Source organism: Dermacentor variabilis, chromosome 2 (genome assembly GCF_050947875.1).
Source record: "Dermacentor variabilis isolate Ectoservices chromosome 2, ASM5094787v1, whole genome shotgun sequence".
Taxonomy (NCBI): domain Eukaryota; kingdom Metazoa; phylum Arthropoda; class Arachnida; order Ixodida; family Ixodidae; genus Dermacentor; species Dermacentor variabilis.
The window spans coordinates 215,798,407-215,870,495 of record NC_134569.1 but is presented as its reverse complement, the minus strand read 5'-3'; the positions used below and the strand labels follow the sequence as shown (position 1 = coordinate 215,870,495).

Sequence of the window (72,089 nt, the reverse complement as noted above, 5' to 3'; positions counted from 1 at the left end):
GAACCGGCGTCACGAGGACGGCAGCGAGCGTGAGAAGCGCCGGAGCGGAACAAGCGGAGGAGGTAACCATCACCCTGTCCATCGCCGACGCAGACTGCCACACGGTGCTGAGTGACTCGAGACAGGCAGTGTGAAACTTCAAACGCGAAATCTGCAAGGAGGCCGAGCGCGTCCTGCGAGCGGCCAAGCTACAAGACAGAACAGTAAGACTCAAGTGGTTACCGGTGCACGCGGGCGACGCGTTAGAACGCAATGAAAACCACAATGAGACGGCACAGGCAGCGGAGCGAGCGCTAACCAACCGCGCCCCGGCGACAGACCGTCGGACGTGGTTGGGAACCAAAGACCACATGACGGACTACAACGAAATCCCGAAGGCCTACCGCCTGGCTCGCAGGACTCTCCTACGCCCGCACCCAAGGCTGAGTCGAATGGAGGCGGTACTCCTGAGACAGCTCCAGACCGGATCGCTACCAAGCACGGGACCGATGCATCGCATGTACCCCGAGACATATGCTACCGATAAGTGCAGAGTCTGCCGGAGGGAGGCGGCAGATTACACGCACATCTTCTGGGACTGCGTTAAATATCCAGAAGAAGCAAAGTCAAGGACGATGGTCTACCGGTTATCTGCGTAGGGCTCATAAGCGATCGTCCATTACAGTTACAGAATTCGTGCAAAGGCAACGGGAGCGTTGTCGAGAACGCAATAAATTTAGTTGGGGTGATGAAATTAGGAAATTACACCATTCTGAATCAAGTGCTCTGCCCTTACCCCACAAACTCAGTATGTGTGCAACGAAAAAAAGGTGGTTATCGCTTAATCTCCGTGTTCATCGAATGCCTTTAGCATGTGACACCAAAAGCGTCATCTGAAATTATAATATTCCTTCTTGCGTGGATAAATTTAAGCCTGAAAAGCGCCAAATGGCCAACTTATCAAGCAAGACTGCTGGTCGTCGTATCCTACAATCTCGCAAAGAAAACAAATATTTTATGACCTTTTTCAGACTGTGCGGTACAGCGCAAAGCGGGACAGGGTACACAGGAAAAGACGAAGACAAGCGATTGTCTTCATTTTTTCCTGTGTAACGTCCCGTTTAACGGTGCACCACATAGCCTAAAGTGAAGAATCATCAAGCCCAAACCATCGCCCTTCTAAGTTACTTGATAACCCTCCTGCGTTCTACAAAGCACTTTTACTGGGTAACAATAAAGGTAGCATAAAAAAGAGCAGTTCCCTCTTTTTTTACCTTACACCTACTTTAAAAGTAGAGAAAGCAAGATTGAACTGTAAACAGGGTACCTAGTCTTCTCACCTCCAATCATCACTAACCGACTGCCACGTTAGCGAGACATTACGGAAGTTGCCCCACACGAAGTTGAATCCTGGTTATAAGTGCTCGTGATCAAATGTGCTACGCGATTAAGCGGACAGTGCAGAAGTGTATTAACCAACTACATGGATTTAGAAGTTTGTGAGAGCGCACAGTAAGCTGCCTCAATGCCCACTTTTCATAAACTTTTTGTACTTTATTCATCTACTTTATTCATGTACTAGCTCTTTTTTATCTTGCTGCCTTGCTCCTTTGTCACCCCTCCCTCTTGAGTGATTATAATCTGGTCCTTGTCACTTCATGTTGAACCCACTCCCCTGCTATAATACTCCGGCGCTGCAGAGTTTACTGTAAATAAATAAAAAGTTATTTGGTGCAATTCGGGCTATCCTCCATTCACTCAGTAATTCAGACGACAATAATGAAGCTTGGAATATTATAACAAGGAACTTTTATAAGGATGCAAAATATCTGGGGAGAAACAAGTAAGGATTATTATCTGGCCCCCTTGAACATTTGGGGTTTAGGCTCAACACGATAGAGAGCACGCCAGCATATGTTATAAAATTAACATCAAATGCGTGGTAGAATGTGCCGTCCATACTAGTGAGCAATAACTAAGATTCGAGAAGACACTGTGAAATAAAGATATTAAATTGATGAGCAAATTCTACCATCTCCTTAACCATCTGTCAATTTATTGTCATTTTGGACATTATTTTTTTCTTCACAGCCATTTAATTCCAAAATTTGCTTCGATTGTTAGTAATAAAATTAGGTAGTGATGAGTGAAAATAATAATCTTTTGACCTATGCACGGCAAGTGCTAGTTTCTCCTGCACTTGAGATATCTAGCTTGGCTGCGCAGGAGCCTTTTTAGTCAGTTAATTTTGCGTTTTAAATGAATGACATTGCTATATATATGTGGTGTTGGCCTGTGAACTTGTTTTTTTTATATGCTATGAATTTATCACGACAAAAATGACACGTGTCCTTAAAGCGGATCCAAAATTATTTACAATATTTTCATCAAAATAAGTTAGACACTTTTCCCAGTAATCAATCACGCATGCATCGTTAACGCGAGAATAATCTTTGGCAAAATGGACAGATGATTTTTTGGTAAGTTTTAGCACAGCAATCAAGTAGCAAGGAAATACAAACAAGATAGTGAACAGGCAGCCCCTGCTCGATAAGAACTGCGAATTCAGCGAATTTGCGAGCAGAGGAAACAAGGTCCAAGGATTTCTTAAGGAATCTTTAAAAAGTAAGTCAATAATTCATTTACCCACATTTTAATTTGCCAGAACATAGGCCACAGGGTGCACGTCTTTCTCCCCCCTGCCCCCTTTACCCGCTTCCTATTCTTACGCCTCAATTTGATGTAGCATGCGTTAGCAGCCCTATTAAAGTAGCCGAATAAATTCTCGTTCTTCGTGAAACAGAACTGCGATGCTACGGATCAATTGTCTACGCAATATATACCTTAAGTAGCCCGTACATGTTCAATCTCGCCTGCACAATATGCATATGTAAAGGAACACGACAAAACGTTCAAAGTTATCGGTCTTCTTTCCTTCAAATTTTCTTCCAAATAAAGTTTCATTTCCTACAACAATTGCGCCTTCCACAACAAATGCTTCCACTGAAGAGGTCATTCCGGCGCTCTTGACACGTCAGTAAGTGATCACAAATCCATATACTTTGTTTTGGCTTGGCACCAGAAAAAACAGCAAGAAACAACGCTTTGTCGGAAATAAAATTTCAAAACATAACTTCTGATTCGCTCTTGTTTTTCTGAGATGAAATTAACACTATAATTTGGGAGGACGTGGTACCACCTTTTCCCCTGTTATAGCGTACAACTGTTTTAAGAGATCTTATGCTGCGTATACCAGAAGCACTTTCCATATAAAATTCTGAGAATAAAAAGAAATAAACGTGCGCGTAAACCATAGATAAGCGCTTCCATCCTTAAAATGACGAACAAAAAAATAGTTTTTATAATGTGTTCCTTGCAGGACGCGACATAGTTGCTTTCAAGTCTTTTAGATTACTATCCCGAAATAATATAGCTCCTGAGACAATGTAAACACGACTATTGTAATGCCCCCTTATGTAATGCCTTCGGGCCCTTAAGGTTGAATAAATGAAATGAAATGAAATGAAATGATGTTATTTTACTTAGACGGCGCGGTAAACAGGAAAAAGATGTGGAATAAATGAAATGCTGTACTTTCTACAAGCCAACCGGTAAATAGCATTTGTGAGCTTACCATATGTAATATGGTCATGGACTTCTAATCCAAGGGTCCCGGTGCAGTCTCTGACTTTGGGACCGTTGTCTGTACACAATTTTTTGTAACTAATTGTTATGAAGGAATAATAAACTGAAACTGAAGTATACAAAGGAAATGACATGCCTAGCAAATTGAGCGAGCATTTTAATATTCCAGTAAATAGTAAATATGACGCAGAAGTTCTAAACTACCTTCCTTTTCCACACAAGTTCCCTGTTTTCCACACCAGGCAATGAGCATGAGAGAATAATTATATTCAGATCCTGTATTGTAAGCGTTAGGACATCAATGGTTTAAAACTACAACTTATTATTTTTGTTATTGACCGCCTCAGTCCGTATTTAACACAAATATACAATCTCGCTTTAAGTACCGGTATTTTCCTCAACCTCTGAAAACCGTCAAAGTAACTGTAATACATAAGAGGGCAGAGAAAAATAGTCTGAATAATTACTTGTCAAATCCAATATTGCCAGCATTCGCAAAGGGACTAGACAATATTATGTTTAATTATTAGACTTTGAAGATTTTTGACAAACATTTGTGTTATAACACCATCACTGTTCGGTTTCAGCCTCTCAACCTAATGTGCGGTGCTTCATAAAAAGGAATTAATATTAGACAAACATTGAAGAGGAAACATTACCCTTAGGTATTTTCCTAGATTTTTCAAAGGCCTTCGATACCATAAATCTTGTAACATAAGGGCAAAAAAAAATGCTATAGCATTCGCGGTGTCGTGTTAACTTTAACTCAGGGTTACTTGACCGATCGGCACCATGTATGGATAAATGAACTGTCTGTACTAGCGAAAATTCGACATGGTGTACCGCATGGTGTATATGGTGTACACTTGGCCCACGACAGCATTAGAGGGGACAGTTCAATAGCATATGTTATTTATGCAGACGACACCTGTGTTTTTCTGGAATGAATGTTGATATCATAGCATTAGCAAGTGACACACTAAATGGGCTGCACACTTGGACGGTAAAAATCTCCTAATGATTAAACTGTTCTAAGAAAAAATATGTTATTTTCCGAGCCAGATCTACAACATGACCTATGTTCAGTTCTTTATATCTAAATAATGTTAAAATAGAATTCTGTCCCTTTGCAAATACATTTGGAGCTGTGTTTCATGAATACATGCCCTGGCGAGCACCACAATAACTACATAAGGAACAAACTTTGTAATTTAATAGGAATCCCAAGAAAATGTCACCGCATATACCGGAACAGCAAGCATTTATGGTATATAATGCTTTATTTACTCCACATCAGCACTACTGTCACTTAATTTGGGGTGCCAGGACCAAGAAATTATTACATAACTTCACCATATTGCAAAAAAAGGACATACGTTGCATTTACGGTATACATACAGTGCACCAAGTTTCGAACCATTTGGAAGATTGAAGATATTAAAGTTTGAAGCTTTCTATAAATACTATCTCTTAGCGATATTTAGATCAGACCTTATCCAAAACAGCCGCCACATACCTACATTAGCAAACATAACTATAAATCTATCTGTACTTTCAACAAGACGCGTACAAACTATGTATCACAGATACTACACTATTGCCAACCCAATGTACTAAATAAATTCAAACTCACAGATGGACGTTTATGTGCTATGTCTAAAAATTCAGTGTTATATATAGTGTCTGAATGTTTATTGTTGTTTCTTATGCAAATACGACATCTTGTGCGTTTTTATATGATGGTTTCTGAATTGTCACTCTAATTTGGCGCACGACTATAACTCTTATGTGCCCCATGTTGCTGCCTTTGCGCCAAGGGAGTGGCGAGGCTAGTCAAACTGCAGAAATGCAGCTTTTACCCCGCAATCTTCATCATAAATGGTACATTCTGTTGTGTTACAAATGTACTGATGTGTTAAAATAAACCAAATCTCAACTCGGGCCTTTGTCATTAGGAGGGGCCTGCCGGCGCCCATAGTCTGTGTTGGGAAGAACAAAAAGGTGTTGTGTTAGTTCGTCTGGAATTCGGTGGTCCCACGACGTCATTATTCGCCAGATGCACTGACAAATAATTTCGACTCGGATCGGAAACGGCGCTACAGAGACCAGTGGGTCATACATTCGAGCTCAGGTCTGCAAACTGAATCGTTTTGTTGGCTCCTATTTCTTCAACCACTCCAATACCGGTTGCGCATTCACGCTTAGAGCACCTTCTTGAGTGTCTTACATGAGTGCCAATATTTTGTCTTATCAGCAGAACTGGTCTCTCCTTTCTTCTCCATGTAGACATGCATATCAGCGTTTTTGGTTGCTCGCTTTTGCAGCTTCATGCCTGCGCCAGAAAATATGTGTGTGGCGCGGCGATGCAACTGGCGAACGGCATCATTGTCCTCAACTCCAGTGAACAAAACGTCTAAATGAGAGCGTTTGGATAACATTAAAGCGGTAGTCTCATAAGGCTCACAACGTTGATGGAAATGGCATTGTAGAGCCACGCCTACTAGAAATGGTCTTGATGTAGTACCGAAAGGTACACAAATGATTAGACAGTCTTTTATTCGAATTAGGATTTCTCAAAACTCAGAAATCTCAGGGAATCCTTGTCGACGAACTTGATTAAAATCTGCAGAAACACCTTCTGAACGTCTGCGGTGATCCCAATCTTAACGTTTTCAACAGCTCATTGTTGAGGCTGGGGCCTTCGTCCAGATGATGATTCAAGGATGTCGCTCCGGCAGCATAAGATTACGCATAAAGACCTGTAGCTTTGTTGCTGTGGAAGATTCATTGATGACTGTGCGATCGGGCACGTAATACGTCTTGTCCTTGGCTGTGCAGTGCGGACCTTCTGGTTATGCATGATCAACCTTGAGATACTGCGCAACCACCGCATCTTGTAGGAGTAGATTTTCGCTCTCGGACAAAGGTTGATTTTAATCTTTTATCCTTTTAATCGCTAACGACCGTTTGTCTTTAAGTTTGACGTCAAGCTCCTCAAAGGGGAGGCTTACTTTGTAGCGCTAATCCCGCAGTTTAACAGTGCGGTTACATTCTTTCAAAACAGTCTTAAAAATTTCAGATGAATCTGGTTGATCAGTTATTACCACACTCTCAAGCTGCCAAAATTCCTGCAATGATGTCGACAGATCGTCGAACATGCGGCACGAAGTTCGAAGCACACACACTTGTCTGCGTCCGTCGATTGAGACATCTGTCATTGCTTTTTGGGCCTCTAAATACCCACCCGAGTGCTCAGCCCCTAGCAACTAGTTTTTTGTGGGTATGACCCCGTGTCATTTCTTTAATAATTTGCAGATGTCATCTGCTCCGATTATCAACCTTATTCCTGGTTCCTGTAGTGTACCAAGATAGGCAACCGCCTCAGCAAGGGGCGTATAACGAGTCTCCATTATTTTGACAAAAGTGCGGAATCTGCACAATGTCTTCGAAAATACGAGGTGTTTCAACAGCCTCAGTTTCCACAAGAATTCCTTCCTGCTGACTATGGAGTGAAAGTTTAAAGGTCTTTCGCCATACAGTGTGGTTGGGACTTTGAGGGCGAAAGACGTATTTGCATAAGTCAACTTCATGTATGACTTCGACTTTCAGTTTCCGTGATAATTCTTGGTTAACAAAACTACGTTGGCTGCCGCCCTAACAGATGCCTCGAAAGTAGCAGTAAAACATTGTGTCTCCTCGTCTATGCTCTGAACGTCTGAAGTAGAACAGCAGTGTGAAATTTGTAATGGTTCTCGCTGCCTATTTGCGTAGCATGCATCAATGAACTGCTGAGAGACTGCCTTGGTTTGGGTTTAACCATCTGTACTCTGTTTTTATGACACATAGATGAAGCATGTTCGCCGGCGCAGTGCGTGCAGCTAACCGTGCGACGCCAGTTTTTGCTCGAGCAGCCGGTTGCCTCGACCAAACTTTTTCTCGTTGTAGTCCAAGGAAGAGTCGAACTCTCGTGCTGCATGATGGTTCTCGCAAAAGACTCGTGTTCCATTGCCACTGTTCTAGATCACTCCTGCCGGTGAAGCTGGCGTCTCTCGGCGGTGGATCTCGGCAGCAGGTATTGTCCGTTTAACAACTCTAGTGGACCGTGTGTTGCTCTCTCCCTGTAGTCAACCTCAACTCGAAAATACTGCAGGAGATCTTGAAGGTTTCCCTCTCCTGTTAGCGTTGGATCCCGATCGTTATTTTCCTTAAGGCTTCTGCGTCTATGGTAATTTACCATCGCATTTATTTATTTATTTTATTTATTCATTTACCCACAGAGCCACAGTGGCATTACAGTGGGGGAGCGGTTGCAGAAAAAAATATTACAAGGGCAGTCACAATGACAATGCAAACACTTCATTGTCAGTAATATTAACAAGAAATGAAGATAAAGCATTCCATTCTCCAAGAGTGTGAGGAAAAAACGACATCTTGAACATATCTGTTCTTGACCTGAATTCACGCACTTCATGGTCATGATAAACCTGCTCGGGTTTGTAGTGGGGATGAAAAATGTACTTCTCCCTAGAAATAGCAATCTTATCGTAATATGTTATATAAAAATTTAAGCCTCAGCTTTCTTCTTCGTACTTCAAGGGGTTCCCATTCTAATTCCTGTTTTATGCCAGACCCACTAACGTGTCTACTATAATTCCCTGAAAGGTAGCGGGCTGCTAAGTTCTGGATTCTTTCTAATTTTTGTCTGTCGGTGTTTGTCGGCGGGTCCCATACAGTACAAGCATATTACAACGCGGACCTAATGTATGTTTTAAATAGTAAATGCCTAGAGTCTTGCGGAAAGATTCTCCTGTTACGGCGCAAAAAAACCAACATTTTGCAAGCTTTCCCAGCAACATAATCAACATGTCGATGCCAACATAGTTTTGAGGAGATGTACACACCTAAATACTTATATTCGAGAGCAGTTTCCAATCAGTGGCCGTTTATGTTATAGACGTAATTAGGTACATTCTTTTTCCTCGTGAAACACATGTGCACTGTGTTTTGCAAATTCATATTCATGTGCCACTGTTCGCACCATCGGTGCAATGTATTTAGGTCTTCCTGCAATGCATCTTCAGGGATGGCTTTCATCAACACGTAAATTCTTTCCCTTAAACCTGGAACACGCTTTTAGAACTCAATCTTTAGGTGGTCTTACCTATCTGGTAGAGTATTACAGGAAACCGTGAAAAACAATGGCCACATTTCTCATCAAGAAGAGATCTCCAAAAGAGGGTGACGAAAGGACACGCAATACACTGGGCATGGAACCTTTGACGTCCGCTTCTGAAGCTAACGAGGTTCGCATTACCGGCACAGGCTCGGCATCTGCCACAGTAACAACTGTAACCAAACACAAGCTGTTCTGTGTATTTCCTAACACGACGGACACCAGAGAGGCCAGTATTTTTGTCCTTCTAAAGGAAGTCCTTTGCCATTTTAGTCTCAGCATTGACAATTCTCCTGCGCAATGTTATGATGGCGCTACATAGATGAGAGGACAGAACGATGGGCAGCAAGCTCTCACATAAGAAGAGCGCGAGCTCTGTACGTACACTGACTTGCGCACATACATAAGGTGGTGTTGCAGGACGTGAGTCGGAAAGTGGAGATGTGTCGTGATTTCGGGGCACGATATCATAAAAGATAAGGTTTGCTACGTGCTCACCAAAGGGCCTGGATATGTTCCAGGTATTTCAGAAAGAAGGTGAAAGCGTAAATTTCGGAAATTTTGTCCTACGAGGTGGACGTTACGGGCCACTTGTACCGGGTCAATTGTACAGAACTATAGCCAGCTGTTATCGTTTCTTCATGACCTAGCATCACAAGTACGGAACGATGCCGGAGCCAAAGCCAGTGCATTTTTTAAAAGCGCTGTCAAAAGTCCACACATTCTTCATCCTGAAGCTTTTGACGCTAGTGTTTTCGCGATTAGAAACAAGAAGTGCTGCATTGCAGAAAGCAGCACTGAGATTTGATCAAGCAGAAAAAGTGGTCAAAGTCCATCAGAGATAGTCTTAGCGGTCTTAGGAAGGAAGGACTTTGCAAATTTTGGAACAATACACACGCAACGGCGCGTGAATTGGAGCCGACTTTTAAAGACAAAGAAGCTCCTGCTCCAGGCCAAAGGAATACTCCACGACGGTATGACGACGCACCTGTACTTCACGTATGTCCTTCGGCCGAGGACATCTACTATCACCTGTTCTACGAGGAATTGGAAACAGTAGATTGTGCCCTGGACGGAAGGTATCGCCAGAAATCTGACAGCACGCGCATGACACAAATTGAGCTGTTTTCGACTGGTAATGGTGACAGCACGTACATGGTGAAGCTCTACGGGAAAAACTTTGAGCCTGAGCGGGTCCACGTTCATCGTAGTATGCTCATAGATATATAAATGCAGCGCAATGCAGCCTTGAAAACGTTTCAGGATGTTGTAGAGGTGCTTGCGGGCGATAACTGTGAGCAGCTGCGAAATTTTTTTGCCTGAGGTGGCTAAGCATGTCAAAGTGGTTGAAACAGCGCAGTCGTGTCATGCAGATCTGAGAGATCGTTTTCGTGCCTCCATAGCGACAAAGCATACCTGAGGTCAACGATTGGATAAGCGCGGGTAAATCACAAAGCAGTTCTCCATGGGCACGAAGAACTCGCCCGCAAAATAAATCTCAGTGAAATCGCGGATGAGTTTATTAAGATCTGAACTGTGCGTGGAAATACATTCACGATTGTGCGAGAGGATTTGTGTAAAAGGATAGTGAACTTCATAACAGTGTAATGCGCCAGCTTTATTCAAGCTGTCATTGTCCCTAACATGAGTTTATACCGCCACTCCCCATACCCCTAAAATCTGCATTTTGTCGTTTCGTGATTACAATCTCCGCCTTCTGAGTACTGTTCTTTTTGATTTGTATCGAGTTTGGCAGCTCGTTTAAATTTTCGAAACGCGATGAGGTTATGATCTGTCTTTAGATTTTATATTTTAGCTTATTGAAGAAATGTTTTGCTTTCTACGGTTTGTTAGACACAAATAGTTGAAAATTTACTTTCAATTTTTGAATAACAGCTTATTGTTGCAATGTTTGTATTGTCGAGTAGTTGTTAGAAAAGAAGGATTTGCAATGAGTTTGTAACATTTGAATTCTTAGCTTGCTAAGTAACTGTTCTTGTTCCCCAGAGTTTTCTCTTACTTTGACTAAGGGCGTTGTGAATGTTCGCGAAGAGTTTACATGTTCTTTAGTGTGTTTTTCATTTATCTTGTGAGTATTTCTGAACCATGCGGTCATTATTTTTAGCTTATTCGCTCGACTATAGCAACAAAAGAACTCAGGTTTAAATATATCGCCTATCCGCCTGTGTACATCTCTTGCCCAGCAGCATGCGGGAGGAAGGCGGGGACGAATGAAAAAAAGAGAGGCATGGAATTGCGCGCCATCCCCCCTCCCCCTCCTCCTCGGCAAATTGACAACTGGATGACTATGTGTAGAAGCGAAGTACGACAAAAAATATTGCTGCAAGCATGTTAGAAAAGTAACATTTTACATTATTTATTTATTTATTTATTTATTCATTTATTTGACAATAACCCTAAAGGCCCTCTAGGGAGGGTATTACATAGGGTAAATGTTACATAGGTGAGGTGAACAGTGCGTAATGTAAATACGAAAAACGATAAAAACGATACAGCGAAATAATTTAGTGCAAGATGGCTTCACTATTGCGAAAGTAGAAGTCATTAATGAACTACAAAACGAACAGCAACAACAGCAACAACAGCTTCATTAAGCAGCAGGTTCAATAACAGGTTAATTAATTATGAAGACATGCTGAACTCAGCCAACTTAATTAGATATGTGTTCAATCCAGTCAATGCTGGTGAATTGTTGAATGGGCAGACTGTTCCACTCTGTTACTATGCGAGGGAATAAATAACTGAAAGCGGTAGTTCTGGCACTGTAAGGTTTTACTGACGCAAGTTGACGATAGCTTGTTCTGCGGGCCGTAAATAGGTGTGTGTAAGGCTGGGGAAAAAGCGACAATTTACCCTTATTATTAGAAAAGAAATTTAAATGTGCGAGTTCTCCTCCTTAATTGCCACGTCCCAACATCACGTTCGATCGTTTATTTGCCTGGGGAGTTAGTTAAGCAATATTTTGATAAGTCTTACTGCTTTACGCTTAATCAATTCTAGGGCATCAATGTTAGTATTAGTATAGGGATCTCATATCATAGCTGCATATTCCAGTTTAGGACGGTCGAGGGGGTATAGGGAATTACACGAGTTTTAGCGGGAGCATGTTTTAATTATTGTCTCAGCAGGCAAAATTTATGGAAAGGAGAGTCGCATAAGTAAGAAATATCGGATTTGCCATATTTCGAAATTGCCATATTAGCATACCATAGCTTATACCATATTACCATATTGGCCAAATATGGTCAATGTAACGCCTAGATATTTGTATTAGCTAACTTCGGTAAGTACTAGAGAAGCAAGGCTGTAGGCAAACGATAGCTTATTATTTTTTCATAATTTTCATGATAATTGTTTTGCTTATGTTAAGTTCCGCATGAGAAGAAACGTATTGAGATAGTTATGAAGGCTGGAATTTAATGTGATTTAGTCTTGAGGGCAGGTAACATTGGTAAAGAGCAGGCAGTCATCAGTAAACTGTGTCATTTTTTTCAGGCGAAGCAACAGCGTGAATGGTGCCATTAATATGTCAAATAACAACGATCTTAAACACTATGCTGAGGAACATCAGAAGTTAAGGGAAGTCGCTAGAAGAGTGAGCAACAACAACGAATGGCGTGTGGTTTAATACAGTAAGCAGTAGTCGAATTTATAGTATACGTGGATAAATTGAGCCGTTCAGATTTTTTTTATTACTTTGAGTGTGTAATGGGGGGGCACGTTTAATTCTTCTTTCGTGTAAAAATATGGACTTAATTTGTCCACTTTTGTCCAGTATGCTAGCAAAATCGTGACTAACAGTAGCCAATTGTATTACAGCAGAAAAGCCCCCTCGAAAGGCATGCAGCAGGGTAACAAAATGTATCTGTCTCCTAGAAACTTGTTAATTTCATTAGCTATTATATGCTCTAAAAGATTTTAAAAAAGGAGGTAATTGATACAGGACGATAGTTTGCAATTGGAGTGAAATCAGCACTGCGGTAGCATGGGCAGTAAATCAGTCTCTAGGAAGCAGAGCTGAAGACAAAGACGCGAAATATTATAACTACGAAGTGGGATAACATTTCAGCTTACCTATGAAGAAACGTATTAGGTAGGTTGTCTGGCCCAGGAGTCGATTTCGTTTTTATATTTAAAAACTTAGGAAGAAGCCCAGGCAATCAAACTATATCACATTGATCATTGTGTGTGATGCGACCAGAAAGAGAGAGATCTAACGAGCTCAAAAACTTACGGTGGTTTAAGGCGCATTGTGCACAGTTGCGTACATTGCACGTCTGGTGTCTTTTTTTTCGCATTTAGGATGCACAATTCTCTATTAGGTTGGTTTTAGCGCATTTACAAACTTAAAACTGACAACCGTGTGCATTTGGGCGCCATCTGTTGCATTTCGCTGAAGATGTTTATATCAGAACAAGAAATGGCGGACGCCGGTGCAGCAGAGAGTGGTGAGTCAAGTTCTTATTTTTTTAGAGCCGGCTTTTTACATTGTAGCAAGCAAAAAAAATTAGACGCGCTTGTGCTTTATATGAAGTACCGAGGAGTGATAACTTCATCCTTTCTCAGGAGATGTTCAAACGCTAACGCTTGCATGCGCATGCGTACGCGATTGTGTACAAAGCGCCGTGGTCGCTGCAGAAATGAAGAACGCTGAAAATTGCTTTGATTTTCGTTCCAGATTTTTTGGCCATTCCATGTTCTTCTTTCTACAATGCGAAAAAGCATGAGAAAACCCAAGTCAATTGAAAGGCTATTGGAGCTCATAGCTGATGGAAACATTTCAGACGTCGGGGAATGTGACGAAGAAGGCGCTACGTGTGAAGAGACTGACGCCTGCGTTGCAGCTGCGTTCACCAACCTCGCAGAAGAGGAAGGTGTTGCTGCAGGGCAAACGCAAGCTGAAGAAAGGGACACTGAGGGTGCTTGTTCCCTTTGTGGACATGTCTATCTGCACTTCTTAGCTAGAATACCTCCGCGACAATAAACGCTGCCTAGAGCTAAACGCCTATATTTGATGAATTTTCGCTTGCAAGTTGCCGAAGCATTAATTATATCGGTACTGCCCGCGAAAAAGCATGGAAGGCCTTCTCTTGCAGAGATCCAAGCACCACAACCAAAGACAGGGCAAAAATAGCAATAATGTCACTTCCTTGCACCGACGCGCACTACGACTCCTTTGACATTAGCCCGAAGCCCGCGACCAGAATGAGCGATTGAGGTGCAAGCTCGAGAAGTGCACAGGAAGGACCCAAATATTCTGCGTGAAATGCGCTGTGCCACTTTGCCTGAAGAAAGAGCGAAATTGTTTCCTCGCCTTCCACAAGTGAATTTTGTGACCACCGAGGCGCTGTGTACACAATTGTGTACGATAAAGATTAAAGATTCATGATAACGATAAAGATAATACAGATTCATGATAACTTTCAAGAATTCGGTGGCATTGTCTTTCTTAGGTCCCTAAAAGTATTTTACGTAAAGAAAATATTTTTCTATGCATAATTACAAGTGGCGCCTGAAAGGACTTTAAGGTATCTATTGAACCGTCACCGAATACCGCGTTTCTCATTGATAAAATTTCCGTCATGCACAATCTGGTCGACTGATTTGCGTTTACTGCTAAGACAGCCACAAAATTTATTAGCGACAGTCCGAATGAGGTTTGGCAACGGATGCTGAAAGTAGTGTAGCTTGGCATTACTGACTTCCATGTTTATTATTTTTTGTCTCCCAAATAGCAACTGTGATACAAGAAATACCTTGTCTTACGCGCTTGGCTTCCCTTTTGGTGCGCATTTGCACACCATCCAGCGAGTAGGTCTACACGCTTACTTTTTCCTAGGGACGGCGTTATTGATGCAGTAAATACAAATTTAATCTCGTTTGAAAGCTTAACAGTGTCATGCCGTTTGAAGCAACTAAGGTGCAAGTCCAAATAATCACGTACGCTTTCGTCTATGGTGCGCGAGAAATTGTTGAATGTAACAAGGTTGCAGTGATTAATTCGGCATGGCTCAAGGATGGAAGAAATAGGCACTAGCTCATGATGAGGAATCCCATTTTAACTTAGAGGACTGCTCGAGGGACTACTTTGTAAAGACAACATCAAGTATTGTGGTCAATTGAGCACAAACTCGTGTAGGTTTTGTCACGACTTGCTGTAAGTTGTGCTTCAAGATAATGTCACGCAGGGAACTAACATGGGCATTCAATCCGGAAGTGAAGGAGCCACACACCCCATCAAAATAGCAGGCACTCATGAGCGTCTACCATTATTTGAAGTATCGCTAAATCCACCTAGACGTCGGATCGGAAAACTCACAACATATGAGAAACTTCTGTATCTTCACTGGTGCTATCATTTAAAAAAGTTACCTTGCCGAGTACAACAAAGCGTAAATCTTGCGTCTTTTTATCGAAAAAGTGTTAGCAGCAGTGCAGGATAGTTATGATGCTAGCTGCCGTCGGGTTTCTATTCCTTCCACTTTCCAATCTGCGAAAAACTTTGAAATCAAATAAATAGATAAAGTTCATTGGCCATTTAAGAGAGTGGATGATGTTGTTGGTAGAAGAATTCTACAAAGAACTTAAAGAACACGTAGAAAAAGTGTCGATCACGTTCATCGGTTTCTCTGTACACGGGAGCGAAAGCATTAAGGGATGACTTGTTGATTCTCACAAGATGTGGCTTCCTGAAAACCATGTTTGTTAGGGCAAAAATACTTGTAGATATTCGACAACATGCAATTCGCAGATGCAACATGCACTGCTATAGGTCAGCTTAATCAAAGGCATAAGGTGGTATCGCTTGATAAGGAAAATAAAATTTTTTTCTTTTTTGTTACAGAGATAAATTTGCATTGCGCAGAATGACAAGAACAGGCGAAACATACATCACTAAATAAAGTTTGTTATCTGGTTGGTGCCGTATTACCGCATCAGAAATTATACCGCCAGAGCCTGCTAAATGTGCTGATCGTATACACTTTGTTTAAAGAAACGGTACGGAATAATAATGTATCTCTTTCCGATTGGTGCATTTTATTAGACATTACAATTACAAAGAAAATGTAATACAGAAGGAGGTCCTAAAGTAAGAGCTGTCAGGGTGACTTCCTGTTGCAACTCGTACAAAACATGTAATATATGACTATCAACGAGGGTAAGAACAGCGTGAAAATACAATCAACATATCAGAAGTAATTAATGCAACATCTGGTAGTTGAAGATTACACAAAAATTACCAAGAATAGTTCCATCTTAAAATACACATGAAGGTACTATCATTACAGTAAATGAATAGGAGTATAATGGTTATGAACAGCAGTGCGCAATCCAACGATTCACAAACGGCAGATAATCTGTGAACATAGATCGAGAAAAACAATAGAACGTGGCTACACAGTAATATATGTATACACACACGCATACATACAGACACACACATATATAGACAAACATATAAACATATGTACACTTGTCGAATAATCAGGTAAGGTATTGTTGCGCTCAATGTGATTTACAGGGCATCCAGTTATTCTCGACGCAACGTTAGGCTAGACTTGTCTGTTTCACGAGGACCGAGTTAGCGGGGCCAGTTTCAAGTAGCACCCGCTTCAAGCAATGCCCATCAATACAGGTTGCCGTGAAGCATAGGAACCTTGCTTTGGAGCGTTGCTCAGACAGGCAGGATTCGAAGACGGCCAGCAAACCAGAAACCATCCAGGAGTATGTAATGAGGAGTAGGATGAAAAGGAAGGTAGGTATGGAGGGTCAACCAGACACGCGTCCGGTTTCTACCCTGCACAGGCGAAGGGGTTTAAGGCAAGAAAATAAAGCAGAGGGAGGGAAGAAGACTATCGGTGTGAGTACGTGCGGATGTCCATGATTTGAGGCCTATAATCGGTTAGTGAGGCCAGTCGCTTTCATTAAATGCAGCAGTGCCCGCGTCGATTTGTAAGCCTGTGACGCATGGGGCCATAGTCCAAGAATCTTAATTCCTAAAAATGGTCTGTTATCTAATCGGTTTAACACCCAATGAAGAATTCGTAGTCATAGAGATCACAAAAACACATCACGCGCTCAATCGTCTCTTCAATGTGGAGTACGTAAGAGTTAAAGTAAAGCTCACTGATCTGGTCCTTTAAACAGAATGTAAGCAATATTGAAGTGGGGCGTAGACGAAGTAGACGTGAATGATTTCATGAAGTCTGAGATTAATGCAGTAGCAGCAGCTACATTCCGGAAATGAACGAATTCCAAGAATGCTTCAATAAATAAAGAAGGTTAATTCACGTGGCGCATCTCAGGAAGGCCACTATGAAATGACGCTGTGAATAGTGTTCGAGACGGCGTAGCTAAAATTTTATGAGTATTTAACTTTCGTTATGCAGGAAGTTTCAGAAGCTGCTGTGATTTCAGTAGCTTCCACAGCTCTTTCTAGAACTCGCGAAAGATTCCCTCATATAAGCAGTAGAACCACAGCCACATTACGATGTTTTTCGAGAAGTCATATCAACATCGCAAGGAAGAATGAAGGATCAGTTTCTTTATTGAGGCTGAGTTAGCTGGTAAGATCTCTAATAAAAAAATTGGAATCAAACTAAAGGTCAATCCAACGTACTACTTCCCAGTCATCGCGCAGCATATTTATCTGCGACGGCGGAAGCCCTGGTGGCCTGCAACCAATCCACCGTAGCCAGCTTGCCCATATCCACCTGGAGCATTACCAACCGCACCGTAACCCTGTTGGGCGTGACCCCCGTAGGCGTGGCCACTGATAGCCGGCCCATTGGGAGGGTAGCCGTTGCGCCCGTAGCCGCCGTTCCCGAAGGCTCCAGTTGCGCTACTGGAGGGGCCGTACCCGCCACCGCCGAATCCGGCGTAAGCGTTGTAACCGGGCGCTCCTGCGGCCGCGCCATATGTGTTCTGAGCCGCTGCACCACCAGGAACCGGTGGGACAACTGGCGATGCGTTGAACACAACGTCGGCGCTGACTCCCGGTGCCGTGCCCGGCTCGTTGGTGTCCACTGTGGCGCGGAAGCCGTTGGCGTCGGCGATGTAGTTGACGCGCCGGAAGAGACCGTTCACATCTCGGTACCCATACGAGCCAGTCTTCACGTTGTTGGCGTCGCCCTGCTCGCTACGGAACTGCCGGTTGCCGAACTCGTCCGCCGTGTCGTAGCCAAAACTGTACGGCTGAGGTGGCTGGGAAGTAAAGGGTGTTATCTTACTAACACAATATTTTTGGGAGTCTGATCCCGTATGTCAGTAATAATTCCTACTGAAACTTTGCTGCTACGTCGAGTGGGCTCCAAAAGAAAGCTTAGTCACTATTCTATGCGAAACGAGTTTCTGCTTGCGAATCATAGCTACTGCCTCTTAGTATAGGGAAATGGTAATAAAACATATATAGAAAATTGGCAGTACTGCAACGGCGAGCTGTTCGGTTGCGCAAACTTCTCAAAACTATACATAAGATCTTCTACATAAAGGATGCGCTTTAACACTCCTAATGTTAGAGACCCTTACAAAACAAAGATCTGCATACGGTTATTTAAAGAGATCTCCAGCAACACCGAACAATTTTCAAATCGTTACCTGAGTAGAGACTCAGGATAGAGCCTACGTCGCACTTCAATAGTAATAAAGAACCGTAGGACAAAATATGGCACGCAAACGATCGAATATGGAACTATATGTTTAGGTAATACGTACCCTAATACTGTTGACGAAGCTATAAATTGTAGAACAATTCACACATTTAAATATGCAATACAAAACATACTAATTTCTAATCACAGCATGTGTAACGAATGTTAATGGTGTTTTAAATTGTTTTTTGTCAATAGTGATGTTATAAATACTATATTCTGAATGTCTAACTTTTTGTATTAAGAGAATGTTCCTTATTTCTTCCAGTGCTGTATTTATTTAGTTACTTGCTATTTTGCAAATAGTTGATACTTTTCAATGTGGTTAAAATTTTGCTGTAAATAGGTTTGATGTTTTCTGTCGTATTAGTTGTATTTTGTTTTAATAGTAAACTGCTACTTCTGCTGCTCCAGCGAAGTAAAGGCCTTCGTCGGGAGGATTACGCCCTCCTTCTGCCTTACCTTCCGGGCGAACGTTGTATTTGTTTTGCCGAAATAAATAAATAAATGAACCAATAAATAAATAAATAAATAAATAATTAAATAAATAAATAAATCAAAAGCTGAAACAGCCACGAATCGACACAATGAACGGGGACGGGTGGCAGTGCAATAGAAGCGGTAACGCCGCTGTGAGCATTGCGTGAGGGTGTGGCTCTCTGTTTCCCGCTTAGACATAGTTGAAAAGAACTGTCGTGCATCGTACACTTAGGGGCTATTTTATATTCCAAGTCTCATGGTTTCCACATTGCCAAAAATCACAGTTTGGTTTATACGCCACTTTACGCATTCGGAAATTGGTTCAAAGGGTCAGAAATGTCTACTCGTAGGAAGCTTTTCTCTGCATATTTCTTTTTTTTTTGTTGGCACGGCCACTTCGCAATACTTGTTGACCACGACTATAAGCCAGCGGTGGCTCAAACGACGCTCATTTTAACACCCTTAGAGATCTTTGCCTAGCTTTGGCACGCGCACTAACCATCCTGCTGCGCACAGTGACATAAATATCGTTTAACAAAGACTTGTGAACTCGATGCTATAGTAACGCAGGTCGCTAATGTAGATCGCTAGCGACATCGCAGAATAAACGACAGACCTACGCCGGAATCGAGCCATAGACTCGACGAATCTGCTGCAGCCCAAATCGCTCAGCTGCCGTTTACATTGTCGGTGTGCAATCTGTCACATGTAGAGTTCCTCCCGATTTTGTGTATGCTACAAAACATTCTGACCGGAAAGATGCATTTGTGCATATTGTAGCGGCATGGTTTCAAGAAACATAAATGTGTAGAGCCTACAACGAGATAGGCTCTTCAAAATTTTGCTTCATCCACTCTCTTATGTTAGAATAGATTAAAGTAAATGTAGACAAATTCTATATACTTCCATACTTGCATTCGGCGCTTGTTTCCGTTTGAGATCCTATGAAGGCCCTCGTTTTTGCCTTCCACAGTGTATATCCCTTTCATAGAAAAAAAAGCTTTCGGGTTCTGATAGAGGCCGTAATTGTTGATTGACCCATTTAGGGACAACACAAAGGTATAGTACAAAAGCTACGCTATTTTTAGCGCCCGTGCTTCACGTGCACGTTCGCCGAGATCGCTTGAAAGTTATTCCGTAACAACAGCTACTAAGGCAAAATTCATAAAATGTCGCTTCAAAAGACAAGCTTGACAGAATAGTACATACAATCTGTGGTAGCTGACGTTAATGTATACTGAAAAGATTTTGCGCCAGAAAACAACACACACAAGAAAGACGATGACACCACAAGCGCCCGTGTTGTCGTCGTCTTTCTTGTGTGTGTTGTATTTGGCGTCTTTTCAGTATGCAAGATCCCCAACTAACCCAGAAGTTAACTCTTCTAATGACGTTAATGTGTCCAGGAAAAGGGGAAGATTTTGACTGTGTTATCGATGCGTGTTTACGGCAAGGGTATAGGTTTTATGTGCAAGGAGATAATTTTTTAAAGAATTATCGTGTCCTGTGCAACGCAATAAGCAATCGCTTAAAATCTGCTTTCTTCCTCTTTTCAAAGAGTGTAAAATGCAGTTTCAAAAGTGTATGCGCCTAAAGGGTTCCAAAAAACCGATATATGCTGCGTAATAAAACTTTAAGTGGCAGTTAATGACACTGCATAACCTATTGGTGTAGCACCATCAATATTTAAAGAAACGGGGCTTCCAATTGGTTTACCAAATCAGCTGCCATGCAGCGTCCCGCAAACTTCGCTTCTATAGTGAATAGAACTTCAAAATTAGAAGTTGACTAATATCCAGTTGTCGTACTCGCATGTTGCGATATGTAGTGCACGAAAACAATGCTTAAGTGGAAACCGCCACCGCCATTCGTTCGGAGTACTGTACGTTTACAACGAGTCATCTTACTCGGTGGAGTTCCGCTCACTGCCATGCTTAGAAACAGCTACGAGCGAATTTTTACTGATAGCGTCACCTACAAAGGAGGAAGCGCCGTATCCTTGGTAAGGTGCACCGGCCGTAGCAGCGTTGTAGCCGCCGTAGCCTCCGTATCCAGCGTATCCACCGTAACCACCATAGCCACCATAGCCGGGGCCCTGGTATCCTGCTGAGTGGTGCTGGAGTGCCCACGCCTTGGCGACGAAGCAACTGAGAAGAAGTTTAACCTGCTAAAAATGAAAGTACAGATAGCATCACTTCCAGCGAACTACATAAGAAAACTATACGCAAGGAACGTCGGAGCTGTGTCGATACTTACTAGACAACCACAGGAAAATATTGCGATATCCGTTGAAAGGCGGAAGAAGAAATGCGGAAACGAAGCAAGGAATTTAGTTTACCGGCCCATAATCTTGCAAAGACTGCAACTGAGACATTACTGCGATTCTTAGGCGAATGCGATAAGCAACACAGAAAGTTGCGGTAAATTTCAAATATCCTGCCAACAAGCGGTTCCACATATGAGAAAACATTAGGTTGATATCACCCACTCTAGGCATCAGTTTCAGCGAAGATCTCGTTGGTGTTTGCAGCGAAAGACCTTTTTTCTTAGGTATAGGCAACATGGAAGCACCGCAAACCACGAAGTTGGGCACAATTTGATTGGGAAGGGCGTCGCTCAACCTACACGTGGGGCGCTCCGACGTCGAAGATACGGCAGGTCAAAACCAAAAGTGTATCGCATACACTAGACACCGAACCGAATTCGGCCGGTACGAAGTGTTCTTCGTGTAAGTTGCTTACACTTCTAAACAATGCAGTCCACTTGCGCTGCTGTCTGATGACTGCGTATACAAGCGACCCTTCACTACGTATGACGCTCCTCGGTTTCGCGTTTCGGGAAGAACTGTTCAGCGCCCTCGTCGGTGCACACGGGCGCACATGTTAAAGCACTGCGCGAAGACCACGGCACAACAAACACAAAGCCGCGACAGTGGATAATCGGTATTATGTAGCCTGGTTCTTCGTCGTCGGCAGCGTGGTAGCGGACTTGTCTCTAATCGGCAAGACAGCGAGCGCCCGACGTTTCGGGCGCTGGCTTTGCAAGAATGCAAAGAAAGCGCCACTTAAAAAAAAAGAAAACATCAACTTTAACTTGCGGCAGTTCTGGCAAACCCACTCGCCGTTGTCAAAAATTAAGCCTTGAAAAATCCTGGCACGCATTGTGGTCAATAAAGCTTATTTCGTAGCTTGGAAATTTATTTCGATATAAAATAGATATGCCAATAAACCAATGATGAAAAATACCTCGCGGACGCTTTTAAAACAGGCGCTAGGGCATTGGGGGACAGTAAGTATTCTTTTATAATATCACCAGATGGGCTATCCGCGCTGAAAATGCGATCTGCTTACCTTGGATAACATTTCTAACTTTTCTCTGTGCTTAACGTCGTACCCTCTGGAACGTCCGTTGCTTTGGTGTAGTGTAAAGAAAGAAGGCGAGGCCGGGCTTCTGCACTGGTGCGTTGCTTCCAGCGCCGAGCTTTTATATTGCGAGCGGGACCACTACCGCTCGAATGTCCCAAGGGCACGTGTCAAGTGTGCTGTCGTTACAGTTCCCCACATTGTTGAAATTTAATTTTTCGCGCGTCGTGCCGCGTGCTTGCCCCATCCGATGGGCTGCTCACGGAATTCGCTCGGCGCTCTGCGACATTTCATTGAGGGCAGGCAGGCAGTGTCAACAAGCATGAAGGTCGCGCTTTTCGTCATGCCACCGCAAGAATGTGAAAGCTCGTGACGCGTCTCTTACGTGACCTTTGCTCCCTGTAGCTGTTGAAGCATACGCTGTTCAGTTGCGGTGGCTGGTAAGTTGGCTTGTGCGTCCTTACTTTGATTTAGCGGAAAGCTTTACCTCGGCAAAACTCGTATTTTCTTATACAGAGACATATTTAACGGAGAATCAAATGCCTTCTTCAAACGACAGCTAATCCCATTCAAATTAATCTTGTTAGTGTGAAACCGAAAACTAAATTCTACCGACTGTATAAGGCCTCAGTTTTTTTGACAATGTTCGCAAAAATGCACCAACCTGACAGTATATGAATGACAAGGTTTGCTAATCTTTACCTCAGCTCTAAAAACAGATATGTGAATTGCATCTGTTAAAACAGATAAATGCAACAAATATGACATACGAGCTTAGAGCTGACGAGAAATTGCGAAGCTGTTTATGGCGGTTTTGTAAACGGTCGGCTAACACATCAGTAATATATTACACGGTAGTGTATGTTACGTAGCTTTTGTCTGCTTCATTTTTCTTAATGGTTGAAGTTTGCACAATTGTGATATCCTTCTCTTGTTGGTTTCCTTGTGTTATACCTCTTTGTGAATTTGATACTTCAGTTTCCTGAAAATTTGCGATCATTAATCTTTATTCTAAACCGTTTCGATGGCCTCGTTATAATGTGCCTTTTTCTAGCGTTTATTTTTTTTTGGACTGCAACAAACTTCATGTAATTCGCTGCAGTGGATGCCGACCATAACGGTTATCACGGTTCCCATATATTTAGGTAAGAGCTACTCAGGTAAAACTTCCGCCTACAGGAGAGAGTGCATCGCACCACGCATTTGGTTGCCTTTCCTTGTGAACGTTGCAATGCAGGTTGTGCGCTAAATTAAAACAAAAGCAATTGCTTAGACGCTTGATGACATTTGCCAGTTTACAAGGAGCCTGCTGTAAGTGACGCTGGAAGGTAAGCGGTGGTTGATTTGGGGAATATTAGAGAAGAGCCAAGACCTGCCTGTCCATCGCAGCAGTGTCGCCTTTAGACTGACACCTGAACAACTACATTTAGGGGCTGGCATGACTGAAAGGAAGAGCAGGTGCAATATAGATTGCATAGAGTAATGACAAGAGCGGAGACAAAAGGAAGACAAGACTTGAGCAAACTTATCTGTCTAGAACATTTGGAACATTTTGCCGAATGACCGCACAGTGGGGAAAAATAAATTATGTTAGCCATACAACGTTCCGGGCGGGTATACAGGTTTGGCCGCTGCAGAATGTCTATAGGCTTCTGCTACCAAATTCTAAAGATTGCCCTTTTTCACTTGTGGAATAATACTTTACCAGGTGCTTGGCGTTCCTTCTGCCGAGGTTTACAAAAATGTCTCCAAGCAGCTATTGATGCTTCTAACGTGCAGAACACCACGACTACGATAAAGTATTCCTTAATGAGCGCCTTAGAAGGAAGCTTGACCTGAGACTCTCCAATCTAACCTCTTGATCTCTTAAGTCCAAAACTTTGTCTACCTTCGTCTACGCAAAAAGATTGCCAGCACCTGTCTAGTGAGAGAATTTCTGCATTGAACATTTTGAATAATGTCAACGGAGCTGCCCCAAAGGTAGAGCTTTCCTCCTAATAATAAACGCAGGTTTTATAGCGCGCAGGAATCAGTGCCGTTTTGCCCGCTGCATGTGTTATTTTTCCTGTTTTTATTGTGTAGTGCAAATATAACAATATTAATCGAAGAACTGGTTTCGGAAGGTTACGGAGCGGAGACCTGCTCAAGAGGAAGTCAGAATGAAAAAGGCAAAAGAAAAAAATTCAAAGATAGGCAAAAGAAGGAAACGGGGTGAGAAGAAAGTTGCATTGTATACCATAACTGTGCACTAGTTCATAAAACAGTAACTGGTGCCCATCTGATGAGAAGATTGTAAAGTTAACGCAAACATTGAAAGCGATGGCAACAAAGAGAGAGGGAGAGAAAACTTTTATTGTCAAGTATGAGTGGAGTTTTCTTTCCCAGTGGTGTGGGCTAGCGTGGGGGGTCTGCTTCGCCGCGACGCTATCAGCCCATTACGCCAACCGTATCTGGTCTTGCGGGTTGGAAGTTTTCTTCTTCATCTCCCACTCTTCGTGTGAAGGAGCTCGCCTAAAGAGTTCTCTCGAGGGAGGGTTTTTTTGGCATCCCCACAAGATGTGATCTTGGTCCGCCAGGAGGCAGTTACAATGTTTGCAGTTTGGTGGATATTCAACACTGGTCATTGCAGCTAGCCTTCTTGGACTAAGTACAGACCTAGTCTGTACTCTCCTGAGGTTAGTGGCCTGCATTCTTGTCAGTGTCTGGTGCGGGGATGGATATATTCGCCTGGATTCACGGTAATATACGGTCATTTCATTAAAGGTGTGGATGCCTTGATGTCGGTCAACCCCGTTGGGCAAGCCCACCTCCCTTTTACTAGCTGCTCAGGCGGCTAGGTGGCCGGCCTCATTGCCAGGGTTGCCCGCAGGAGCAGGTACCCACACCAACTTCAATTGATTGAGGTTTTTGTTGACGTTTCTGAATGCTCGATGAAAAAGCGATGGCAAGAGTGTTTTCTTAAAAAAGCATAAAGACGTAGACGAAGTCGAAGGAACACATACGACAAGACTAGCGCTTCGTCTTCATCTTTAGCGCTATTCTATGAAAATTGTGAAGATGAACGAACTCGCCCAAATCAAGGCATCGATGGCAAGGTTCAGCGCTGAGCTGAAGGCATCTCAGTATTACTAAATAGGTGAACTTTATTTCCCTCCTTTTGTAATGGAAAGACCCAGGAGGCGGCGAGAGAGGGATGTTCATGTTCTCCTGTCTCAACTAAGCGCTTGCTTTATGAGGCATTTCGAGGTGTCGCACCTCGATGGTCCAAGACATAGCGAAAGAAAGCCGTGCGTGTTGTTCACTGCCGAAAGAAAGGATTGCAGAAATTTACGTTGACGTTAACCAAAGTGCTTTGTGCACACAACTGCTCAGCAGTCGTGCCAAAGATGTGGAGTGGGCCGCACATTAGCGTTCCTGCTGAGAACGCTAATATGCGGGGCGTCACACCTTACGCACGATGACCTCCGGCGCATCTCGCTCACGTCCTGCATGGGCTAGCTGCTGGAGCACGTCCTGCTCAACAGGTGGCAAGACTACCTGGAACGAGAAGGGCTGTACCCGGCCACGATGCTTGGCTTCAGACAGCACCTAAGCACGCAGAACGCGATGCTGCAGCTCAAATACCAAATCATGGACGATGGCGGCAGCGCCGGCGACAACAAAGCAATCCTAGGACTCGTCCTGCACAGCGCCTTCGATAAGGTGAAACACTCGGCGATTCTGTCCCAAGCCTCCAAGCTCAACATGGGCGAAAGATCCTACAACTACATCAAGGACTTCCTCACGCACAGGACTGCCGAGCTACGAGCAGGCTACCTACAGACGCAAGAGAAGAAGCTCGCGGCACCGGCACACCGCATGAATCGGTCATTTCGCCGATGATGTTCAACGTTGTAATGATCGGAGTGGCCGAAAAGCTCGCGGCGATCGAAGACGTCAGGCACGCCATCTACGCAGGCGATATCACGCTGTGGGTGACCGGTGGCAGCGACGCCCACATCGAGGATGCGCTGCAAGTCGCCGTCGACGCAATAGAATACACGCAGGAAGGCACCGGACTGAGGTGTTCGCCGAGCAAATCGGAGCTTCTCATACTCCTACCTACCAAAAATAGCAGAGGCAAGACCAGACAACGCGAACACGAAAAACTCAGAATCGTAACGAAATCTGGCAACGTGATCCTCGAGGTCGGCAAAATTAGGATCCTAAGCATGGTCATCGAAAACACGGAAGAAACGGCGAAAACATAACCAATCTCCCGGCAAAAGCAGCCAACGCGATTCGACTCCTCAAACGAGTCACTTGACGGAAGTCTGGCATGAGAGAGGACAGCCTAAATAGGCTCGCCCAATCCTTCATCATCAGCCACGTCGCGTACATTGCAGCCTACCACAGACGGCTGCAACACGAGCGTAATAAAATAAACATGATCATCAGAAGAGCGTACAAGTCAGTGCTGGGCTTGTTCGAGTCCACAAGCCCGACCCGCTTTTTACAACTCGGGATACACAATACGCTCGAAGAAATAGCCGAAGCGCAACGGACCTCTCAACTGGAGCGGCTGTCCATGACCAAAGCCGGTAGGAAGATACTGGGCGACCCGGGTATAGGACGCTCGAACGAGGTGGAGATGAAGCTCCCCGTCCCCCGAAGAGGTCCGACGCCAGAGCAGCATCGACCCCATACCGAAGAACTTGGGTCCCGAGTTCAACAAGGGAAGAAGAGCAGCAAGTGCCAAGGCTCTCATCGACCAGCACGCCAACGACGAGCACGCGCGGTACGTGAAAGCGGCCGAATACCAACGGAACACCTTCGCAGCGGTCGTTATAGAGGCGTCAACCGGCGCCACGAGGACTGCTGCGAGCGTGAGAAGCGCTGGAGCGGAACAAGAGGAGGACGTAGCCATCGCCCTGGCCATCGTCCTGGCCATAGCCTACGCAGACTGCCACACGGTGCTGAGTGACTCGCGACAAGCAGTGTGAAACTTCGCCAAACGCCAAATCTGCAAGGAGGCCAAGCGCGTCCTGCGAGCGGCCAAACTACAAGACAGAACAGTAAGGCTCAAGTGGTTACCGGTGCACGCGGGCGACGCGTCGGAACGCAATGAAAACCACAATGAGTCGGCACAGGCAGCGAAGCGAGCGCTAACCAACCGCGCCCCGGCGACAGACCGTCGGACGTGGTTGGGAACCAAAGACCGCATGACGGACTACAACGAAATCCCGAAGGCCTACCACCTGGCTCGCAGGACTCTCCCACGCCCGCACCCAAGGCTGAGTCGGGCGGAGGCGGTACTACTGAGACAGCTCCATACCGGATCGCTACCAAGCCCGGGACTGATGCATCGCACGTACCCCGAGACATATGCTACCGATAAGTGCAGACACTGCCGGAGGGAGACTGCAGATTACACGCACATCTTGTGGGACTGCGTTAAAAATCCAGAAGAAGCAAAAACAAGAACGATCCCACCGCGGCTCGAGGCAGCCGCGAAGAGCTACGACCGAGACGAACAGATCTGCGCCGTCCAGCAGGTCCTCGGGGCGCTCGAAAGGCAGGGACCCAGCGAGCCGGCAAAGGCGAGCGGAGACTTGCGCCGAGTAACGGCGACTTCGTAGATGATGTAGGCCCTCGCCGGGGAGCGCGATCGCCCAACTGCAGGCACAAATAAAGTTGGCTCCAATCCATTCCAGCTATTGAGAAACGAAGAAAATAATCTGTAACTACGATGGTCTACCGGTTATGTGCGTGGGGCTCATAAGCGGTCGTCCATTATAGCTACAGAATTCGTGCCAAGGCAACGGGAGCGTTGTCGAGAACGGAATATATTTAGTTGGGGTGATGAAATTAGGTAATTACACCATTCTGAATCGAGTGCTCTACCCCTACTCCACAAACTCAGTAAGTGTGCGACGAAAAAATGATGGTTATCGCTTAATCTCCGTGTTCATCGAATGCCTTTAGCATGTGACACCAAAAGCGTCATCTGAAATTATAAAATTCCTTCTTTCGTAGGTAAACGTAAGCTTGAAAAGCGCCAGAGGGCCAACCTATCAAGCAAGACTGCTGGTCGTCGTGTCCTACAATCTCGCAAAGAAAACAAATATTTTAGGACCTTTTTTAGACTGTGTTGTATAGCGCAAAGCGGGACAGGGTACACAGGAAAAGACGAATAAAAGCGCTTGTCCCCATTTTTTCCTTTGTCCAGTCCCGTTTAACGGTGCAACACATAGCCTAAAGTGAAAAATCACCTAGCCCAAACCATCCCCTTCTAAGTTACTTGATAACCTTCCTGCGTTCTACAAGCACTTTTACTGGGTAACATTAAAGGTAGCATAAGAACAGAGCAGTTCCCTCTTTATTTACGTTACACCTACTTTAAAAGTACACAGCGCAATATTAAACTGTAAACGGAGTACCTAGTCTTCTCACCTCCAGTCATCGCTAACCGACTGCCACGTTAGCGAGAGACTACGGAAGCTGCCCCACACGAAGTTGAATCCTGGTGATAAGTGCTCGTGATCAAATGTGCTACGCGATTAAGCGGAGAATGCAGAAGAGTATGAACCAACTCTCTGGATTTAGAAGTTTGTGAGTGCGCACAGTTTCTGAACGACAGGATCCTCTCGGTGGCGGTGCTGAGCCTATATTCGGGCAGCTAGTTTAGAAGCTGCGGCAGACGAAGCACTTCCAGCGGTTGCGCCGCTCATTGTTCAGATGGATCTGCTTACACTATATTGTATTGTGAATACACGGTCACGTGGTAGTGACAGCGAAGAACGACACAGTGCCAAAACTGTGAGTGATAAATTTAACTATATATTGGCTGAACCTGTGCTAAGCGAAACAAGTAGCACTCAAGCACAACAATATCGTCGAGGAAAGTCGGCGATCATCCGAAATATTATCTGCGGGTCAGCGCGTCAGCTTTTATACATGACTTGTTGAAGGTTCCAGTGTAATGACTGGTGCCCGCGTGGCTTCCAGGACGCAGTAATCAATTCGCGTCGCGCATACAATCTGATTGCGAAAACCGCAAACCATGACAATCGAAACAAATGCGAACGACACCAAAAAAGAGCCAGCGAGAGCTGACGCAAACAGTCCGTAGTACGAAGCGAGCAGCCAGGTGGGTTTACATGATGGCCAGTTTCCCGCACGCACTTCCCTGAAGGGTCCACTCTCCGCTGTTCGCGGCTCGTGCCTTTTAAGCATAATATGCTTTTAGTTCCCACCCACCGTGGTTCCTTAGTGGCTATGGTGTTGGGCTGCTAATTGCGAGGTCGCGGGATCGAATTCCGGCCACGGTGGCCACATTTCGGTGGGGGCGAAATGCGAAAACACCCCTGTATTTAGATTTAGGTGCAGGTTAAAGAACCACAGGTGGTCCAAATTTCCGGAGTCCCCCACTACGGCGTGCCTCATAGTCAGAAAATGGTTTTCGCACGTAAATCCCAATAATTTTTTTAGCTCCCGTTGTCGGCTACCTTCAAGTGACCGTGAGCCAAAAGCAAGAGTGGTTATCCGGGCACTCAAAGAACAACATACGGGCAACAAGTCAAAACTCAAGCAAATAAGGTCTCTGGCCCCCAAAACTTTGTACAGGACCGCATTACATACGCTACGCAATACCGAAACAAGTTACGGAAAATATTGCTTCCGTGTTCTTTCTGATGTTCACAATATCTCTCAAGCTGTAACTTCTAGTACGCGGAAGTTTTAGTCACGTAGAATAGCGACGTTCAAAAGGCAGATATATGGCCCCATACAGTTCATTGTTATCTTTTGGCGCTGAGACAGTGTTGCCTCTGCTCTTTTCAACGCTAGCGGTCCGTGAGTTGCGCGGCGCGAGTGTTGTGTCACCTCAAGAGATGGCGCCACTCTGCGTGGCGCCTCTTTCAGGTGATATTCTTCTAGCTGGGCCGTGCGCTTTCTCTCCCTGGCGTCTTCCACTGCCTGTCATGCCGCCTTATGCCGGTTTTCTTCTTGTAGCTGGGCAATGTCCACATGGACCAGTGCACAGTATGGAGTGGTGGAGTGCGCCGTTGCGAAAATACAATACAGAGGACGAAAACCGAAATACTTGAGACGTTCTATATCAGTATACAAAAGGAAGGAAAATGCATCATGCTCGGTCTATCTTTCTGAGCGATAAAAAGATTCCTTTTTTAAATGTACTTAAAAATGAGGTAGTTTGGGCAAAATTATATGTTCATGAATTTAAAAAATTTGTACCTTGCTAAGAGCATTGTGCATGCGTCGGCGGTTGGATCTTCAAGGGTTGAGCCGCGTTTTGAAATATATGTCAGTTGCTAGTCCAGCGTTCTGTGGTCACTTCTTTCTATCGTGTTTGTGTCTGACATTTCTTGCTGGTTTTCTCAAGTGTATGCACTACACCCACTTTAATACTGTGGCTAGTGTCATCTCGAACCAAACTGCTTTGCCAGTTGCAATTTCATGCTTCCATCTACTCTCGATTACGGAAGAGCCGGCAAATTTGATCGCCCGCTCTGCGTTCGCTCTTTCATCTATCGCTGTGCTCGTTCGCTTGGTTGCGCCGCCGACGCCGACGCTCGCCGCAGGAACGGGCACCTAAGAGCTGCGCTGTCAAATCCGCGGCAGTCGCATTCCCGCTTGTATGTTCCTCTATAAAAGCGTAGATCTTGGTCGTAGTTGCCTACTTTTATGCGTCAGAAAGGCCAGGAACCTACAAATTTATCAACGTCACCGATAACCTAATCAGGAACATGAATTTGCACGTTTGTATTGCCACAAAGCGACGGCACGTACATAGCAGTACACAGTAGTGTCCATATGAGGTACAATCCTTAGCATTGGCTATGTAAACATTCGTTTGCTTGCCTGACTAGGGTTACCAAGCCATGTGAAGCAGTACATCACGGTAGAGCTGCTTAGCGCAGTGATCGACTCAGGGCTGCTGAATGTTTGTCTTCTGTCCCCGCCAAATGCAAGACAAACCTTAAAGATCCCGACATCGAGCTTTCAGAGGGCAAGTTTGTATATTGTAAACCTTCCTAGTTGTCTCTTAGGCAAAGACAAATAACGGAGTCAAAAATCGACTACATGTGTGCTCTACGTGTGACGGACCCCGCCTCAGCGTTACGTTACTTCGCCATTGACAATTGTAGAAATACACTGCAAGGACTCTAGACAATGTACCAACTACCCGGGTCCAAACTCTCGTCGCGTCGACCAGAGCACCCCTATAAATAAAATCCAGTAAAGCGTCAAGGCCGCGATCCAAGCAACGTATATTACAGTCATGGACCTAGTTCGTAGCTATGAGCAACAGCTATTAATAAGCGTGATAGTTGCTACGCAGTGCTTATTTTGCAGAAAGGTACCTTTCTCGCAGCGGTGCTGAGCTTTCGTTTCAAGAATGCCCCTTTCAGTTTGATTAAGACAGCGCTGAATCGGAGGACGTAAGGAAGCATAATGAAGCATAAGGACATAAGGAAGCATAAGGAAGCATAAGCGCTGTATATTGGACACAAGGAAGCGTAATATGGATAGAATTGAACATGCTCTCTGGAACGGAGGAAGCCTAAAAGCAGTGAAGAAGAAACTAGGAATAGGGCAAGAACGAGATGTATGCACCAAGAGGCAAAGCTGGCAATATCATTGCTAATACAGATGAGATCATTGAAGTGGCTAAGGAGTTCTAGAGATATTTATACAGTACCAGTGGCCCCCACGACGACAATGGAAGAGAGAATAGTCTAGAGGAATTAGAAATCGCACAAGTAACGCCGGAATAAGTAAAGAAAGCCTTGGGAGCTAAGGAAAGGGGGAAGGCAGCTGGGGAGGATCAGGTAACAGCAGATTCGTTGAAGGATGATGGGGAGATTGTTCTAGAAAAACTGGCCACCCTCTATACGTAATGCCTCATGACTTCGAGCGTACCGGAATCTTGGAAGAACGCTAACATAATTCTAATCCATAAGAAAGGGGACGCCAAAGACTTGAAAAATTATACACCGATCAGCTTACTGTCCGTTGCCTACAAAGTATTTACTAAGGTAATTGCAAATAGTATCAGGAACACCTTAGACTTCCGTCAGCCAAAGAACCAGGCAGGATTCCGTAAAGGCTACTCAACAATGGACCATATTCACACTATCAATCAGGTGATAGATAAATGTGCGGAATCTAACCATCCCTTATATATACCTTTCATTGATTACGAGAAAGCGTTTGATTCAGTCGAAACCTCAGCAGTCATGGAGACATTACGGAATCAGGGTGTAGACGAGCCGTATGTAAAAATACTGAAAGATATCTATAGCGGCTCCACAGCCACCGTAGTCCTCCATAAAGAAAGCAACAAAATCCCAATAAAGACAGGCGTCAGGCAGGGAGATATGGTCTCTCCAACGCTATTCACAGCGTGTTGACAGGAGGTATTCAGAGACCTGGGTTGGGAAGAATTGGGGATAAGAGTTAATGGAGAATACCTTAGTCACTTGCGATTCGCTGATGATATTGCCTTGCTTAGTAACTCAGGGGCCAACTGCGATGCATGCTCACTGACCTGGAGAGGCAAAGCAGAAAGGTGGGTCTAAAAATTAATCTGCAGAAAACTAAAGTAATGTTAAGAGTCTCGGAAGAGAACAGCAGTTTACAATAGGTAGCGAGGCACTGGAAGTGGTAAGGGAATACATCTACTTAGGACAGGTAGTGGCTGCAGATCCCGACCATGAGACTGAAATAATAAGAAGAATAAGAATGGGCTGGGGTGCGTTTGGCAGGCATTCTCAGATCATGAACAGCATGTTACTTTTATCCATCAAGAGAAAAGTGTATAACAGCTGTGTCTTACCAGTACCCACGTACGGGGCCGAAATGTGAAGGCTTACGAAAAGGATTCTATTTAAATTGAGGACGACGCAACGAGCTATGGAAAGAAGAATGATAGGTGTAACCTTAAGGGATAAGAGAAGAGCAGATTGGGTGAGGGAACAAACGCGAGGTGATGACATCTTAGCTGAAATCAAGAAAAAGAAATGGGGGGGGGGGGCGTGGGCAGGACATGTATTGAGGAGGGAAGATAACCGATGGTCATTAAAGTCTACGGAATGGATTCCAAGGGAAGGGAAGCGTAGCAGGGAGCGGCAGAAAAGTTAGGTGGACGGATGAGATTAAGAAGTTTGCAGGGACTACATGGCCACAATTAGTACATGACTGGGGTAGTTGGAGAACTATGGGAGAGGCCTTTGCCCTGCAGTGAGCGTAACCAGGCTGATGATGATGGTGATGATGTATTGGAGCGGCAGAAAGTTTGCTCGGCCGTGCGTGGACGATGTAGCGATCTTATCAAGCATATAGGTGGGGCGTGTGGACCACTATATGATTGTGCCAGAGGAACTGAGCAAGGCAGCTTTATCTGAAGACCCATTTTAAGCAAAGCTAGCCAATGCAAGCAACCACTACTCTTAAACCGTGTGCCAGAGACCTACAACTTTCTGTAGTTACAACTTGTCCGCATGGTGTACGTTTCCATTTCGTTCATAATTGCATGCAGTAGTAATTCCTCTACTTTTGCCCCACGCTAAGCTTTATTGAGCTGCGCCTAACGTTGTGTTCTACATCACCTCCAAATTCAATGGTTTATTACGCTGGAGTATATGTAAACAAGTAACGAAGAACCAAATGAGAAGGCGTTAACATCATGCTGTGTTTACTGGCTGTAGTGGCCTAATAACTATTACAGTGTTTTGTTGCTCAATGGTTTATAGCACCCGGCCACGCTGGCTGCATTCTAATGGAGCTGGAATGTAAAAGCGCGCTTGTATGAACCTTGTCGTCGGACTTTATAGAACGCCAGTGTTCGCGCCTAATAAGGAACCCATTACTATCGCATCTCTCACAGCCATGCTGTGGAACGTTAAATCAATTAAATCATCCGGATTCTTGGCGTATCTCCTGTAGTGGGCGCATACTATATATCGAGGTTCCAGAACAAGAGCAAGAAGCGAAGGAAGAAGAGAAGACGACCAAGGCTTACTGACAGGTTATTGAAGCCGTGTGGATCCGCTGTTACGAAATACCAGCAAACAGTCCTTCATTTGCACCTCAGCATGTCATTTCAGCAGCGTCTTCCTTCCTCCGGACATTCTCGACGTTCGCCTGCTCCCGCTGTCTTTGCCGCTGAAGGCCACTTGGGTCGCGCACGGAACCGGGATCTCGAGGCCGGGCCAGTAAGCCACGCCGTTTTCTCCTTGACTCCGGAAGAGCGCGAACAGGGCCACGCCGAGAGTTCCGCAACCAAATGCATCGGCGGCTACGTCGTTATGATCTCTGGAGTAACACTGTTCGTGATCTTTTTCCTGCTACGCAAAGGATCGACATCGACGCAGGTTAACCACGGCAGCACGAAAAGCGCCAGCGCTGCCGGCAGATATCCTGCGGACACGGGGCCTCGCAGACACCCAGAACACGGCGGGATGGAAACGTCGCGCAGGAGGAGAGCCAGCACGCCCTGTACTCGCGGTCTTCCGCCGGTAGCCCTGACAAGAATTTGCCCCTTTTGCGTTCCTCGTCCGCAGGAGAACGCGACGGAGCAAGTGGTTGGCTCGCCTCGGGGATCGTCAACGCCTGTTTCCGCAGAGATGGATGACGCGAAGCCAGCTAGTAATCTGAACACTACAGGTTCGGACATTCCCGCTTATGACGCAGTGAAAGACTTTTCGGATGAACGGAAGGCAAGGTGACCTTTGGGAGGGAGTGCTGCAAGTGAAGACAAGTGATGCCACTTCGATAGCGAAGCACGATTGTTCTAAAAGAGAATACACGATGTACCGCCGCGATATTAGTTCATACCCAATTTTTTTCTGGGACGTAATCTTATTCTGTATAGCCTTTGCTTCAAATAATAACTTCATGATAAGAATAACTTCAAAAAATAAGAAGGGTGAAATTTTGCTGGAACCACGCCGCTACAGAATAATTATCTGCCCGGGCCGAGATACTTCGTAATAAAAGATCAACGTAATCCAAGCGAACATGCAGACCACTCATATAACGCTGTCCAATTATTCCTTAAATTTATCTGATTACTCACGCGGAACCGCCAGCCGTTGTTCTCGATCGAAATCCCCTGACAAAAATGTCTGGCGTTAAATAGAGCGGTCGTCGCGCTTCCCCCTCCCAACGAGCCTATCCCGAATAGCACCTTGCACAACTCCCGATTGGACTCATATGCTATGCACCCAGCCGCAAGGGCGGGGCACACCACTTTGCCGCGACATCTGGCGTAGTTACATGGCGCGCCCCCGTACTGCGTCAAAGGAGGTTCGTGGTGCTGCACGTGTAAGCAGGGACATTGATAGAATAATATGAGCCCCATTATTTCGGTCTACATGTCCAATTTTAAATGCACGAACGCGTTAACCAGAATTTTAGGACAATGCGCTGTAAATTTCTATTAAAAACAGTAGCCATAGTACGTATAACTAAGAAGTTTATCACTAATAAATTATTAGAGAAAGAATTGCAGTAGATACTTGTTTTGCAAATCATGTCCACCGGGGCAGATATATCTTCAGCGACATGAGCATAAAAAAGTTTGCCTGCTTTCTTGGCAAAAGTGTCTGAAGTAAACAACAACACTGCACACACACACACACACACACACACACACACACACACACACACACACACACACACACACACACACACACACACACACACACACACACACACACACACACACACACACACACATATATATATATATATATATATATATATATATATATATGTGTAATAAGAAGCCAACCAACACTGACACCAAGGACAACATAGGGAAAATTACTTGTGCTTAACATATTAAATAAGGAAGATAAATTAATGGAAATTAAAGTGGATGAAAAAACAACTTGCCGCAGGTGTGAACGCAACCCATAACCTTCGAATTTCGCGTGCGAACTGCGAACATGTAGTGTCATGGCTGGACGAATTGTACGCGAAAGTGACATATTGCGGAGCGACGTCCCAGTCGTGCTGGCTTGGAGCCGCCGTAATGTTGAAGTGCGTGGCGTAATCGGTTGCAACCGCAACCCATTTGTTGCCCGTAGTTGAGAAAAGGAAAGAGCCAAGTAGGTCATGTCCCACGTGAAAGAAAGGCTCAGTTTGAAAACCTCAGTGGACTCAGTGGAAAACCAAGCTGGAGTCATCAGAGTGGGCTTCCTGCGCTGGCACAGGTCGCAAGCGATCACATACCGGTGCACACAGCGGTAGAGGTCGGGCCAAAGGAACGTGGCAGACTCGGTCAAAGGTGCGAGCATCACCGATATGCCCAGCGGTGGGCGCGTCATAGACTTGTTGGAGCAGGGTGCGTTGAAGGTGCCAGTAGTACGGCCAGTAGTAGGTCAGCACCATCAGGGCGCAAGTTTTGTTTGCACAGGACTGCGTCGGAAATATAGAAAAGATGAAGGGAAGGATCAGAAGTTGGCGAGCTTAACCGATCCATGATGGTTCGCATAACGGGATCACGGCGCTGTTCGTCGCCAGTGTTGAGGAAGCCCGAGATGGACATAACACTGGTGATAAGCTAGTTGTGCTCGGCCATGTACAGAATACGGCTTGCATAAGCGACAACGCACTCTTTACCACACTGAATCCGGGCAAGAGCCGCACCAATGCCATCAGCACTAGCATCTGTACGGATTTCAGTGGGTGCTGAAGAGTCAAAATGAGCTAAAATTGGGCAGCTCATCAAGAGTCTGATGGGTGCTGTGAAGGCTTCGGCCTACCGTTGTCTTTACGCGAAAGCGACGTCGTTCTGAAGAAGCTCTGTGAGAAGTCAAGCAATGTCAACAAAATTTCGAAAAAAGCGACGAAAGTACGAGCACAAGCCTATGAAGCAGCGACTGTTCTTAACTGAGCATGGCACAGGAAAGTCTTGCATGGCCCGAACTTCGGCCGGGTCAGGTTGAATTCCATTGACGTTTACAAGGTGCCGAGAACGATTATTCTGTGACAACCGAAGTGACACTTCGACGAGTTGAGCCGAAGTTTCGCAGCGCAATCTACGGCAAGGAAAGCCGTAAGACGCTCAATGAGGGTTTCAAATGTTGGAGCAAAAACGATTACGTCATCAAGATAACACAGACAGATGGTCACTTCAAGCCTCGGAGAAGGGTGTCGATCATTCTCTCGACCGTCGCTGGGGCATTGCAAAGCCCGAAGGGCATGACTGAATTGAAAAAGTCCACCAGGCGTAATAAAGGCTGCCTTCTCGCGATCCTTCTCATCAACAGCGATCTGCCAGTAGCCCCAGCTGAGGTCAATCGATGAAAAATATTACGTCCCATGTGGACAGTCAAGTGATTCATTGATACGAGGCAATTGATACACGTCTTTTTAGGTGATCTTGTTCAGATGGCGATAATCAACACAAAATCTCCAGGCGTTGTCTTTTTTTTTGTGACCAGGACAACTGGTGAGGCACAAGGGCTAGTCGAAGGCTCGATGATGTTTTTCTTCAGCATCTTCGCAATTTCGCTTTGAATGATGCTGCGCTCTGCAGCAGACACGCAGTAGAGCCGGCGACGGACGGGATTTGCGTCCCCGTTGTGAATCCGATGAGTGACTACGGCTGTCTAGCCCAGCGCGCGATTATCGAAAGAAAAAATATGGCGGTAACTGAACCTTATGTGCCTAAGGTCTTCAGTTTGAGCTGGAGAGAGGCCAGTACCGATCATTTTATCGACGTGATAGTAGGTTGACGAAGCCGAACTGAAACAGGTGACGATAAGGCTGACAAAGCCAGAAACAGTGGGCGCCAGCGGTGATATCTGGTACTCGCGCACAGGTGTCAGACGGGCCATTCCATGTTACCGGGAAGAATATGTGCCATTGACCCAAAGTTGAGAACGAGAAGCCAAGTAGAATTATCGACGATTGTGACGACGCTGCGTGGGAGCGCGAAGCCACGCTGTCGAAAAAGGCGACAAGCGGAGAGACGATTTACTCACCATCAGGAACATGTGGTCGATCGTTAAAAGGTACAGTAGTAGCAGCTTGAGGCGGCGCCCAGACGAATTCGGCAGAACACAGGGACGGATGGTGTGCGTCAGAAACAAAGTAGTTGTCAGAAGGAAGATGCAACTGCACAACGCCTGTAGCGCACTCTATTACGGCAGACTGGATCGAAAGAAAGTCCAGCCTCAAAATCAGGTGAGGCGGACAGCGCGCTAATACAATAAATCATACAGTGGTATGATTGCCGGCAATCGTTACTGGTGCTGTACACATGCCGACAACTGGTGGCGTACTGCTGTCGACAACGCGTACTCTGCACGGTACGGCAGGCGTGAGGACCTTCCTGATTCTTTTGTGAAGGGCGGCATTTATTACAGGCATCTGCGCACCGGTGTCAACGAGGGACTTGCTTGGACTCCATACACCTCAACGTCTAATATACTTCCAAGGGTAGGCAATGTGATCCGAGCTTTTGCAGGTCGGGTTGTTCATGCAGCGTCACCTCGAGGAGCTGCACCAATTAGTTTTCCTGTGGCATGAACGCGGGGAAACAAGAGCGACGTGCCTGAGGCGAACGATGCCGACGACTGAGGGGCGATGGTGGCCGGCTGGTTCTGAAGGTCGTAGGTATGTTGTCGGTATTCGTAGATAAAGGTCGCACACAGAAACGGGGAACACCTTGATCCGGACGGTCGGACGGAAAGCTCTACCTAGGAGCAATGACCAGTGACTGCGGCAGTGACTAGCGATATCTCTAATTGAAACAACTAGGTGGCGCATGAAGGTTTCGAGCAGCTTCATGTTCTCTTTAACGTGCATCTAAATCTAAGTACACGGGTGTTTTCGCATTTTGCCCCCATCGAAATGCGGCCACCGTGGCCGGGATTCGATCCCGCGACCTCATGCTCAGCAGGTAAACACCATAGCCACTGAAGAACCACGGCGGGTAATTTGAAGTTTCGAAGTGGACCACCTGAAATTTGGGTGTAGGCCAACTGGACATTTGGTGGTGGCCCAACTTAATTTAGTGGGTGGGTGAACTTGCAACTGGAGGGTGAGCCAACTTAAATATGAGAGTGGGCCAACTTAAATTTGGGGATGGCACAACTGAATATATTGGGCAGGCCAACCTAAATTTGGGGGTGGGTCTACTTGAAATTTCTGTGTGGTCCAACTTGATATTTAGGGGTGGCCTGAATTCCAGTTGAACGCTGCCGAGCTTACTTCATGAACACATCGCGGGCAAGCGAGCGCGTTGAGACGCTTGGCGCGTTTTCATTGGGCCTTACTAAGGCGAAGTCAGAACGCGGGCGAGGCTAGCGTGGACAAGGAAAGCGCCCATAACGCAGGCTTGCCAGAGCGACAGGGAGGTTGACGTTGCATCGTGGCGATGCACTCTCCCCTCGCGCAACGCGTCACGCGCTACTACGGCAGCGGGTGTCCCCATTCGACTAGGGTGCCTCGATGTCCCCCTCGCTTGCCGCTCAGTTTCCAATTCGTGGTGTAGACTGTACTTTTGTCTTACGCGGTACTAAAAGGTGCACTCTCTCAGTCTGGCAATGCTGATGGCACCTATACCGATATTAAAGTGGACCTGACCAATTCTCTTAATTGTGCCGTGACGACACCACACAAACAGTTGCCGTACCTGGCTCCACTACATCGACCGATGATGGAAATCATCGCAATGGCGGGGCCAGCAGCCAATCCATTTTGTTTTATTCTGTAAGATCTGACACACAGGCCTGTGGACATGCATGCATTTTTGCGCCGACATATTAGCTAATTTCCACGAAAAATTGCAAAAGCAGAAATATTGCATAAGAAAGTTTTGGGGCGCGAAAATGTGTCTCGTTCAGGTGTCTGTATTTTGTCCTAAGCGCTACCATGAGAAACCTGTACGCTGTCTAAATGAGCACTCATCTACGAATGTACATATGTGTAGCTATTTTGCAATGAGCACGCGAATTATGTGCGCGCTCGTAACTAGGTGAGAAGAGTGAGACAGCTGTCGAAATTAGGAGAAACATCCCAGCGGCATCCCCGATCGCCATTTTCTATTTCTAACTTTCTTAACTGATATAGATATCGCAAAGTCAAATCATTGTCCAAGCACTTTATGGTGTAATCGCCGATAGTAACAACACTTCTGCTATCTAGAGAGGCGCCAATTGACGTTGCGGAGTGAAAGCGCAGCTTGACTATCAACGTGCAAATGTAAGCACCAGCGTAGACAAATTTTTACTGTTGACATGGTCGACAGGTGCAGCATGGCGCAGTGCATGCTAAGATACTGGGCTCAAAAGCGCTAGGTGTTAAATCCCCGCCTGAGAATTATTCTTTAATTTTGCTTTAACTTTTAACTTTGTTTTACACCAACAAATATACATAGTCCCAAAAAGCTATATCTCATCTTTTTAATTAAATACTGATAAAGAATTACAGGACGTCAGAGTTCAGACGTCACATGACATACATCAGACTACAGCACATCCCAAAATACGACAGACTGAAAGTTAATATCTGTTGTGCCTTTTCCGATTTGGCTGTTCCATGTTCAGAGAAGATAAGAAATCAAGAACATGAACAACTACGTCACCGGATTTGCAGATTTATTTATTGTCCAACCTTTACGAACGCCAAAAACCTGCATTTGCTCTCCTTTGCCTATTTATCGTTTCTTTAAAGCGCCAGCTTTGAGGCCGAATCCGAAAGGCGCGCGATCTGTAGCCCGCCATTTCGCTTTGCCGATATAAGCAAACCGCAACGTGTTTTCTGGACGCGCGTGAGACCGCAGCCACGAGCGAAACGTGGCGGAACGGACATGTTAAGTGAGCACACTCTCGCCGCCGGTCAGGCACAAGCGAAAGACAAGACAAGCAGTCAGATCGAGCTGCGTTCCAGCTGTCGTCAGCCGCCGCAAACATGCCAATAGATAACAGAGCACACCACTTCGCGGCGCTGGCGTCAGTCCAGGCTGGTCCAGGCCACACTGCGGAGCGTTCCTCTTAAGCGTGCTGACGGCTGTACCTGCTAGGGTTTTTCACATTACATTTGCGCACTCGTATGTGCAGGTGTAGTCCTACTTTCTTTGCATCAGGCTGCAACTTCATGCTGTGTTTGAATAAGTGCAATGCAGCACATTTCTCATTGTGCCTTCAAGTGACAAACATATTCTAGTAACGTCTTGTTATCCATTTCATTTGAGCATGCTTAGAACTGAGCTAACACATATCAATAAAAATTTACAGCGCTATAAACAAGAAAGAAGAAGAGAAACAAACACACACCACACGCGCTCCCTCACAGCTGGTGTTTAATGCACGTATGCAAATATACATATATAGAAAGTGGATGCTTCGCTAATGTCAAGGTGAGGTATAAAAAAAGCATGAATCTAAGGTACGTGTGAATATCGATTAATAAAATTCAGTTCTCTAACATGTAGTAATATGGATGGTTTGCTTACACGCAGCGTGGCACTTTTGGTGATATGATAGGCTTCCGAGATTTCCCGTGTCGTTGGTTAGGGTGACAGAACAAAATGACTGTGTTCTCGAAGACGGGATTACACATACATCACTGACAATATAAGGCGAGATGAGAAGATGGGGCGCCATTTAATAAATTTTTGTGTTCTCTTAGGATGGATGGAAACAACTTTATATTGAATCCGGCAAATTTGACGACCCGGGCTCAGGTCTCCCATGAGGGGACTTCGAGGCCTTGCCTCGTCGCCGCCTCTCCGGCTTGCTGGACAGCCCACTCTTGTGTCTTGAGGTTGGAGCTGTGCAGAGCGGCGGCCCACTTCGACGCAAGAGCCTCCGGAGCTACTGCCATTGTAGCTGATCTAACACGACACTCCCACAACATGTGTGACAGCGTCGCTCTAGTTTCCTGACATAATTTGCAGACCATTCGGGTATTGCGCGGGGAAAATGTGCTGCAATCGTACCGGACTGGGGAAAGGTTTGTGTTTGCAATTGTCGCCAGACGACTGCCTGGCGACGTTTTAGCATGGGGTGTGGTGGGGGCAGCAACCGCTTGCCTAGCTGGTAGTACTTGGTGATGTCATTGTACCTGACCAAGCGTTCTCGCGTGTTTTGAACCAGGAGTTCCGAACTCGAAGAGGCGGTCTCCGATTGTGCACTGCGGGTCAGTTCTCGCGCAGAGCGGTGTGCTACCTCGTTTAAGTCAGGGGGGCCCTCATCGGTGGGGGTGGCGACGTGCGCTGGAAATCACATGATCACGGTGCTATCAAAGTGCTGTCGACTAGCTTTCCTTAGAATCTGGAGACATTCGGACGAAATGCGCCCCCGCGCGTAGTTGTGAACTGCTGATTCTGAGTCGCTAAAAACTACCTCGCAGAGGGGGTCGGTAAGTGCAAGCGCAATCGCTACCTCTTCCGCTGTTTCGGGGTATTCCGTTGCGACAGTGCACGCGTGCGTAAGCCAGGAGCTAACGTCTACGACTACCGCCGTGAACCGGTGTTCTCGTATGTATTCTGCGGCGTCTACAAAGCGCGTAGTCCTCTTTCCACCCAAGGAGCGCAGCAGTGCCTTGGCACGGGCCTGGCGTCGGCCCAGATTAAATTCGGGGTGCATGTTTCCAGGGATATGGGCGACAATCAGCGTGTCGCTGAGATCGGGTAGAATGACCTGTCTCTGACCGTGCTGGACGTGGTAGTTGAAGCCGAGTTTCTGCAGGATGTACCGGCCTGTGGCTGTCAGAGACATGCGTTCGAGTTGAGAGGCTCTTCGCGCATCCACGATTTTCTCAAGCGTGTTGTATACCCCCCGCTGTAGCAGACGACCAGTGCTTGTGGGCTCCGGTAGGCCAAGGGCGATCTTGTAAGTCTTGCGTATAAGGGCGTTGATTTTAACCCTTTCGGTGACATTCCAGTTGTGGAAGGCAGTCACATAAGTGATGTGACTGATTGCGAAAGGGTGTATGAGGCGCATGACGCTGTCCTCCTTCATGCCCGTGTGCTCGTTTGTAATGCGTTTGATCAGGCGGGTAGCCGCTGTAACCTTGCCTTCGATTTGGCGAATAGCTTCTATGTTTGACCCGTTGGCTGTTATATGCATGCCTAGGATGCGTATCTTCGGGACTAGGGGAATGCAGGAGCCGTCTTGCGTATAGAGTGTTGCGAATGGGTCGCAAGCCCCAAGGGTAATGTTGGCCTGGCGGCCTGGGGCACAGCTGGAAGCATCCGAAGGTCCTGGCAAAGGATGAGTCGATTGCTAACAGAACAACTTGTTTATTATAGCATCGCAAAACAGCGGCCGGTCAGATCGACCGAAGTGGAGAGACGGGAGAGCACGTTACTCGACGGAAGAATTCGAAGCCTCCCTCTTGGCGTCCGGGGGCAGCTGCTTTAATACTCTCGGACTCGAGGGCAAGAAGGAACGTGGCATTGAAAGAAGACACGTGGCATTGAAACATGCCTGGACACGCTTGGAGGAGGCGTTGGGACAGCGGTGAACTGGCCAAAATGTCCGCCGCTGTGAACTAAGCCCCGGCGTCCGTTGCATCCGCGCCGGCTAGACCGCACGTCGGAGGCGAAACGTAACAAGAGGCTTATGTCGTCACATTGACTTGATTCGGCTGTAGGCTTGGGCTGGCGGCGCGGGCGGTAGACGAGTAGCTGCGATTTCAGTGGAGATAGTCGGAGACCTGTGTCTTGGAGGTAGGTTTCGACTGCAGAGAGCGCTGCTTGTAAGGTGCATTCTATCTGGCCGTCACTGCCCTTGTTGACACACAGGGTGATGTCATCCGCATATAAGCCGTGATGGAGGCCATCGATCTCGTCAAGGTAGGCCGGGAGACCCAGCATCACGAGGTTGAAAAGGAGCGGGGATATGACCGACCGTTGAGGAGTGCCGGTGCTTCCTAGTGCACGTTCGTCGGATGTCATGCTGCCGACCGCGAGGGAGACTGCGGCGCGACAGGAAGTCTCCCACGTAGTTGTAGCTTCGCTCACCCAAGTTGAGCTTGTTTATTCGGCTAAGGATTGCTGCATGTGTTACATTGTAAAATGCCTTTTCCAGATCTAGGCCGAGGATGGCTCGGTAGCCACTAGTTGGGTCATTGATAATCTGGTGCTGGAGCTGGAACATGACGTCTTGAGTGGAGAAGTGTGACCAGAAGCCCACCATAGTGGGTGGGTAGGCTCCAGTGTCCTCGAGTAGGTGGTTGATACGGCAGAGGAACGCGTGCTCCATCACCTCGCCAACGCAGGATGTGAGGGTAATGGGCCGCACGTGATCCAGGCTGGACGGCTTGCCTGGCTTCGGTATCAGGACTCCCTTAGAGTGTTACCAGGCCACTGCGATGCGACCTGCTCGCCAGCATTTGTTGATGTATGCCGTAAGAGCGGTTATCGAGGCATCAACGAGGTTTCGTAGAGTCTTGTTCGTAACCTTGTCGGGACCAGGTGCTGATTCGCCATTAAGGTCGTGGAGAGCTGCGCGGGTCCCTGATTCGTGAAATTCTTCATCGAGTGTCACATTTGTTTCTCCAGTGCAATCTCCGTGTTGAACATCGGGCCGTTGAGGGAAGTACTTGGCTAGCAGGCGTGTCACGAGTGATCACTCTTAGTAGCCTGTTCCTTGTGTAAAAGACGTTACAGGGTTGGTCGCTTAGCAGACTTGTTCTGCGTTTCCCTCAAGAGGTGACGAAGGAGACGCCACGTGCTGCCATTGTGGAATCGCCCATTGACTGCGTTGCAGATATCATACCACTATTACCGGCTTAAGGTCCGGCAATGTTTGTCCAGCTGGCGATGGATATGTGCGATCTTCTTACGAAGCTTTCGGTTGGGCCTTTGCTTCTTCCATCTTGCGTGTAGTGACATCTTGGCTTCCCAGAGGTGGGCTAGTCGGCTGTCGATCTTGTCAACCTGGACTTCGCGTGCAAGCGTCTGTGTCGCCTTGTTCATGTCGTCGTTGAGAGTATTCATCCATGCCTCGATGTCATCGATGTTCTCCTCACCTCTCTGCTCAACTCGCTGCTTTCGGAATGTGTCCCAGTCCGTCCATTTAAATAGCCTATGAAAAGGGGGTGTACCCGCCTGAGGAATTCGTGTGTCTATGATCATGTGGTAACTACCGAGACCTTCAAAGGTATTGCACCACGTTGCTTGAGGGAAGTTACGGACCGTGTTAGGGTTGGCGTCTGGCACTACGTGTTGAAAGGAATTTCAACCGATCATATCACCGTGCCTCGTCGAAATGAGGCGTGACTTCGCCTGCTATTGTTGGCGTTCCGCTCCACGTGCACAAAGAACTTTCTCTCACCCGACCTTCTTCCACCAGGCCTCGTCGAAATGAAGCGTGACTTTCTATTTCGCCATGACCATTTCGAGTGTCTGCCTGTCTGCCGGAAGCTCCGCAGTGTGCAGGCCTCTTTTGTGTGTGTATCTGTTTGTGGGTGTGCGAGTTTAGATAGACCCTTTTCTCGAATTGGACCTAGCGGAGAACTTCCACGAACCCGCAACGCGCAGAAGAGGCGGACAGGCTTTTACAGTTCCAGGAGGTGGGACGACCTCTTCCTTTCAGCAGGCTCGGTATAACCAGAGGAGGAGGGGCCCGTTTTCTGTGTTGGTCACGTGACGTCGACGGAAACAAGATGCCGCCCACGATTGTAGAGAGCCTACTTAAGGGGCTCCGAAATGTACTTTTGATCACTTCATGCTTTTCTCATTTTTTTTCATCTACATTTGAATAAACCGTGCAAGTTTCGCACTAGAAATTGTCTCGCCCTTGCTTGGTCGCCATGGTCTACCAGATGCCTGCAGCCCGCCGACAACGCCACGCTACCCAATAAGTAACGTCGGTCGAGCTTCAATAGGCAGGCGTTAATACAACTCGGGGACAGTACGATACGCTACCCTGGAGTACGCAACAAACTGACTTGCAGCGATTGGGATACGGAACCCTGGAGACCCCAACTTGGATGACAACTACGAGATCGTAGCCTCTACGTCCTGGTGACAACGTCCGGAAGGAAGGTGTCTGGATTCGTGACTGCGTATGGTGAGTGCACGGCTTTTCTTCACTGAGATATCACTTGGCTTTATGTACTTTTTGGAAAGTATAGTGCAGTGATTTTTCTTTAACCATTGACGGAAGTTTTGAGTACGTAAAGGTTGTTATAGAGTGAAGAGCTAGCAGCACTAAGGGCAGCCATGCACATGAAGGCACTAAAGAAGCCGGAATTGTTAAGCTTGGCCAAAGAGTTGGGCCTCCAAATTCCCGAATCAAAGAGAAATCCGGAGATCATAGAGGCGATCGAAGCAATCGGGGCAGACGACGATGAACTGAAGCAATGCCTAGATAGCATTGTAGAAAAAGAGGAAGAGCGTAAGCGCCTAGAGGAAAAAGCAGAGTGCGAGCGAGCACCACGTGAGGCCAAAGAAGAGCGCGAGCGCGCCGCACGTGAGGCCAAAGAAGAGCGCGACCTCGAAATGAAGCGCCTAGAGATTGAGCTCTTGAAAGCTCAAAATTCTGAAAGACCTAGCCCAGAGGCACATGAAAGCGAGCGCACAATGGCAGACTTGATAGCACCCTACACAGTAGGGGGGGACATAGGTGTTTTTCTGGTACAGTTTGAGCGCACGCGTGAGAAGGCAAAATTCGCGAGAAACACGTAGCCGCAACGCTTGCTTACGTTACTGCCACGTGAGGTAGCTGATATCGCCGCCCGCATGGGGAAAGAAGAAGCAGAGGACTTCGATGAAGTCAAAGCGATGCTGCTTTAAAAGTACAGATTGTCAGCGGAAGCATTCAGGCGAAAATTCAGGGAAGTCGAGAAGACCAAAAGTGAGTCATATTCAGATTTTGCGTACATCTTGGAGGTAAACCTGAAGGAATGGCTCAGAGAAGAGGGTGCACTCGGCGACGCCGAAAAGACAATGCAGTGCGTTGCTTTAGAACAGTTCTACCGCCGGCTGCCAGTAAACATCAAGTATTGGGTTCAGTATAGGCCAGGCGCAGACACTGTTACGAGAGCGGCCAATCTCGCTGAGGAGTACGTAACTCGCCGTGGGGACGAAGGTAACGAAGCTCCTAAGAAGAAGATGAATAAATACAGACCCCACAAACCAAAGCGATGGCCAAAGTCGAGTCGGTATAAAACAATGGAAAGGTCAGATTCGGCGAAAACTAGTGACGAGGACAGCGAAGGAAAGGAGGAGTCGCGCGAACGGAGGGGAGAAACGCAAGAAAAAAGCCAAGAAACCAATAGTTTTCTACAACTGCCAGCAAACGGGGCATATCTCCGGGCGATGCAAAAGTCCCAAACTAGTGTTGATGTCACTAAGTAGTAAAGTAGAAAATCTGAACTTGCTAGAACCATACATTCGAGACGTCGTGGTAAACGGCAGACCGTGTCGGGTGCTTCGCGACTCGGCAGCCACAATGGACGTAGCGCATCCGTCGTACGTAGAGGAAGGCCAATTCACAGGAGAACGTGCTTCGATAAGGCAAGCCGTAGAGGCCTCCAGTGTTTGTCTCTCTGGGGTCAAGATTCGTATCGAAGGCCCTTTTGGAAAACTAGACACTGAAGCTGCCGTCTCGCAACATCTCCCGCCTCAGTATCCATATTTGTTTTCTAACAAATCAGAGATTTGCTACGACGCAAGAGAATCTGGTTTAGTGAGGAAACAGTGCAAGCCCTAACTCGTTCCAAGGCAAGTGAGCTCGCGGCCAAGGCAGTGTATGAGTGTCCAGTGGTGGAAGAAACAGGTTCGACGGAGGATTCGTCAACCAGTACCGAACACGACAGCCCTATAAAGGATAAGGCGGAAAGCGCACCAGCTAAGGAAGAGGTCAGGCAAGTGCCGGAGCCTGAAATGTCTCCCGAGGCAGAATGTAGAAAGTTATTGAACGTAAGCCCTGCCATAATGATTGTTGAGCAGGAGATGCGTAAAGCACCAAACAATGCTGAGCATTACAATGACAGGACGGCTCGCACGCGACGCTTTGAAGTTGGGGAAAAGGGAATGATCCTGAAACCCTCGTTGAATAACCAATCTGAGGAGACGTCTGTCGACTTTCCAGAGTTAATAGCAGTGACGGAGGCAAAAGACATTCAAGAGACCATTGACAAGTTAGTAGAGCAGGCGGAGTTTAATCTAAATCAGAAGGCCGAACTGAGGGAACTCTTGTTTCAATTTAAAGACATATTTTCAGACACGCCGGGCAGGACAACCGCAATCGTTCACGACATCGAGTTAACGTCATCGGACCCAGTTCGTTCGAAATCTTATCGCGTTCCGCCTCGTCAACGTGAAGTCATGACAGCTGAAATAAACAAGATGTTAAGATAAACAAGAGGTGTAATCGAGCGAGGACAGAGTGATTATACCTCGCCTCTTATCTTGGTTGAGGTCCCAGGAAAGGAGCCGCGACCATGTATCGACTACCGCAGGCTCAATTTAATGACGAAGGACCACAGTTATCCAATACCGCATATCGAGGAAAGGCTTGAGAAAGTGAGCACTGCTAATTTCATCTCTACGCTCGATTTAGTCAGAGGGTATTGGCAGGGTCCGTTGACCGAGAGGGCAAGTAGTCTTGCGGCGTTTATTTCCTTTCGTCCAAAAGTCCTGAGCTTTGGATTGACGAATGCGCCATATTGCTTCTCTGGCCTTATGGACAAGGTGCTACGAGGATTGGAGGACTTTGCACTTCCGTATCTCGATGACCATAGCGATCTTTTCTTCATCCTGGGCGGACCATATCCAGCACCTGCGAACCGTGCTGTGTCGTCTACGAGAGGCCAACTTAACTGTTAAGGCTCCCCAATGCCAATTAGGGCGCACGGAGGTAGCTCATCTAGGTCATGTAATAGGGCAAGGCCCTCGTCGGCCTTCCGAGGTTAAACTGACCGCAATAGACAACTTCCCACAACCACGCACCAAGCAGGACATCAGCTCATTCCTTGGCTTGGCAGGTTATTGCCGAAGATATATCCCGCGGTATTCCGAGATTGCGAAATCTTTAACGGATGCTCTCAGAAAAACAGAACCGCAAACGGTAAAGTGGGATGACGCGAAAGAAAGGGCTTTTAGTAGGCTGAAGAAGCATTAACGATTCAGCCAGTGTAGAACGCCCCCGACTACTCTAAGCCATTCATTCTTCAGTGTGATGCCAGTGACAGGGGTATGGGGGTGTTGCTCTGTCAAAAGAGAGATGACGAGAACGAACACCCTGTACTGTACGCCAGTAGACAGCTTTCAGTTCGTGAGGAAGCATACAGTGCATCAGAAAAGGAATGCGCCTGCGTAGTATGGCCGGTGCAGAAGCTAGCTTGCTATATCGCTGGTTCAAGATTCACCATAGAGACTGACCAATGTTTCATCACATGGCTGCAGTCCATGTCTACGAAGAACGGTCGTCTTTTGCTCTGGAGCTTGATTCTTCAACGGTACATCTTCGATATTCGCTACAAGAAGGGTAAGCTTAACGGCAATGCCGATGGTTTGAGTCGTTGCCCCTAGAGTAACGACAGCCTCATGCTCATCCGGGTTTCCTGGCAATTTTTCGTTCGTTCATACGTTTTTCCGAATTCATACGTTTTTCCAAAGTGAAGCCGATTGTTAGCTGATCTTAGTAACTACGTCTTAACTCTTTCAAGAAATGGCTGTTTTTAGTGTTCAGGGGGGACGCGCGTAGGGAATGGGAAAGGCGTAGCGGTTTTTTTTAAAGCAGGGTCTGTCTTGGGGGGGGGGGGAGGGTGGCCTTGTTGTGCTCGCTGCTTTCTGGTTGTGGGTCCGGCACTGTTCTGGGGTTATTGCTTGCCCACTCAGGAGACGAAAAGTTGAGACACCTTCTTGCAAGACCAATTTCACCGGACCGGACCAGGGAGAAAAATCACAAGAGCGCCACGAGGACTGATGACCACTCCCAGGAATCTACCTGCTACGAACTAAGGGTTCATCACCTCTAAGGGTAATTCTGCTATCGAAACGCCGATCCCTCGTACAGCGGCTGATGGCCCATACACGTTGGGATCTTCCTCCTCCGCCGGAGAGGCTGTTAGGGTTGGCGTCTGGCACCACGTGTTGAAAGTAATTTCAACCGACCATCTCACCCTGCCTCGTCTAAATAAGGTGTGACTTCGCCTGCTATTGTTGGCGTCCCGCTCCACGTGCACAAAGAACTTTCTCTCACCCGACCTTCTTCCACCAGGCCTCGTCGAAATGAAGCGTGACTTTCTAATTCGCCAGGTCCATTTCGAGTTTCTGTCTGTCTGTCTGCCGGAAGCCCCGCAGTGTACAGGCCTGTTTTGTGTGTGTATGCGTGTGTGGGTGTGCTAATTTTGAGAGACCCGTTTCTCGAATTGGACCTAGAGGAGAACTTCCACGAACCCGCAACGCGCAGAAGAGATGGACAGGCGTCTGCGATTCCCGGAGGCAAGACAACCTCCTCCTTGCAGTAGGCTCGGTATAACCAGAGGAGGTGCGGCCCTCTTTCTGTGCCGGTCACGTGACGTCGACGGAAGCACGATTGTAAAGAGCCTATTTAAGGGGCTCCGAAATGTACTTTTGATAACTTCATGCTCTTCTCATTTTCGTTCATCTACCTTTGAATAAACCGTTCAAGATTCGCACTAGAAATCGTCTCGCCCTTGCTTGGTCGCCATGGTCAACCGGATGCCGACAACGCCACGCTACCCAGTAATTAACGTCGGTCGAGCTTGTATAGGCAAGCGTCGCTACAACTCGGGAGCAGTACGATACGCTACCCTGGAGACCACAACAACCGCCGTCAGGTCTGGTGTCGTGTCCCGTGCCATAGATGTGTCCGTGCGGGTCGGCGCCATGGTACCGGTAATAAGAGTTAATACAGCATCATGCATGTCTTGCCACAGGCGTCGACCATTGGCGCTAGTGTAGCCGTAGCCCCAGGCCTCTTTCGGGTCGTTAAAGTCTCCCCTCACCAGAAATGGGCTTGCGCCCGCCAAGGCAAGTGCCCCTCGGAACAGAGAGAGGAAACGAGACCATGAGTGAGCGGGATTACTATATACGTTGACGAGAAATACACTGTGGTTGCGTGTTCTATTGCGAAGGAGCTCTACAAGCATGTTTTCCGCATGTGTGCCTTTACGTCATGTTCTTGCACTACTATCCATTTCCGAATTAAAATTGCAAGTGCGCGATCAACGGGAATCAGCGAGGCATGCGCAGTGCAACCTGGAAGCTTTGGTACTGTACCTACTGTTTCTTGTATCATTATGGCGTCGGGGTTGGGTTGCGCGTGTCGGACGTATTGTTGCAGCAGAGGTTGCTTCTTAGTGAAGCCCCGACAGTTCCACTGCCACACACCAAGAGCTCGTTAGTGGGTCTGGCCATCGTGGTGCTGTACTTGTGCGTTACCTGAGATAGGGCTAGGGTGAATGACTGTAGGGCCCATGGTGAGCATCATTGCCAGGCCTGGGCGAAGCCCTATGTGAGTCTCGATTTTGTTTATAAGGGTTTCAACCCTGTCTGTTCGAGCAGTGAGGTTATTGACCGCAGCGCCGATGTTGCGGATCCCGGTTTGAATTTCCGAAAGCAATTACCTCAATTCTTCTTGTTCTTTCCGCCAGTAATTTATCGTGGCATGTGCTTTGCGCCAATCACTTACTGCTGATTCGAGGTTCTCGAACTGTTGAGACTCGGAAATGGCCGCCGCGCGTTTCTTTGTGGGCGGAGCCGCATTGTCGTTACCGTTCGTGACGGGAGTCGGGACTAAAGCAGGTTTAGGTATAGATGTCTGCGCCATCGACTGTATAATCTCTCAATTTCTTGGGTTACTTGGAGCACGATCGTGCGTAACTGTGCGGTTTTGCGCTGCACTGCTTCTAATGCCACATCCCTAGGCTGCCTCTTATCACTGGGTTCTGGGTCCTGACCCTTGCGTCTCAGCGAGCCCTTAACCGCATCTGCCCAGCTCACCTTGTCAGGTAGGTCTGAATCTTGCTGGCCGGCTTGCTTCGGACAACGAAAGCTCGAACGGCCACGCCTCGCTCCGGAGGTTTTGTTGCGCGCGCGGCTCCGAGACCTGCTTTGCCGGCGGGATTGAAGCCCCGCAGTCGAGCGCGACCGGGCCCGGCCTCGAGAGCGGGAGCGGGGCGCAGGTGGGAAATGTTCGTCGTAGTTCTGCTGCTGTAGCTCGAGGGCAGCCTCCGCCGCTGCCCTCTATCGGTTCCCGCGTCGTTTCTTAACAAGGCAGGGGGTCTTGAATCGAGCCTTGCAGGTCTTGTCCGCAGTGGGATGCGCTCTCCCACAAAGGTGACATCTTGGCGTGCATGTGTGATTGGGGTCTCGGTTCGAGGCTCCGCATCCTCTACACACACGGTCTTGGGGGTTTGGGCAGACGTCCATGCGATGGCCGACGCATCCGCGCTGGTGGCACACGTCAATCTGCTTTCTGTACAAGGTACACCTTGTACAAGGGGTACAAGGGGAGCCAAAACGTCTTTTCTTGTATTCATTCAGTGGTCGGTGTCCTTCTTTTTACCCTTCTTCAAGGTACACCTGAGCATAGCACCCCCGTAGTACACCCACGTTGGTACCCGGCCACCATCGAAGGCGATGATGACCGGCGTGGTCTTGCTGAGTCTTTTGGCCGCTCAGGCATACGGGTTGCTCTTGTTGACGATATTGAGGTGAATGTCCTTCGCGTCTTCTTCGAGAGGAATGCCTCGGACGACTCCCTTGACTGTGTAGTCGGGCGCAGTTTCATATGCCCGTATCTAGAACTGGTGTCCGTCGACCTCAGAGCTGTCGAGTCGGCGGTACCACTCTGCATTAGGAGAGAGAGGGGTACTCACAACGATGATGTTTTGCTGCATATTGAGGCAGACAATGTCTTCCGTGGCGTCTTGTAGAGATACGTTTGCTGCCCTATATAGGGCCGAAGCGTGGCGGACAACCCCGACTGTTGCAACGTTCAAGCCGCCCTGTAACCTGATAACTACTTTGTTGTGATCACGTGGAAGGGTGGGCATCTTCCCTGCCTTCAAAACTTGCTGCTTGTAAGCGTGCGGGCCTCGCTGCGCTTTGTTCGTGCCTCCAACGCCGGTTTGGGAGGCTGATGCAATGTTAGGGTCAGCGCGCTCGCCCCAAGGAGAAAGTCGTTCGCGCGGGCCAATGGTGTTACACCATCCTGCTTCTTCGGAAATCTCGGTGGGTGAGATATCGGTTCCTTGAACTTGAATTTCCATGGCGGCTTGAAGAAAGTTCACGCGCAGCCGTAACGGCGGCTCACGTAGCGGCCGGAGCACTTAGCTTAGCAGTAAGCTTAGCTCGGCGGCGAACCCGCCGTAGTGGTTGCTCAGTGGCTATGGTGTTCGCCTGCTGAGCACGAGGTCGCGGGATCGAATCCCGGCCACGGCGGCCACATTTCGACGGGGGCGAAATGCGAAAACACCCGTGTGCTTAGATTTAGGTGCACGTTAACGAACCCCAGGTGGTCGGAATTTCCGGAGTCCTCCACTACGGCGTGCCTCATAATCTGAAAGTAGTTTCGGCACGTAAAACCCCATAATTAATTAGCTCGGTGACGCAGCGGCTAGGCAGAAATGGTCGAATAAAGCGGTGAAAAAGCAGTTCCAACCTTGAAGACGAATATCGCTAGAGTCAGAATAACTTGCGCGAGATGATGGTGCAAAATTAGCGATATTTTGCAAAAACACTGCGAAATCATTACGAAAGACGGAGCCCACGTGATGTGCAACCGCTCCCTTCGGCTTCTTGTGTTCTCTTAGGCGTATGTTGACACATCTGCATGTTCGGACAATGTACATATGACCACAGCTTAGGCCAAATCTGTATACTACTCCTGTATTCTGTACACTACCCTTTCTCTACGTCTTTGGAGTTTTTAGCGCTCTAAATTTTTATTAATAAGCGTTGCCCACTAGCCCACCTATCCATCCTTTTGAACTGACACGATTGAGATACCTTTTACATATTCGTAAATGCCCTTTCCTTGCATTTTTCTGTCTGAGGCTGCATGCAGCCTAATGTTCAGTTCGAAAGAGTACATACGGGTCTATGTGTCTTGACTTGACAAAGTTATTCTAGTCATGGTTCTTATAGATTTCATTTTTACATGTGTTCTACGGAAGGAATTTGACGGAGATTATCTTGACATACTCATGTGCGCAGTTTGTTGGTATTGTCACGTGGTCGTAACGTCAAAGAACACAGTAGAAATACTGTGAAAGGCATAACTAGCTTTTATTGGGCGAACCTGTGCCCACAGAACAGGCTACACTTAAAGCGCAACGAGAGCGGCGAACACAGTCGGTGATCGTCGAAAATCTGATCAACGGTTCAAGCGCGTCGGGTTGTATACATCCAATCATCGAATGTTCCATACTAATCGTTGGGACCCGTGTGCCTTCCATAAAGTTCTACACCATTCGCGTCAGGCGATGAAATCTGATAACATAAGGTTCGACGACAACAGACAGCGGATAGAAGCATCGATAACTTTCCAGAAACTTCAGATGCATGCACGCGCATCCCGCGCTGTGCGATAACATTTGTTAGGCGGCGAAACGTGGTTGCTCGATAAAGATAAGTACACGTGTCATTACCCCATCTGAAAGAGCATCGACCCGATGCTGCAAACAAACGAAAGTAATAAAGAAAAGCACTCGTAGCAAAGCAAACAACAAAATAAGAAAGTTCGTCAGCGTCCGTAAAACGGTTTAAGGCGCACCACGTGGACCACTTCAGATCTTGCGCGCCGCCGCTGTGAATGCGAAATGCCGTCTGGCACGACCTCATAGTCCAGTGCGCCAATACGTCGGATGACCTTGTAGGGTCTGAAATAATGACGCAATAGTTTCTTACTGAGTCCTCGTCGACGTATTGGAGTCCAAACCCAAACGCGGTCACCGGGCTGGTACTCGACGAAGCGTCGTCGGAGGTTGTAGTGTTGGCAGTCGGTACGCTGCTGGTTCTTGATACGTAGGCGGGCGAGCTGTCGGGCTCGCCCGCCTGGTAGGTGGACATAGCTAGCAACGTCAAGATTCTCCTCCTCAGTGACGTGCGGCAGCATGGCGTCGAGCGTCGTCGTCGGGTTCCTGCCGTAAACCAGCTTAAACGGCGTGATCTGTGTTGTTTCTTGCACCGCCGTGTTGTAAGCAAAGGTTACGTACGACAGGACCGCATCCCACGTCTTGTGCTCGACGTCGACGTACATTACTAGCATGTCGGCGAGGGTCTTGTTCAGGCACTCCGTGAGACCATTCGTCTGCGGGTGGCAGGCAGTTGTCCTCATGTGGCCTGTATGGCTGTACTGCAGAATGGCTTGGGTGAGCTGTGCTGTAAACGCTGTTTCTCTGTCTGTGATGAGGACTTCTGGGGCACCATGCCGCAGCAGAATGTTCTCGACGAATAATTTCGCCACTTCGGCTGCGCTGGCTTTTGGTAGAGCTTTAGTTTCAGCGAAGCGGGTGAGGTAGTCCTTCGCCACGATGATCCACTTATTTCCAGACGTTGACGTCGGAAACGGTCCCAACAAGTCCATCCCGATCTGCTGAAAAGGTCGTCAAGCAGGCTTGATCGGCTGTAGTAATCCGGCTGGCCTTGTGGGTGGTGTCTTGCGTCGCTGACAGTCTCGGCATGTCTTGACGTAATGGCAACGTCGGTGGTTAGGCGCGGCCAGTAGGGCCAAGTTCAGCGGTCATGTCGGGTTTCCGCCTGTCCTGTCTCCCTTCCTTGTGATTGTCTAAAAAGCGCAACCAACGTTTCCAGTTACAACAAAATACCTTTCTTGTATCCTCGGTAGCGTCCGGGAGCAATGCGAGGTGCCCGGCGGTCGTATTGTCATGTAGGGCGCGCAGTACTTCTGGACACAGCGCCGACAGAACAACAAGAAGGTAGTTGGCGTGGACTGGTGAGAAGTTCTTCACGAGTAGATTGTTCTGAAGCGTGAAGGAAGATAATCCGCGCTTAAATGCACTGGGGACAACGTCGGTGTGCCCTTCCAAATATTCGACGAGGCCTTTTAGCTCCGGGTCTGCCCGTTGCTGTTCAGCGAAGTCTTCTGCGCTTATCATTCCAAGGAAGGCGTCGTCATTCTCGTCATCTTGCGGCGGCGGATGAATGGGGGCGCGTGATAGGCAATCGGCATCGGAGTGTTTTCTTCCGGACTTGTAGGTTACAGTGATGTCGTATTCTTGTAGTCTGAGGCTCCACCGCACCAGTCGTCCTGAAGGATCCTTTATATTCGCTAGCCAACACAACGCGTGATGGTCGCTGACGACTTTGAATGGCCTGCCATATAGATAAGGGCGAAATTTAGCTGTAGCCCAAACGATGGCGAGGCATTCCTTTTCGGTCGTAGAATAGTTGCCTTCCGCTTATGACAGCGACCGCCTAGCTTAAGCTATCACCTGTTCGACTCCGTTTCTCATCTGGACTAGAACGGCACCGAGGCCAAGGCTACTGGCGCCAGTATGGATTTCTGTATCGGCGTACTCGTCGAAGTGCGCAAGTACCGGCGGCGACTGTATGCGTAGTTTGAGTTCTTCAAATGCGTCGGCCTGCGGCGTTTCTCACTTGAACTCAACAGGACATTTAGTTAGACGTGTCAACGGCTCGGCGATGCGTGAAAAGTGCTTGACAAAGCGCCTCTAGTAGGCACACATGCCAAGGAATCTACGCACTGCCTTCTTGTCGATGGGTTGCGGGAACTGTGCGACGGCAGCTGTCTTTTGCGGGACTGGACGGACACCAGATTTGCTAATTACGTGGCCTAGGAGCAGAAGCTCATCGTAAGCGAAGCGGCATTCTTCCGGCTTCAGAGTAAGCCCTGTTGACTTGATGGCCTCTAGTACTGTCGCAAGCCGCCTGAGGTGATCGTCGATATTTCCGGAGAAGACGACAACGTTATCCAAGTAAACGAGACAGGTCTGCCACTTCAATCCTGCTAAAACCATGTCCATTACGAGCTGGAAGGTTGCAGGCGCCGAGCACAGTCCGAATGGCATAACCTTGAACTCGTAGAGGCCATCTGGGGTGATGAAGGCCGTCTTTTCGCGACCTCTTTCGTCGACTTCTATTTGCCGATAGCCAGACTTGAGGTTCATCGACGAGAATTATTTAGCGTTGCAGAGCCCATCCAATGCGTCGTCTATTCGTGGGAGAGGGTATACGTCCTTCGTTATTTTGTTCAGACGACCAAAATCGACGCAGAAACGTAGGGTTCAGTTTTTTTGTTCATCAAGACTACAGGAGATGCCCACAGGCTTTTCGACGGCTAGATGATGTCCTCGGGAAGAATTTTGTCAACTTATCGCCTAATAGCTTCACGTTCTCGCGTCGAAACTCGGTAAGGGGTCTGGCGGAGTGGTTCACCGCACTGTTCGGTTATTATGCGATGCTTTGCGACTGGCGTTTGTCGAATCCTTGATGACGTCGAAAAGCATTCTTTGTATCGTCGAAGTAAGCTTCTCAGCTGTTGTTGCTTAATCATGGGGAGACTTGGATTTATGTCGAAGTCTGGTTCGGGGACTACGGTCGTCGGAGTACATGTGACAGAATCCTAGAGGACAAACGCATTGCTAGTTTCCAGAATTTCCTCGATGTATGCGATCATCGTGCCCTTGTTGACGTGCTTGAACTCCTGGATGAAGTTTGTCAGCAACACTTTCGTGTTTCCTCCGTGCAGTCGAGCGATTCCTCTAGCGACGCAAATTTCACGGTCGAGCAGTAGACGTTGGTCGCCTTCGATGACGCCTTCTACGTCAGCGGGTATTTCGGTGCCGACCGAAATAACAATGCTCGAGCGAGGTGGGATGCTCACTTGATCTTCGAGCACACTCAAGACCTGGTGAATACGAGAGCTCTCCGGCGGTATCGCTTGATCTTCCGACAGCGTTACCGATTCTGACTTCAGGTCTATGATTGCGCCGTGTTGGTTCAGGATGTCCATGCCGAGAATGACGTCTCGTGAACACTGTTGGAGGATTACGAAGGTGGCAAGGTAAGTCCGGTCATGAGCGGTAATTCTTGCCATGCAGATTCTAGTCGGCGTAATGAGGTATCCTCCAGCCGTTCGAATTTGAGGGCCTTCCCGTGCAGTTTTAACTTTATTCAACTGGGCGCGATGTGTCCACTGATTACGGAGTAATCGACCCCTGTGTCCACTAAGGCGGTAACTGCGTGGCCGTCGAGAAGCACGTCGAGGTCGGTGGTTCTTTGTCTGACGTTGCAGTCAGGTCTTGGCATCGGATCACGGCTGCGTCGTGTTGAACTGAAGCTGGAACGTCGCGTCGTCAGGTTGTCTTTCGTCGTCGTATTCTGTGCTTCCAGACTTCGTCGGGACGTCGGCGTGTCGTTATGTCATCGAGGTAGTTTGTTCGGTGTCTTCGACGGCGGCGGCGGCGGATCTTCGTCAGTTCGACGAACAGCAACCGCACCTCCATCGGTTGCTGCTTTTAGTTTTCCGGATATGGGCTCGCTGACCGGCCCCGGGCTGGCCAGCGCATGGTCGGCGCTGCGGCAACAGGTAGCGGCCTGGTGATGGCGAACGCGACGGTCATCGAGAGCTCCACTGAGTAGCAGTGAGGTAGTCGGCGATATCGCGAGGGCGTTCACATGGCTGCGGGCGCGGAGCGTTGACGGCGAAACCTCGCAGTCCCCTCTCCCGGTATGGGCATCGTCGGTAGACGTGACCCGCTTTTCCGCAGTGGTAGCAGAGCGGGCGGTGGTCAGGAGCGCGCCAAATGTCTGTCTTCCTCGGTTAGTTGCGCTGGGCGACGGGTGGGCGTGCTGGCGGCGGAGGTGGTGGTCAACGGAATTGCTGCGTGACAGGGCCCTGGCGCGGTCGTGGAGGGGGACCTTGACGGTGGGCGACGGCGGCGTAGGTCATCGCTTGCGGCTGAGGCGATTCAGGGGCTACTCCGGGTTGTTGTTGGAGCTGCTCACGTACGGCGTCGGCAATCGAAGCCACTTGAGGCTGTGATGATGGCAACAGCTTCTGTAGCTCCTCCCGCGCGACCACTCGGATAGTCTCGCGTAGGCCGTCGGTGGCCAGTGACTGAGCTCCAGCGTAGTTGGTCGGGTTCGTGGGGCCGTCGAATTGCCGGTTTCGCATCTCGAGTGTCTTCTCGATGCTGGTGGCCTCGCGAAGAAACTCGTCGGGGGTCTTCCGTGGGCTTCGTACCATTCCGGCAAAAAGTTCCTCCTTGACACCACGCGTGCGTAGGCGGATTTTCTTCTCCTCGGGCATTTCAGGGTCGGCGTGGCGGAATAGACGGCCCATTTCCTCCGTGAAGCTCGCGGTTGTCTCATTAGGTAGCTGAACCCTGGTTTCTAATAGCGCTTGGGCTCGTTCTCGGCGCACGACGCTTGCGAATGTCTGCAACAAGCCGCTTCGGAACAGTTCCCAGGTCGTTAAGTTGGCTTCTCGGTTCTCGAACCACATTCTGGCCGCGTCTTCAAATGCGAAGAAGACATGTCGCAGTTTTTCGTCGCTGTTCCAGTTGTTAAATGTAGCGACTCTCTCATACGTCTCAAGCAAGCTTTCCGGGTCCTCGAAGGTTGAACCGCGTAACGTCGGAGGCTCCCCCGGCTGCTGCAGCACGACGGCGGACGCTGGGGCTGCCATTGCGGTGGACTTGGTGGCGATCTTTCTGGTGGCCTCAGGCAAAAGTCCGTGCTTCGGGGCAGTCGTTGCAGCCTGCGGCTACCTCGTTGGTTCTTGGCGATGCTGGTGTTGTCTTCCGCGTGCGGGCTTGGGTCACGGCTTTGTGGGGGCGTCCGGTACATGAGCGCAAAGCACCTCCACCAGATGTCACGTGGTCGTGATGTCAAAGAACACAGTAGCAATACTGTGAAAGACAAAACTAGCTTTTATTGGGCGAACCTGTGCCCACAAAACGGGCTACACTTAAAGCACAACGAGAGCGGCGAACACAGTCGACGATCGTCGAAAATCTAATCAACGGGTCAAGCGCATCGGCTTTTATACGTCAATCGTCGAACGTTCCAGACGAATCGTTGGGACTCGTGTGCCTTCCACAAAGTTCTACACCATTCGCGTCAGGCGATGAAATCTGATACCATAAGGTTCGGCGACGACAGACAGCGGATAGAAGCATTGATAACTTTCCAGAAACTTCGGATACATGCAGGCGCGGCCCGCTCTAGGCGATAACATTTGTTAGGCGGCGAAACGTGGTCGCTTGATAAAGATGAGTACACGTGTCAGTATTTTCTATCTTTCTATATAAGGGTGCGGCGTCATGTTGGATTTGAAATATCGCAATATGCTTAGAATGACAGAATGTTGAGCAAGTTAGTAAGAGTGCATCGTAGGAAAAGGCAAGGCGTGAGGACACGGACAGAAGAGAATATTAAACGACAGAACAAACGCCGTACATGTTTTTACGCGGAGCTTAACCTTTCGTTTTCTCTTGTGTCTGCGTCTGTACGCCTGATCTTTTTTTTTAGTTTTTTTTCTTTGATAAGGGTAGTCTGTTGCTCTTTCAGCCTTGAAGTGAGGAGGGTGTTCTAGTGAGATGATTTTGTTCAGCTGTGCTAAAAGTATTCTGAAGCGTGAGCCCAACTTAAATGACGTTTGCGCTCGCAGTTTCTATTTCTGTTTTCGCAGTTTCTCTTTGAAAACAAGCTACTAGTCTTGCGATAATGCTATATGTGGCAACTCAACCTTGTCGTTTGCTGTGCACGGCATCAGTTTTTCATTCCAGAGTTGGAACATCTAAAAATCACTAAACATGGTGCTTACTGACTTCATAGATTATTTAGTGTGAAGATACTTTATATATTTCAGCAAGTAAACCAAGCAGCTGATGTTACACAAGAATACCAGTTACATTGTATATATCTTTACACAGCAGCAGTGTGCACTAAAACAAAGGAGCACAAGATCAGCCAAACTATTATAGTGATTTAACAGCGCTAAAAGACAACCGTTAAAATGACTAAGGCACACAAAACAGATATAAATTAACATGATCACATAGTGTTACTGTAACTGCTAACAGCCCAGTGCAAGATTTATACCAAGAAGAGGCAAGGCAATCAATAGAGGTACAGAAATTAATTTCATGAAAACAATTACAATTTATAAGACGCACTTAACATATCAAGCGCTGTACGAAATATAGAAATTTCACGGGGTTACCTAGCTTCGCCTAATTACGTTAACCTTCCACGGCAAAGAGCGTGCTACAGACAAGTAATTGGAAATTTCCTCTCTGATTGCCATGGCTGCAAGCGAAGATCAATTACTGCGAGACGCTGCCCTTGCTCCAACCGGTGTGATCACATTTCTCCAATACCCATCTTGTGTTTCCCCGCCACAAACAACGTCACCATAGCCTGCAGGGCAGTACGCCGAATTGACCATTAAGAAGTTGTGCAGGCACACTGTTGCCTTTACCATGCCAGTGAGCAGCTCAGGCTGTCCCCTGACAGCGCCTAGAAAAGCGCTCCACCACGAAAAGAGTATTGCAAATGCGTCCTCCACGCTTCTTCTAGCCTTTTATAGACAATAATTAAGTATTCTTTTCCTGTCGTCGAACTGCGTTCCTTGGCACGGATGCATTAAATATGTGCGCAACGGAAATGCTACGTCGCCTACCACAAATACAGGCCACCCCATGACTGCTGAAAAGGGGCTCCTCCATATTTCCACGCTCAAAAGCTTCTCTAACGGAGCTTTCATTAAAGAAATCGCCATCTGAAATCCATCCTTCGGCCCGGATCTCGACAAGAGTAAACCGGTAGTCGGCATCAGCCACGGCAAGCAGAACGATTACTTCGATTAATCGATTAAGCGAGTAATTACGATTAATCGCAAAATGCTTGCCGTCTATGCTTCCGACTACATCTGGAGAATTTCACATTGAGCTATATCCTTGGCGGATTTTATCCCAATCAGCCGCTGCTGGGGGCTTGAGCACGAGCGGTGATAGTCAGTCCAATATCGCCGGGAGCGTTTCTTGTAATATCCCAGCAACCGTTGTTGCGTGCATGCAGTAGCTCATTGCGATGTCTCGCATTTAGGCACCTGTTGCCAAAAACCTAGAAAATAACAAATATTAAAATGAGTTCACATGACATGTGATACAAAATTTATCGAATGTCAACTTAAGATACCCACTTCAACGCATTCAGCACTAACATTTATAACATCGTGACGAACTATGAGGCGGAGATATTGACGGCTCAGGCGTTTTTCATGTTTTTTTTTTCGCCTTGAGTTCGCTTTCAGAAAGAGATAGTGCTATCAATGGAGAGTCATTCGTTCTTGTCTCGTAGATTTAAATACGGGTTTGTGTGTATGTGTGTGCGCGCACACACACACACAGAATGAGAGAGAGATAGAGTGAGAGATACGACACATATTTGTCCCTATTCACATTTATACGCGTCCACGCGTGCACACACGCACAAAAATGTACGCACGCAGGCAAACGGAGCTGCACGCACACACAAACGCGCGTATGCTCGCACGCGCATACACGCACTCGTGCGCATGCAGATTCAAATACGGAGACACAAACACGCGCGCACACGCAAATGCAAGTACACAAGCACGCACGCTCAAGGCGTGTACATGCATATACACTCCTCCTTCCCTGCTGCCTCGCAAAAACATGCACGCGCAACAGGCTGTATGATACTCGTTCTGCAATCAGCGTTCAAACTTCAGCTGTAATAAATGACTTTACGGTTTCAATTTGCCACTTCTTCAAGTCAATGTGCCCTCTGCCCATAGCGTACAAAACCATTTGCTCCTGTCGTGTGACATAACTGCACCCCCAATGTTCCGACCAAGGTCCATAAATGCATATGTTGTTACAAAAGAGTATACCCTCTTGGCGCAGACAGTTGAAACTTGTTGATACTCGGCTAATATAATAAAATTGTTTAAGATTTTCCCCATTCAGTTACGCATGTGAATTACACACAGGATGGTCAAGGTGCAGTGTCCAGAATCCCTGAGTATGTCCATGCTACAAGGCACGATAGTATATGTATTTTTAAACATAACACAGACATGCGCATGCTTGTTAGGTTGTCCAAGGAATAAAATATAAGCATTAAAGCAATGCGCAACCCATTCCTACGTTTTAGGAAGTAAAAATAGAAACTATAGTAGTTAAAGAGCCCTCCTGAAGAAACCAAAACTGGAACCAAATCGTGAGTTTTGTGTTTCGGCCATCTGGTGGAAGACTGCCGAACTCAGTCCTAGGCGGCGTTAAAAGGTGGTATCACGGCATCGAACCGATGCCGGCATGACGTGGAACGATAAGTGCTAGCAGTTAAACAACTCGGCCATGGTTTTCGATGTGGCCGCAAGTGATACGTTCGGTTATTTATATAGATACCACGTGAACTTGCACGACTGTGTGTCAAAATCGCTTTTGGGAACACTGTTACGACATGTGTAGGGAGACAAGATAGGCATCAATAGAAAGCTGTGGCTCCAGACTACATACGCTGCACTGGGTATTACGATAAACGCCGTAGTTTTATCACAGGCATCGTTCTTGCCTCGAAAATCGAGTACAAATTTTCGTCGTTTCCATAGGCTTCCATGTTAAATCTTTAACCGCTATGGGAACAAAATTCTTACGTGCCATAGCGTGATCACTGCATTTGGCTCGTGTGGAATGTCTTCCAGAAGACGTCTGTCAGCTGCCTTTTTTCAATAACCGACGTGCAGGTTTTGTTATTCGCGAAAATCCCGCTCGTTTCATAGAAAACGCGCTAGCTTCGCGCCGGGCCCGCTTGGGGCGCTAGTTGGTACGTGTCCAGAAAAGCTGGATATTATAACGTGGTTTGGCATTCTTTGTCCCTCAAAAAGTACCACCACCGTTAAGTTTGTTTGATCCGACGTACCTCGACGAGGCCCGGATTTCGATGATTGAAGAAAAGGGTTTTCCGTTCCGCGTGGCTAATGTCCAGGTTGATACCGCGAGCAAAACCCTTGCATGTATCTTCTGCTGCTGCAGTGTAGGCTGCCACTGCCAAGGGTCCATCCTTCGTATGGATCTTGCGTACCTTGGCGTAAGCTCTCGCGTTTTCTTCCCGCGGAGTCGACACCACCAAAATGTTTTGACAGCCGTTCGGACACTACGTGTCCTCCGTCGTGTCTTCCGGCGCTAAGGCTGCCGCCATGGCCAACACTCTGTAGAGATGTGCCAGGCTGATCTTTTTAACGCCGAGGCAGCCGCATGGGCGGACAGTTATCTTGATGTGATCTCTCGGTAGCATCGGGATGCTATATAGAGGCGGTAGCGACGCGTCTAAGCACGTTCTGCAAGGTGGCCTTGCGGCGAGTACCTTTCCCGCCATGGTTAGTATATTTTATAGCCACGGATTTTCCGCCAGCGGCTAATGCACGTTTCCTTCGGCGAGTGATCGCTGTCATCCATCCGAAGTCTTCCTGCGAGGTGATCTCCATGCCTTCAACAGCTAAGCCGGAGCCCATGCCTACACTCCGTCGTGCGCGTGAGGCCTAGCTAGACCTACAGTGCGAGCTAGGGGCTGGCACCTTTTCTACGTGGCAAGCAGAAAACAGTTTGCAAAGAGCCGAAAAATGGACCCACCGGCAAAAATTCGCATCCACGTAATCCTTGCGCTAAGACGCATCGATCGACACTAGGTTCTCAGGGGTGGCAGAAAATTTTGGCAGAGAAACATTGATCGATGCAGTCGCCGACGTTTCCAGGACCGCACTATAGTCGGCTTCTTCTTCCCCTGCAAAGCAGCTGGCACGATTTTCTTTTGCGTTGCCCTTGTATTAATAATAGCACTTTTCCACATAAACACAGGTCACAAAGAAAGGCCCATTGCAAATAATGCAGTCAGGTGTAAAAGGAACAGCATTACCTCTCACCTGCAATACTTAAAATGGTACTCACGGTCCACTTGGCGGAGCTCCTGTACTAGCTGGTGTTAGTCGCTGAGCTGAGGGTGCTTGTCGAATAGCTCTCGTATGTACATGGTCCATTTCCTTTTCTCACGTAGACGATGCATTACCAATACCAGTGCGATCTCCTGGCTGTCGCAACGAGTTAACGCCATACCACAAAAGATTTCGTTTTAGGCGCACCGTCAAACAGCGCAGGGAGCGACAAAAAGCGCGCGCGCTACCCCTATTGGGGGCGAGGGCTTTAGGCGAGGACTTATGGAGTCGCCATCTGCCGGAAGCGCCATCTGCCGGAAGCGCCATCTGCCGGAAGGTCGGCAATAGCTGAGTGCATACTATGTGAAATATGTTCTTATACTGGGCGGTCTGTATAACCAAATGGCGCATAACAGAACGAAGCCTCAATGCATGCAGCGATCGCACGGGTTCGCGGCGACCGACTACGCGTCTGCATGCATGTCCGCGCACAATGTTTCGCTTTCACTGAGAGCATCTACGCACCGTGCTGTGAGCTTTAGGCCGCAGCATATGAGCATTTGACAGTCCACAAGCAACCATTGCTGCGTGTACATTATAAGAGCTGTTCACAGACAATTTCGTTTTAACAAGGCACTTCGACGCCTACGGCGACTGTGATGTGCCGTCGCGGCGAGTCAACATTTTTTTTCTAAATTGTTGGATGTTTCAATATTATTTCTGAAGTTGCATCGCACTGTATGCAATTAGCGTGCGATGTCCCTCTGCTTCTTTTTCGTAATTCAGTGTATTATTTCATGACAGAAACATTACCATATGCCATGTCTTTTTTTAATGTGCGTCTTACCCTTCCTTTTCGTTCCAGTGAACTTGCCAGTATCTAGCGCCAAGAAGTTCATAGACCAAAGTGTCATGACATTAGATGGGCAGCGGGCGCGGCCGAGCGTGTCAGTGCGCGTTTTGTGCGACTCACCGAACCTCGCAGTCCGGCGCCGTAGCAGAAATCTTCCACGCGTCTGTGCTTGCTTCATACCCGATTCGTAGCCGATAGCTGTTTACCGGTTCTAAGTTTCGCGAGCCAAACTTCACCCAGCTTCTTGTCCTGCGGCTACGTGTGAATAAGGCTCACACTGAGCTCCGTTGCGTACATCCGGCACATGCGCACATGCGCCATAGAAACAACTGTTCACCGCGGCCGTGAAATTGCGCTCCCAGACACAGAGGTGGCGCCAGCCTCGCGCGGCGCGTAAAACCCCTCAATCTTCCAAAAGTAGCGCCATTCTTGGATCTTTCCGCCACCCCGATCTCCCCGACGTGTCGTCCTCCGCGCTTCCTGTCGCCCTATCCTCCTCCTTCGCTCTCCCATAGGCCAATCTGTGTCACGTGGAAGAGTGCGTCGCGCTTCTGAATATTTTTTTTTCATTTCCAGCGTGCTCTGACCGCCATCGCAGGCCCAGCGCGACGAAAGTACGCGCAGACCATAGAGTTAGTATACCAACTCTAGAGGAAAAGCTGGGCCGGTAAAGTGGGAGCCTCTAGGGCGCCGCCCTGTTGCTACTGGTCAATGTGGCCAGCGCAATTACTATTGAAAGAGCTGAAAACAAGTACGGGTCATCTTATGCTTTGTCATCTAAAAACGCATACCTGATGGCTTTATGAAGGTGGTGCGTTAATATTAGGTTTACAGAAAGCGATCGCTAAGTCCGTGACTTATGTAAATTACGATGTACGCATTCATGCAATAAGGGATGACGCGAATTTCGGTTTCGAGTCTGTTTCTTGGATGCGTAGTAGTTTCGTACAGTATAGGTTTGACATGCGATCGCGCGTCGACATCGGACGCTATGGCACACTCGTGCCTTATGTGCCACCGAAGCCCCGAAGTGCTCTGGCATATACCTTCACATGTAAGTAAACGAATGTATCTCCTTGTTGAGAATATCACACGAGTAGGCAGCTCTTGTGGTGCATCACAATTATTTGAGAAGCGTCACAGTAGAGCATTTTTCTACATGCGGAGCGGTGTTTTTATTTGCAGGTTTCCCTAATAGTAGGAAATTGCTGGACAGGCGGACCAGCGCCGGAATTTTACTGGCGAAGCCACAAGCAACTCAAAGGATCTGTTTAATTGTTGCACTTTGAACAATCATGCTTCTACAAAGGCCACAGCAGAAAAACAGCATGATGCCGAGTATTTCTGTGCCACGAAGTAATCAAGAGGCGAGTGCCTAATGCGAACGAAATCGAGTGCATCGAGACTTAGAACGACAGAAAGCTGAGCTAGTTGGCAAGGATTCATTATGCAAAACAGAGGTGAGGCGTGCAGACAGGACACAAGAGTAGAGAAGTGGGCGGCGCTCGTGTTGTTTGCTTGTAGGTACTCTACTCTTGTGTCCTGTCTGCACGCCTCACCTCCGTTTTGCATAACGAGTGCACCAGCCCACATATTAATAGCGTAGGCGTTTTACTAACTGTGCAATATTTTCAACACTTCCTTGCATGCCATTTCATGTGGAATATATTTTCTGGTCAGAAATGTGTGCAGCGAATCTATTGGCATGATCGACTCCAGGCCTGTGGGACCGTTCACTTGCACTTGATGCTGAGTCTTTTACATGTATCCATAAACTGCAGATATGCACATCAGATCCCTGCGAGCATTTTCAAAATTCAATTATTTTAGACAACAGGCACACATGCAATACTGACATAATCTCAAATACCACTAAAATGCTGGGACACATTTTTGTTGAGTATACTCGCAGGCAAAGTAGGTAGATCGTGTGGACAGCTCCAGCTCACTTTCCTTAAATCAGTGTGTACAAAGGGCATGCAAAAATAACTTTTTTCTCGCGCACCAATTATTTTGCTGTATAAGCAAGAGAACCCACCACTTTAGTGTAACATATGTTGTGCATCACACTAATATGTGCTTTAATTTACCAAGTTAGATGAGTTACTTTTATGGCTCATTCAGTCAAATCACACTGCAGCCTACATTCATCAATCTTCTATTGGATTTTGCAAATGTTTAATGAAACATGTTCCCCTGTTATGCACATATGCAATGACAAGCTCTTCTGTGTGTTCCAAAGGTAAAATTTAAGCTCTAAATTAAAGGTCATTTCTAGTCAGAAACTACAAGAAAAAAGGGTGAATGCATATTATCAGAAGCCCAAGGTACAGAAATTATGAAAGTGTTGAATGATTTTAAGGAAAGAGTGGTATTTGAAAATGCAAGACTCTTTAGTGGAGGTCAAGCAAGTCAACATAGGTAGAATACTCTGCAAAATTATGCGAGTAAGGGGATGTTAAACAATGGGTCAGGTAATGCATTGTTTTGCTGCAAAACAAAAGCTGATTGCCATTAGATAAGTCACTGTAGCATCATGACACTGCTGCTTGATAAATTCAGAAATAAACTCTCTCCACACTGGGCTAAATAAAAACAAACACATCACATCTAATGTGAACATACCAGACGCCTTGTGAAACACTAAAGGAAAAATTCAGTTTCGAGCTATGGCACTTGCCGAATAGATGTGGGGGGGCCTTGCACCAATAGTGACAGTTACCACTGCATTTAGAAATTGAAAGCATTCTTGCAGACAAGGATGATTCTTTATATTTTTGGCTACCACTTCAAATGCCTCCACCAAGTGTTACAATGCTGCACGCAGCCATACTAAGGATCTCGCAGCAACACCTGCAGGTAAAACGCAGAAGCAGTCAAAGTGCTGGTGTGTACGGGACACTATGTTCGAAAACTTTTAGGCAAGAAGAGTGCAAGAAGCAGACATAACTGCATTTATTTCCATAATTCCCCATTTGAATGGCCTTTTCTTTCTGCTTAGACAATGCCTACGCCTAGCCACAGCAGCTCCCTCATACAGACTCGGCAAGCCAAGAGGCCGTGGAGGCAAATGCAGGTAAGAGGCAAGAAGCAATAGCACTGGTATCGACATTCATCTAATTTCTTTCTTTTTCTTTCCTTTAGGCAGCCAGCACACCTCGAACAGCCACCGTGACTGCGGGTGTGTCACCCTAGTCACCAAGGAAACATTTAAGGGAAAGCGACAGGCAGTGTGAACAGCCACTTCTCCATGTAAACGATACTCTTTTCTCGGATGACTCCTACGCCTCGCCACGGCAGCACACTTGTGCCCAAAGATGCCGCGGAGGCACGTGCAGGTGAGAGGCAAGAAGCAGTGGCACTGGTGTCGACATTCACCCAATTTCTTTTTCTTACACTGATGCTGCCAGCACACCCCGAACAGCCACCTTGACTGCGGGTGTGTTAGTACATTCCTGTTGTACCTATGCTCATATATAATAAACTTCAGTAAACTTGAACTTGATAATAAACTCGAAGGCAAATGGCACATTGATGCATACTTTTTTAAACATTTATTGTACACATACAATATATGTTATACTTTGCAGTGCTACAGAGCGTATTTTGAAGCTTCCCCCTATATTTTGCACCTTTGATTACGTATGTGTTGTGTGGCCCTCAATGCAGTTCATGTTGTAGCAGCTGCATTGTCTATGTATCGCACATTGGCTTAAGCTCGTAATATCCACATACTTCTCTCACATATACAAAATAAAGTTCTATGTAGTCCTCAGTGTTACAACAAAAAATGAAAGTAAACAATCCGAACATGGAATTGTTTTTATTACAGTGATTCCTATGACAGTTACTGGCAAGTTGACAACTTGAACTGGTCAGTCCGTCCATAGCCTCCTCTATTTTTCAAAAATAAAGGAGGCTATGATCTGTCATGGCAAGCAATTGTATGTAAACATAAAAAAGGGGGTATGTGTGTGTTTCTAGTGGGGGGTATAGGATTAGGGCGGTACAAAAAAATGTACCAACACCGTCCTGCAGGGTAAGTCGCCGAGTGGACTTGAGCTCAAAACTACTTCACCAAATTTCCGTGGTCAAGATGGCTCTATTAAATAGTTCATTTAGTATTTGGCAGTGGAATTGTAGGGGGTTCAATCATAAGAAGGCGTCTCTGCAGCAGTTTGTTAGAACGCATGGTGTCAAGCCTCAAGTTATCATGTTACAGGAAACACTGACGTCTAACGTGACCTTAACGAATTTCAAAGCGGAAGTTAAGGATAATGAACAGGGCAGAGGACTCGCTACTCTCATTAATAGGAGGTTGGCGTATATTAGACATGATCTTCACATGGCAGATTGCAAGATTGAATATATTATGGTGGAAGTAATCTTAGGTCGGCAAAGGTCATGTCAGAGGAGCGTTTGCCTGCTTAACCTGTACAGTAGCCCCCGGGACACGAAGCAGAGTTTCAAATCTCTCTTGACCAAGGCAACCAATCTGGCTAAGGATGCACCGTTGCTTATTGGAGGGGACTTCAATGCACCATATCATGTGTGGAAGTATGTTTATAACACTATTAAGGGGGAGAGACTATGGCAGCAGGCACTAGACTTGAATTTAACTCTGATTACAGACCCCTCGTATCCCACCAGATGTGGCACGTCGACATGTAGAGATTCGACACCTGATCTCACTTTTGTTCGGGGGGTGGTGGATTCGTCCTGGTCCAATTCTAATAAAGATTTTGGTAGCGATCATTACATACTTATGATTACTTTGGCAGTGGCTAATAAAAAGGAGCGCACATTCAGGATGGTTGACTGGGATGCATTTAGGAAAAGAAGAGCACAGAGAATCGATGATGAAGGAAATGAGTTGACCTTGGAACAGTGGACTAGTCAGCTTAAAAGTGACGTTGAGGCGTCCACTAAAGAGGTTCAGACCGATATTGACACGGAACACATGGATAGTCGCCTGGCACATTTGTTGGAAGCAAAGCAGTCGATGTTAGCGAGATGGAAGGGTCAGAGATTAAATCGAAGGCTTAGAAAACGTATAGCAGTGGTTAATCAGGAAATTGAAGACCATTGTCGGGTACTGTGCAAGCAGCAATGGGATGAGGTGTGCAATTCTATTGATGGTCGCATTAAGAGGGGAGGCGCATGGAGTTTGCTCAGACATTTACTAGATGAGACAAACACTAAGTCTAATCAGAGGACTGTGATAGGTAAGCTGGTCCATCAGGCGTGTCGGGACTCCACGGAGCAGGAGTTGCTAAAGGATTTGGCTCAGAGATACCTTCCTTTGGAGACCTGGCACGATACACCTGATGTGGTTTTGGAATATAGTGGAGACGAAAATGCAGCTATGGACGCGGAATTTACTGAAAGTGATATCAGGATGGCGCTGCAGAATCTTAATGGTCGATCGGCATCAGGGCCGCATGGCATTACGAATAAAATGCTACGGAATTTAGACGATGGGTCAATTGAGTTCCTTACGCGGCAGATCAATTGCCTATGGAAGGAAGGCTCTTTCCCGGAAGAGTGGAAACTGGCAACTACTGTTCTGATACCCAAACCGGGCAAGGCCATAGGGCTTGAAAATCTCAGACCCATTTCCCTGACGTCGTGTTTGGGAAAAGTCGCTGAGCATGCCATTTTAAATAGGCTAACGCGTTATGTTGAGGGCAATGGGGTCTTTCCGCATTCGATGATAGGATTTCGGCCCGGCCTCTCGACTCAGGATGCTATGATCAGCATTAAGCATCAGATCCTTGACCGGCGAACAAGGGATACTAAGGCACTAATTGGACTTGATGTGGAAAAAGCTTTCGATAAAATCCGACATTGTTTCATTCTACGGGTGCTATCGGACTTGAATATGGGGCAGCGGCTTTTCAATTTTGTCAAGGCTTTCCTTAAGGATAGAAAGACATGTCTCAGGTTTGGGGAGATAAAATCGGAAGTCGTTAAATTGGGTTGCTGTGGTACTCCGCAGGGATCCGTACTCTCGCCTATGTTATTCAATCT

At 47.1% G+C, this 72,089-nt stretch overlaps 1 protein-coding gene across 1 annotated transcript; it reads right to left on the bottom strand.

Annotated features, from left to right (window-relative positions):
- Positions 1-17,464: 17,464 nt before the first annotated feature.
- On the bottom strand, positions 17,465-44,539 carry LOC142570686 (uncharacterized). The gene is made up of 3 exons (XM_075679035.1): positions 44,345-44,539; positions 20,927-21,112; positions 17,465-18,022 (listed from the first exon to the last, which is right to left on the bottom strand). The coding sequence occupies exons 1-3, from the start codon at positions 44,537-44,539 to the stop codon at positions 17,465-17,467; spliced, it is 939 nt and encodes a 312-aa protein (XP_075535150.1).
- Between the last annotated feature and the right edge of the window lie 27,550 nt (positions 44,540-72,089).

What these genes read in the sequence shown, in the direction of transcription:
- LOC142570686 (XM_075679035.1), bottom strand. Translation starts at nt 44,539, where the DNA reads ATGGAGCACGCGTTCCTCTGCCGTATCAACCACCTACTCGAGGACACT. An exon ending in TGGAAAAGGCATTTTACAAT is followed by an intron (nt 21,113 to 44,344) that starts GTAACACATGCA and finishes CATTTTTAGCAG; the next exon opens with GTTAAACTTCTTCTCAGTTG. An exon ending in GATACGGCGCTTCCTCCTTT is followed by an intron (nt 18,023 to 20,926) that starts GTAGGTGACGCT and finishes TTTACTTCCCAG; the next exon opens with CCACCTCAGCCGTACAGTTT.